The 72089-nt window shown below is 38.8% G+C and overlaps 1 long non-coding RNA gene across 3 annotated transcripts; it reads left to right on the forward strand.

The window, feature by feature from the left end:
* Window positions 1–9909: 9909 nt before the first annotated feature.
* LOC129785765 (uncharacterized) lies at window positions 9910–36883 on the forward strand. 3 transcript variants are annotated; one of them, XR_008749970.1, is made up of 4 exons: window positions 9910–10174; window positions 27577–27648; window positions 27788–27943; window positions 32438–36883. It is a non-coding gene; the product is annotated as an uncharacterized LOC129785765 (long non-coding RNA). The 3 variants fall into 3 exon arrangements; XR_008749971.1 differs by lacking the exon at window positions 27788–27943; XR_008749972.1 differs by lacking the exon at window positions 27577–27648.
* The last annotated feature ends 35206 nt before the right edge of the window (window positions 36884–72089 follow it).

Here is a 72089-nt window from a genome sequence, read left to right on the forward strand (position 1 = left end):
TGGGGTTATTTGCCTAACCGTGGCTGCTTCTCACCCAGTCAGGCAGTAGTTATCAAAGCCTCATGTGCAGTCCCAGTGCAATAAGTCCACTGCGAGTGTTATCTCCATTCTGGGAACCAACTCCAGATGCACAGAGTTTTAATGACTCAACAAATTGTGCTGCCCACACTCATTACTTAATACCTCCTCTAAAAAAAAAATAATTTAAGCTGCCCTCACATGATAATTTTAGCTTCTATACTCTTATCCCAATAGAGCCACTCCCTGCTCTATGCATTTAGGTCATCCCATCTTTACCTGCTTTTATTCTTCTGGTGCTGGTAAAATTAAGTTAGAACCACCACATATATATATATAATTGATGAAAGGCTCTTTCTCTCAGTAAAACTAAACATATTCATGTTCTTCTTTCCCAGTAAGAATGTGGAATTCACTCATCCCACTCTCATACCTGTCCTCTTCACACCTCTCCGCAGAGCAATGTCAGCTATTGCCAGCTACTCAAGGACAGATACTGCTTTTAGTGAGGGAAGAAGAACAGAGGGAGTCTGTTCAACCAGTACATTTTGAGGGAAAGACTTTCCCAGTGTCAAGGCATGGGTTCTTCCCCACCCCCCACCCCTCACCCCTTTCCCCAATAAATATAGCAACTTAGCCTGCTCTAAAACAAAAACATTTTAGTTTCTGCATGGGATGTCCGACACCTGAACCAGAACTACAATGAGGAAGTATCATCTCCTCACAATTCCATCAGCTAAACTTTTTAACATACTGCTTTATCATGCTTAGGCAGATACAGACTTATCAAGGGAGTTCCCATTCCCATTAGCTCCAGCCATCATGGTACCTGCTCCCATGCTTGGTCACGGGTCTGTTGAGATGGTGGCTGTACCCATCACTTCAATGCAGCAAGATGGACAGAAAGACATTAGGGAAAGGAAAACCATCCACTGATCAGCAACCAGCCTTGAAAGACATTTTCTACTATGGGCCTCCTACATGAACTTGATCCAGTCCACTGTGCAGCATCTCTGCACATCCATTCCCTGTCTGTGGAACCAGGGAGGGCAGCACCTCCTCTGCCCACTGTGTCTCCGATACCGTGGTCACTGGCCACACGAGTCCCCAACAGCAGGAGCAGGAGAGCCTGCACAGTGATGTGCACTTGGGAAACCCACATGGGAGCGCTCCCAGCAAGACTGCTGCTCACGTGGTTACAGTTGATCACATGTTGGAGAATCTTCTCTGTGACAGACTCTCATCTCTTCACTGCCAGGGAGGAAGTACCATGAATGACTGATGCAGAGAGCAGCGTGTAGCTCTCTCCCAGGTCTGTTCGCTGCTACAGAGCGTATGCCTGTTGTTTGCCTTGCCTTTTCTGTCTCACTCTTCCCCTCTTCCCTCTGCATTGCTTTTAGGCTGGGGGTGATGGTCTGAGAAGGCAGATCTTTCCCCTCGGGGAGAATTTGCACTGCTGATGCAGAGATCTCAGTGCTGTACATCAGAAAGCTACCGCATGCTACATTGCAAGCATGGTGTCAGCCATCCAGCAGCATCTTCTAAGGGCTGCAGTTTATGGTTTTTTCATCCAATATTAACAAAAGTTTTATTGACATTCTTTGTTGAGCAAGAACTATGGGTTTGGGCAATTAACTTTCTAAAGAATTCCAATCAAGACTGGAAATTTTTCATCATATATTCCCCCCATCCACCTGCTTAGTTTTTGCTCCCCACATGACAAGTGCTGTCTCCCTAATGAACCATGTTGGTTCACAAATTAAAGCGAAAAAGCTAAAACTGCTCAATCTTACCTGGCACTGGATGTAACCAGGAGGTGCTGGGAAGGGCAAGAGAGAACGGGAAGGTATTGTCTCTTTAAACCTGCCCTGCACCCCTTGGATACCACTGCCAGCATGTGTCAGAACAGCTCCTTCAACAGACAACGCTGCAAGTAACCTTCAGGATGCGTTTCTTTCTGTAGGCCACTAAGTACTTTTGAACACAGGGCTGTGTCTGGCTCTTTGAGCATCTCTCAGAACAGCTTTACTGTCTTCTACAGGTGGGCCCTGTGCTTCACTGTGCTGAAAACGCTTATGGATTACTACGCAGGAGCTGCAAGGATAGATTGGTTTCCTCTTCAGAAAACAAGTGCGAAGTGCAAAAGCCCTACCGGCCACTCTGATCTCTGTGCCTGTGCCTGGCAACAGCAGCAAGTTGTCATATGCAGCTTAAGAGCTCTCAGCCCAGAATATAGGGGTGAAGTGGCTGCCCTTGAGTCTCAGCTCAGGCTGAAATCAGCCTGGAAACCTTGGGGTCAGCTTACCCAGGGAAATAAGCCTGGGACCGTGACATTCCCCTCTAGAGGATGACTGCAGCATCTCAGGAGACACCAGGGCTTGGTGGTTGTTTATCTGTTCTCTGTGATGCTGTGTCCTGCAGGGCATATTAAAGTCCATGAAATAATGATGAAGCAGAGGTGTAATTAAAAGCCACAGTGACATTGATCTGCTGAAATTTCAGAGGGAGCTTGGGGCACACAGGGAGACTATCCATCTTACCTCACGCAGGGCCAGCTTGATTGGCCTACTGGGTATTGCAGATGGCGAGGCTCCTCACCTGTGGCCGGGAGGGCTCCCACTGCAGCAGCCCTACTGGCTTCACATGGCTGCAAAACAGGAGGATGGGGAATGAGTGGCCACAGCTGCCACGGTCTGTCCTTGCACAGCGGCAGAGAAATTGTTTAAAGATACAGGTCTGCTTTCCAGTCCTTACTCCTTTATCTGCAAATGATAAACGCCACATTTTTACTTAAGGACAGTTTCCCCTACTAAGAGCCATTAGGCTTTCAGACTTCTTCGCTGTATGAATTTGGTCACTGTTTAGCACTGATTCATACCTGATTATTTTGGTTCCAACCACTTTTCATCAGTTTATTTTCTTCATTCAAAAAACTCCAGGGGACATTCCACATCAACCTCTACCTCTATGTGGTTTCTCATTTCATTTTCTAATTTGCTGAGGCTAAATAAAAGTTAACTTGGGGTCGATGACTTTCCCTCAGATAACAGGCTCTCTTTCTTCAGTTTGGACTTTGAGCGCTTGGGATCATTTCTCAACCTGTAACTTAAAGATTACAGGTTTCAAACTACTTCAGAAGCTGCCTTTATGTCAGAGAAGTGAGAAGTACAGAGCTCACTAAGTTAACAGTGATGCCATAGCTTTCTTTGGTAGCTGGCATCTTCTGTACATCATTATATAATCACAGATTTTTACATTCTTTTTATAAACCCCAGCCTATTTTTTATTCTTTGCTTCCTCCCACTTCATTTGCTACTGACGGCTGCTGCTAAAGTTCCCTTACCTCTCTCAGAAAGGAAGTAGGTTAAGAACAAAAAGAAGAACTCTATCAGATTATAGCAAACATGTGGGCCCTACTGAGAAATGATGCATCTTACAATAGTACCAGCAAAACAGCTTTCTCTGAAGGCTAAATTGCTAAATATATCCACAGACTTCTGTGAGCTGAAAGCAGCTGTCTTCTGCTTGTTTTCAGTTGTTAGACTCCTGATGTCCCAAATAATGCAGTCTCACAAAGGGTCAAAATTGATATAATCAGGATAATGAAATCACTCTTACAAGGCTGCAGTTTATACTTAGTTTATAATTAGGAGTCTGCTGTCTCAGGTTAAGATACTGTAAAGTTCCAATGAATTGTTAAACTATTCACAGCACTGTGCTGCAACTAAACTTGGAAAATATAATGTCCTAAAAATATCCTCATGTAAACACATCAGAAATGGAAGGATGGGAAATCCAGAAAAAAAACAAACTCTAGAGTTGTGTCTTCTGCACAGGAAAATGGTAACACTTTGCAATATTTGATTTGAGGCTGACAAGGATATTATCCTTTTTAAAAAAATTACCCAGAGCCTCAATTAGCATGAGTTTCAACTATGCTAGGGTGATTTTTACAAACCAGAGATCATGTGGTCTGTACTTCAAAAGTGACAAGAACTTCCTCTGACTAATCTATTTTTCATTTTTCTAAAGAGAAATAAATGGATTCCCTGTGACTTCTGAACTGGAGGGCAAATTAATACAAATTTCTGATTTTGGACTGAAGCTCAGATTCTGGTAGCTTCTCTGCACAGACACAATTACCTGTCTTCATGGACCTGCTTGTATACATCTAGTCAAGCTCCCCTTTTCCGTGTCGCTGTTTTCAGTCTAAAGGACATGTCATTTTCCCCAAGATCTGCATGCATTGTTCAACTTTAAATGATTGCCTAACCCTCAGTCACGGCTGCCTAGAAGAGTATGAATTTTGTATACCTCTCCCCCCTAAAGTGAGAAATTATAAGTGTTTCTATAATTACCTGCTATCAGGGCCAAAAAGCTGAAGTAACATCAGAACTGATCTGAAGAAGAAACTTCTTAAAGACTTGTCTCAGTTACTGTCTGTACTAAAGTTACATTGAGCGGACTTTGAGAATCTTCTGGTCTGAATACCAGAACTAAAGCCTGTGCAATTCTACTGTATTTTGAGAGTATTAATGAAAAAGCAGGTTCCAGAATGAAGTTAGTTTTGGTTTTTTGCTTTCATCTGGGTTGGAAGAATCCCCTATAGAGTACAGTATCTGAAGATTTTTACTTTTCATGTGCATAGAAATGTGACATTTTTGGTCATCTGACATTTTTTATTATTTTATATTTAGCATAAGTTACATGATGCAGATCTAAGGTACCTAAATACAATTTCAAATTTATCCAATACCTCACTCACTCATCTAGCTAAGGACGTGATCTGCAGTCAGATTTTATGTCCAATATTGCCAGCCATCAAAATTCAAAAATCCAGAATCAGCTCCCAAAAAATGTGAAGCCAGTGTAGAAATCACAATATTTTAAAAGCCCACCTTAAATGCTGGCTTAATAATAATAACAAAATCTACTGAACCTTTCAGGGCTTTTTTTTCAAACTGTTCTTGGCAAACAGGAGAGCTAGAAATGCTGATATTGTTAAAATAAAATAAAGAAGGTTTTCTTTTCTTTTAATCCTACAGGTGTTAATAACAGCACCAAAGATGGCATGATTCCTGATGAAACCTGAAAAATTGGTACACTGCCTCTTTAGCTGCCCACAGTGTAAAGGCTTGCAGCACTGACTTCTACTCTGTGTCAATATTTATCTCTCCTTAGAGCAGAGTGCCCTGGAATTAGAGACCTGATTTGTAATTAACAGTTAAGCTCAGTATTTTGGGTAGTTTAGGTACTGTGCTGTGTCAATTTTCTGTACAGAGCTGGTTAAGGTGTGCTGAATGTGCAGATTTCTTTCAGTGTAATTAGCCCACTGCTTGCTTTTTGCTGACAAACCCAGGCTCTTCCATTGGCACTGCATAATATGTGTTCACAGCTGGTGAGTGAGGACCTTTCCTCTGAAAATGTCTTTAATCAGTTAGTGGGGGGAGCTTTGTAGGGCCACTAAAATATGCATTTATACAGGCATATTCATCTCTCAGTAGACTAAAAAAGATTTTTCCAAAGTTAGCCATAAACATTCAGCTCCCATGTGAAACCCATGGGGCATGTTCAGTTGCCTGGAAAATCACTTTCAAAATTAGCCTGTCTGCTCTTTAAGATAATGTGTGGTTTCTTTCTTCCTTTACAAAGAATGAAAGCATAGACCATAAGGGCCAAATCTCCGTGTGCTGTACGGAATTGCCTCCAAAAGGGCAGGGCTGGTAAAAATATTGATTTCACCTTTGCAGCACCTCTTTTTCTCAAGAGGATTCTCCCAAAGTACCTGATTTTCCTGCTGAGTCAGCACAAGTGCCTCTGGCAATAGCCTCTGGAGAGAAACACCTCAACACATCCACTGAATGGAGGCTCCAGCTGCAAAAGTCAGAACTGTCATATATAACTTTCTGATAAACTAACTAGCCTTCATAGTTACTTCCAGAGCCCCATGACACCTTATGGCTTATATTTTATCTGTCACATTGTAGTTATAAACCAATGAGAAATATCCGACAGCTTATATGTTTCAGCTAAGGCAAATAAATCAACTAAAAATGTTCTATAACAAAGTAATTTGTCGGTGACTGTTACAAAATTAAGAGGAAACACCAGAAATTAAGATATCTGAACCATACTCTCTCGTAGACTGATGCTAAGGCCTTGGACAAGCCATTGCATTGCTCGCTGGTTTAGAAAGTCCCTATCTGTGAAATATTTCCAGAGTTTCCATAAAGGTGTTAGAGTCATGATAATTTTGAGATAGTACACAACTAGTGGTGTTTATTACTAATATTATTTGCATACATTACTGGCTTTAAGCTTAACTGAGCCTTTGGTGCACAATGCACTGAGAAATGCGTAGTCCCTGCCACAAAGAGTTTACAGTCTTACCAGGCTGGAAAGAGACAAGAAGGGTGTGTCCCTTCTATGGCTATTATTCCACATTTAGGGAACTTAGAAAAGTTATGCAAAAGCCATGGAATAGTACCAAAAATATGTGAAAAATCGGTGGATGGAGTGCCATCAGGTGACATCCCAGTCCACTGTTTCATCCTCTACCTCACAAAAACACAGCTTCCCCAGAATTTGGGCTCAGCCCTCATGCCTATGCTAACAACACATAGTATCTCACTGACAAATGCCTTGGGTTTAGTGGCTCGGTGACTGCAGTGGCATCCGTGAGGATACAGGGTTTACCATATGGACAAGGCCAAGTTCTGCTGGTAAGGAGCGAGGCTCCGCTGCCCGGAGGGCTTCCCCTGCTCTCATCTCATACCACCTCTGTGCTCCCCTTCCCAACTGTCTTCCCTGCAGGCACTCAACAGGAATCTGAGCTTTCCCTCCTGAGATGATGAACCCTAGTTCCTAATTGACCAAGGAAGCCAGCAGGAGCTCCTTGTGCCTTCATCCTACAAATGAGTCCCTGTGGCTACTGGAACCCACCCACAGAGGCCTAGGTGGAGGACCGAGAAAGAGGTGAACAAACATCTTTGGGCTAACCTGTACTTCACACAGAGCACTGCTGTGTTTGGTATAACCTCCTAGGTGTGTATGGAGTTATATTGGTGGAAACCTATGGGTCGTTAGCAATATGCTCTGGTCCTGGAGGAGAGGAGGTGGGGAGAGGAGGTGGAAACGGGAGGGAAAAAAATACCCAGATGGGAAATGAACCTGTGCATCTCTCATGGGAAAATGCATTTCAGTCATCCAAGCAACAGCCTAGCCCACGGAAAAAAATTGTTCTTTCTAGCTGTTACGCCAAAAGAAAAAAAAAAAAAATAAAAGGACAAATGGATAAATTGAGTATATTTTTATCACATCCTTTCTCACAAATTACTGACTACATTCATGTTTCTTATGGGGAGCCATTTTTATATTTAAATAGTCACATACTACTCCAAAAAATGTTTCCTGAAAAACTGAAACCATTATTATGTTAAACTCCCACACAGGTTGTTTTAAAAATATCTTTAAATACTATTAAAGAACAATCATTATGTAGGTTTATATCTTATGAGTGGGAAGCAGAAATCATCAATGAATCATATTATCCCTCCAACTGTAACAACAATATGATCAACTACCACAATAACAAAAAAGTTTATGCATACTGTATATCTGTTTTGCAGACAGTTTCCTGCCTTGAAATCTGCGTAATAAGTAAGCTGTGGCAAGTGTAATATGCTATTTACTTTCCATACGCTATGGATAGCCGGGCTGCTTGATCTGGTGCATTGCTCCTCCTTTAGGTACAGCTCCTTGCTGAAGTGTATGGCATCCCTGAAGAAGCAAATTACTCTTCTACAAAATCTAAGATCCTGAAAAATGTTGCCAGATATACAGAGCTAGACATTTAAATTATTTTATGGTGTTTTTTTGGTTAAAAGCAATGTTTCTTGTTGCAGAAAATATCTTCAGTTGTATGCTGCTTTGCAGAGGGAAGTGACAATGGGACATTACTGAGGGAAGAGAAAGATTGCAAAAGAGATGGAAAAAACACCATGGAGATCAATATTTAATCTATAATTATAGGTGTACAGTATGTACTGTGTATTTTTTAAATATAACTTGGCTATTACTATTACTCAGTAGGAAGGGAACAGATACTGAGAGCCCTGGTTAGCAACCATAAGAGGTATGTTTAAACACACACATTTTCAGGAGATTCATAGGAAGGAATGGATTGTAGTCTCTCTGATTCTTTTTTTCATGTTGGAAAATCTGAGAGCTTTACCTGGGAGATTTAATTTCAAGCAAAAGAATTTGTAAAATAACTTCCAAAGTTTATGCTGCATGTATGAAAAAAATATTCATGTCACCCTATTCTTCAATAAAGAAACAATGTGTAGATAACTTTTCGCAGTGGAAATACTGATGGTATAAAGAGTTATAAATAAATACTGTCAGGCCTCTGTGTAGGAAAGCCCCCATCCTCTTTATTGGTTTCAGTCAGGAAGCGTGCAGGTAGCACTGACTGTAACTCTGCTCAAACAGCACTAGAAGAAATCACAGTATTCCTGGCAGCTCTTATTCATCATGAGTTTAACAATGCTTTGAGTGTATGCATGTAAGTATCTCTGTGTGCATGCCATCTTATATAGGCACTTATATGCTACTTCAAGGTTCTACTGAAGGCCTTTGAAGTTAGCTGGCCAGAAAAAATGAGGCATGGGGGGTGGTGGTGGGGTGGTGGTGAAATTATTTTAAGAATTTTAAAATTATATTATCAGGTATCATCTGCTTGCTAATGAAGCTTCAAAGTTATTTCCAGGGCAGAATTCTGCAGATTGCTCCAGAGAAAAAGTCCAACAGTGTATCTGAAGACCTCATTCCATCATTAATGAGTGCTTAACCCCAGCATATTTGAACTTGGACTACATGACCAGTAGTCAATTTTCACTAACAGGTTTTTTTTTTTGATCCTGAAAATCTGTAGCCATGTCATCAGCTCCTTCTTAATTATACCGTATTCTTTACATCTGTCCTGCTAAATAACTCTAATTGAAATAGCACCGGCGTGAATTTTCGTAATGTTCCCCTCAAGACATCCCGAAAGTGACTCACACGAGAAAACAGACTGAAGTCACAGCTGGAAGCACGTCAAGGATCATTTCCATTTTTACATGATTAATTTGAATTTAATATCTTAAATCAAAACCTGATTAATTTAAATAAAATTTTGATGGTGCCCTGCTTCTAATATACATTGCAGTAATTAGATTCTGCTTAATGTGATTTTTTACATAATTAAAAAAAAGAGTAAGTCAAGTGTAACAATGCAGAGTTGGTACAAATCTGTCCATATATATACATATACATACACAGACACACACACATGGGATTTTGTTGAGACATTGCTCAGGTACAGGAAAGATCACAGCTGGATGGCTCTGCCATAGCTCAGCTTATGGCATGTGTAGAATATTCTGCTTCTATTTCACTGCAATGTGAATAGCTTTCCTTAAAAAAAAACCCAAACAAACAAAAACCAAACAACAACAAAACAACCCCAAACAAAACAAAACAAAACAAAACAAAACAAAAAAAGCCACAGAAAAAAACCAGCTGAAATCAGATTAGTGAATAAGTTTAAAAATATCACCAATGCAGTAACCTGCCTCAACCCATCAATCCTAGTTCCTCCCACTTTTTAGCCAACTTTTCTTTAGGAGTTAGCTCTGTGTATCCCATAAGTAAGTGAGCAGGTTTTTCCCAAACATCTGTAATGCAATATTTACAGCAGCTCATGGACTGCTGTTTTTCATGAGACTTACAAAATTATTTATAAAACAAATCGTTACTGCATTTTTATAGGTGCTCCCCCTGCCTGTCTCTGATTTTATAAAATGTTCCTGTGCACTATGCAAGCAATACAGTGAGCAAAGAGCCGTTTGTTTGTGTTAGGATGAGGTGAAGCCTGCCTGCACCACGTACCTGACCCTTTACTGATGCTGCTTGTGATCAATTACTTTGGCTGAAAATGGTCACTGCTAGTGAATGAAACTTTGCAAGGTGCACTGCAGGTAGCACTCACAGCAATACTTCAAATGTTTCCAGCTTCTTTGCAGGAGGAGCAACTACTAACATGGGCTGAGCAATGGGTTCACCCACAGCTGCAGATGGAGCTTCAGTGAAGGCATGCAACAAAATGATGCAGGTAGGCCAAAATCCTAGGGAATCCAGAGATGGAGTAGAATCTTTGATTTTGTGGATTTGGGCTTCTTTTTCAGTCATATGTGAAAATTTATGTAAAATGTATTTTTGTTTAAGGCTAAAATATCCAGTTCATTACTGTAAATTATGAATCCTTTAGGCAAAAAATAAAATAATGCCAAAACAAAAATGTTGCCTTTAAACATAGAAAAGAAAGGCTGGCGCATTCTTGTCCTACCTGACCAAAGTGCTCAATAAATTATGTTTCAATAATTAGATCTTTCTTCAACAAGGCAGTGAAACATCAACCTGACTATTCACTATGGAGTAATCCCAGTATACATCAAGCCCCTTGACTTCAGTGGTACTTTCCACCAGCTTTAAAACGCTGGGCAGTGCTTAACTAATAGTAAATCACTGTTAAACAGAAGAGAATGATGGAGAGTGAAAAACTCCTTTGCTGCCTGGGGCTAACAGCTTTCAGGGAGGTGCATGCACCGTTCATCCTTTTATGAAGGCAAGTAAAATCATTCAGGTGTATTTGATAGCATCCAGCTTTCCAAAAGCCTTTATGTACACTATGTTATAAATATCGTGTAATGGCACACAGTTAATTTTTAATTTTGATATTTCTTTGAAAGAAAATTCCTCCTTGCTGGTGAAGCTGGTGGATATTTGCTGGTAATTCAGACATATCAGATGGTCTGCATATCCTCCCTGTCCTAAAAAAGAACACAGAACAAAACAAAGGGAAAAAACCACAACAGGCAACAGGTTCAAGTCAGTATGCAGCCACTAAGGTCAGGTTAAATGCTTCTCAACAGAAATGAGAAAAAGCCCGCAACAGAAATTGAAGAACTGTGCAACGATATACTGAACTTTGTTCAAAATACAGGCAGAGAGAAGGAAGAGAAAATGATTTAGAAAGTCAGGAACCAGAATTACCTGCTGAAAAAATGCTACATATAGTGGTTTACAGCAGCTTTGTCTATTTTTCAGGCTCCTAACTATCTCTTCACGTTGTTGAAATTACCAAAATTGTCATTCTCATGCAGCATCGGACCCTCACAAAGTCATTGTCACAGCAAGGTCTCCTATGCCATCATACTTGGTCTCCTCAAATTTACCAGCATATTACCTGTGGATCACTGCAGATGTGTAGACACAAATTAAATTTCTTCAGTTTGACCAATCAGCCTTCCAAGATCGTTAGTTCTGTGGATTATGTAGACAGAAGCCAGTGAAACTGACTACTGATTCCAAGGAATTTGCTTATTTATTATTCATCACGCACAAGTAATAATAATAAAATGCCACTTTTTATCTTACAGCTAAAACTTTTGATGACAGTCAGCTTGGGTTTTTTTTCCTTCTACATTTAGGTTTCTCTCAACATCAACTACAATATGGTCCAAAAATAACAGTATAGTTACTGTCTGGGGAAAAACTACTTTACTGCTTATATTCTTATTCCAAAGTTAAAGTCAAAACAAAATTAATCGGGAAGGGTTATCTATAATGTATCACCATTCATTTCAGAAAAAAAAATATCTTTGCCGGCAGCAGAAGGAAAGTACTTTCAAGCAGTTACATTAGACTATAGACTCCAAGGAGAAGATTACAGATCTTCCATATTCAGTAACATGAATCAAAACTCTTAGGAACTAGTCTAACTTTCTTTTTTTTCTATTGCAAGGCACCAGGGATTGCTTTTTGTATAGGCTATGATTTAGATGGCTAATTGAAAGTAAGCAGCGGTGAGCTGCTTCCTTGGTAAAATATTACCAAGACAATCTTATCTGAGTTTACAGAGTTATTTTCAATTTGTAAATGTTGTATTCATTTCTACCAGATAAAACACCTTTAAAAATCCTAGACCCAGGCATGACTGGATTACTGTTGCAACTGCTCTGCACTGTTTCATGCCACACAAATGCCTTCCACCCCTCAGATATACCTCAACTTTGTCTCCCTATGAATAGTTTTACTATTAAAAAAAACCCTAATCCATTTTATGGTAAATAAATTTAATGATATACTGAAGCCTCATAACTTTGAGTTGATGTCATCCTGCCAGTTACCTGCTCTGCAAAAGAACCTCCCTCATTAGAGCCTGCACCTTTTAGAATTTCACCTTTGCAAATTTATCTCTTGCCTATAACACGAAGAAAATCCTGGGCTTTGTTTCACTGTTATAATAGATGTAAATTAATGTTTTGCCATAGTTTGTTGCCGTAATCATAGAGGCAAGTATATATTCCTAACAGCTATCTTATTTTCAATTTGCAAAGCATACTGTGCTTAATCCCATGAGGCAGCTTGTGGTTCTAGATATGAATTTAAAAAGGTAGTTAGACCAGTGTGGGTGGTTGTCCCAGAGATAGAAAAAGGAGGCTCCTGCCATGTCCAGAGGGGCCTTTAAGAGGTCCCAGGCTGGTCACAGTTCTCATCATCCTTTATTACTTGTTTCCATTGTGTGAAACAGCTTATTTGTTCATGTAAATTTAAATCATGTTGATACTAATAGAAGGGGGTTTGTTGCTTCTTTTTTTTTTTTTTTTTTTTTCTTTCTTTTTCCTTTAATCTAAAAAGGTCACAGAGTTGTTTTTTGGTGACTGACAAGCTTTTTTCCCCCAATGATCTCTGCATTTTTACAGTCCAATAGATAGTAAAAGAGACATATTGATAAAAGTTTTAATGTATCTCTGGTGGGTGGCAGTATTTTTATGTATCATACAATCATCATTAAGTCATCTATGTAAATTAAAACTACTTGGCAACCCTTTGTATGACAAGAAATAGGACTGGTTTCTCTGCATCTCTGCTTGCTTTCTTTCTTCGTTTTCCCTTTTGCTGGCTGTAGCATAGTGGAAATTGCACAGATTAACTATTTTCTTTACTGTTTTGTGAAGACTTTCTGTAGAGAGGATCACATGCCTGTCTGAGACAGCATGTGATGAGTAAATAGCAACGGGATAAGGTTAAGTTAATCTCTCATGAAAAATGCCCAAAGGAATGTCTACAAGCTGAAATCAATGTGGTGTTTTGGCGAGTTTGAAAAAACAACTGGGAGACATATGGATTTATACATGTTTGGATTAGGTAGGTTGTTACCCCATCCCCAGTCCCACCATTTGAAATCTAGATCCAGGTCTGAGTTTTGAGGCTTCAGCCCAGGTCTAGTTCGCATCATGTGAATCTCATTTTGAGTTGATGGCTGGTTTCAAGCGAGACTGTAAATGTCTCCTCAAAGAAAAGCAAGGGTAAGGATCCAATCACTCACCCAGGTTTTACTTTCAAAAATTGACGTTTTAGGCTGAGCACTTTCTGAGCAGGAAAAATGGAGGCAGTCTGAGCTAAACAGTTTTGTTTGCCCAGATGTCTGACAACATTTAAGGGCTGGATCCTGCCCTCAAGCCGCTTTGGTAGGCAGTGTGAGCACTCACTCTTGGGAAGATTCTGTCCCTAAATGTTCTCACTTTTCAACACATTGTTACCCTCCCACATACCTATTCATGCAGAAAAACAGAACGGTGAGCCTCCCCCAGGGGTTTTTAACACAACTCAGCTGAGTCACGTATCCGCATTTTGGATAGAGTTAGGGGTATGGTCAGACTTGGTCTGAAAGTGATAAAGATGCCAGGAATGTATGAGGAAAATCCTGTTCCCAGGCCAGTAGACAGAGTGTAAACTCTATCCCCATGTCTGTGCACAAAGGCTGTCTCTAAACCTTCAGAGGCAACTAGCCAGTAGGAAACATTAGGCTCAGGGACTTAAATAGATGGTTGCAGAGCCAGTTGGCTTGGTGTATTGTTGTCTACTGGGCTGTGTCTGAATCTGTAGCTTCGCTGATGGGAGGCCAGAAGTGCATAGAGCTAGCCAAGGCTGCTATGAACAACTTCAGTGCATCTACATCTTTGCACATGGGTAAGGACACCAGTAGACATGGTAGCATAGGATTTGCATCATTTCCTAGCTCTTTATCTTGTTCTTTGCCCACTGTCTCTTTTTGGGCAGAGCCTTTCCAGGAAAGAGTGACCCATATGTACCTGTAGTCCAAACTTGCATTTCCATACACAACATGAACTCTGCAGGCTTATTCTGAGCTGGAGTTCCTTTGAAGCTTTATACCACTCTCTCCTGGCAGGAAAGTAAGGTGGCACCACAACTTCTGCTTTCTTACTGAACCTTCCTTTAAGCTTTTATTGAGGATCACTTCCCATAAACACCTACCAAGAATGCTTATTAAAGAAATTATAAACTGCGGTACATCAGGGCAGACATTTGTTTTAATTGAATTGAATTATTTATTTATTGAAAGCCTGTATTGTTCATAATGCCTAGGGCGCCAGTCTCCTGCTAGATTTTTACCAATGAAAGCAACACTCATTTTAAGGGAGTTATTCCTGACATTTGCCCAGTCACCAAGAATAGGATAGGGCACCATGTAGCTAGCAAATACTGGTGACAAGAATTCTTTATGAAACAACAGTACAAATTGAGAAGATTCAAGTGGTAATGTAGTTGAAATCCAGGTTAGTAGCTTTGTGAGGGCTATAACCAGTCCTAGTAAAAATCACAAGAAATTTAAATCACGTATATAACCTTTTATTTTATTTTTTTTTAATTTGTAACCACAGATAAAGTAAACATTTTTTAAAAAAATCACACAGAAAAGCAAAATGCCCAACTCAATATATGATCTGAGAACTGGTAAAATAGAGTTCTAGTAAGCCTGAGGTCTGAAAATGAGAAAGGCCTACTCAGAAATGGGTGAAACTAGACTACATCATTAAGTCATAGTTGGAGAGAGGTGATATCAGAAACCCTAAGGTATTTTACAAATTTACTGAGTTAACTGTCAGGGCTCAGCATGAATTTGCCCCACTCAGAGGGGCCTCCTTCCAAGCACGTTAAGCTGCTTGCCTCAAAAAAGTTACCATCTGCTCTTGACTCCCCCTACATTAAGCAGATTTCAACACAGATTCACCAAAATTTGCTTGCACACTTCAGACACCAATATCACTCCAATTCCAAGGTCAGGCTTTTGCTTCTGTTTCAGCAATGGTCACAGCTAGGCAAAAGCAGGAGCAGTAACATGAAATAACCCTTAAATGCTATCATTTATTCCCCTTACTGGTAGCAGGACACCATTATATTCGTCACTAACAATCCAGCTGCCCTCAGGCATCAGAGATGTTTCAGAAGGTATGTGGATGAGACTAACTGTTGGCTACCCTATTCCAAACTGCATGGGCTGTTCCTAAAAATACAAAGGCAGAAAGCGAGGTTCTGAGTAGCACTGTAGCATTTTGTTCCTTCCTTACACTGTATTAAGGCTGGCTAAAGAGGCAGTCTCAGAAGTTAGGAAATCCCCAAACAATGTAATCAATCCTTCCATGCCTGTGGTGAGCAATAAAAGTTTATATGAAACCTACAGCACTTCACACTGAATGGCTGAAAAATAGCACACATTTATCAGAATGCCTGAAAACACACCCCATTCTGGTAGAGCAAAGCAATCAGTGAGGCTATTCTTCACCTAAAAGATTTCCATTCTGTTTTGCTAACACACTATATTCAGTATTGATGTGTCTCTGCACACAGTAAAGAGCAGACTCTGCAGTACTGGGACAACTCATTCACATGACAGTGATATCGCAGTCAGGCATTGCTCTTGCTTCACAGTGCGACTGGAGTTCCCTTATTAAAGCAGCACCCAACATGGCTAACAGGCTAAGGAGCTTGTCAGTGTTACCCCTAGAGGACGTAATTTTTTTAAGGGGCTTTAATTCTGGCTTTTTTATCATGGACCACAGGTCCATAAAGGGATGCTAAAAGGATTAAGTGAAGGTGTACCCTCTACTAGCCCTAATCCAATCATTGTGGATGGGACTTGATTGCAGAATACAGCCAGGTTTGTGGGATTTCCCTAAAGAGTAGTGCCGATTGCTGTGCCTGGGAACAGAGCACTGGGTTGGACAGGCTGCTGGTATGGCCTAGAAGGGCTTTCTTACATTCTTCCATAAGGAGCTGCAAATCACAGTGGAACCAGATCAACATCCATATCAACATTCAGAATGGCTTTCAGTCTCTGAATCTCTCCATTAGAAACATCCAAGTTCCGCCAAAGAGTTTCAAACCCTCTCTGTGAGTTTCTTTAGGATCTATCCTTGCTTTTATAATCAATGCTATTCAACCTTCAAAAGGAAAAGTTCAGGGTTAAAATGAGCAGAGGTACTGAGCTTGTGGTACTGGCATATAAATCTCATATTGTTAGTCTTCTTACCAGATTTTTCCCCCTTCTAGTCAGAAGTATCACCAAAAGAGCTACATTTTGTGGTATATTTGCTTTTGGAATCTTTATTTATGCTTGGCATCTAAAAGTAAAAAAGATGGGGAAATGGAAAACATTTTTTCAGCTAACTGCACATATAAAACCCAGTAAACGCTTCATTCAAGATAAGCTTTGGAAAAAAACCCCACCAAACAGCTCGAGAGTTCTCTTTATAATAAATCCATGGCCACTTTCGAACTTCACAGTTCTCACTGTCCTGTACACAACTCCCACTCAGTACATCACAGCAACAGTACAGATGGAGTTGTGATCTTCTTTACTCCAAAAGCACAGTCTTGTAGCTAAAGAAGGATATCTGTTAGCAGCTCAGGGTCTATACCATAGAGCTGAGCAATTCTCAGTACAGTGGTACATCCTGATTAGACAGGCAGTCCCATTCTCTGTTCTTCTCTGCTGCACTTTCTCCATCAAGGTTTTCCACAAGCAAAGCACTCGGCCTTTGGTTTTTTTTTTACATAAAATTGATTTAAATGAGCTGAGTTTTTTATTATTGAGCTAAAGCGCAGCATAGAAGCAGGTAGCTTTGCAGGCTTTTTGTTTTCCACTACTCTAATTAAAAATAAAAATGTTAAAATTTCCAAAAGGGCATTTTAAAGCCTATTAATTGATAATGCAGGGCACTGAGACTTCTTTCCCTGATGGGGAAGACAGGAGGGGGAAAGTCAGCAAATTAGAAGACAGCTTTTACCTTGTCCGTAGCCATATTCTATGTGTGGTTTTGGCACTGACCAGAGCAGCAGTAAAACCTGGAGGTGCTGATCAGTAAAAAGCATGGCCATGCTATCCCCAAGGAACGGCAGGGCAAACTAGGGATGTGTTGATCCATGTATCTCCTAGGTAACCATCATCTTGGAGCTCATGCAACTCTGCTATTTATAGTAGCTGAGCACCTCACAATCTTAATGTGATTAATGAATATCCTTAGGCCATCTGTGTAAGGAAGAACATCTATTATGTGTATTTTAGACATGGGAAATGAAGGCCTAGAAGCCTGTGTCACAAAAGTACTTTGGCACCTAATTTGTTTCAAAGGCTTCTCAGGATTTGGGCCAGAGGGGCTGAGGCATTATGAGCAGGAAGGCTGCGATGTATGGGTTTGTACCTGTGGTAATATATTTTGCTTTTTGGTTTGTTGAGGTATTTCTTCAACACCTGTGTCACACCACTTAGGCAAAAAACCCTCAAAGGAATGTATAGAGTCATACAGGATGGCTGCAACAAAGCAGGCACTGAAAACAAACTTTTGCAGACCAGACTCCCCAACAGACCATCCTCTCAAAAATGTCCTCTTTTCCCACTATCAGAAGAAACTTCTGGGTTTAGTGTAAAATCTTTTGGGATTGCAATTAGAATTCTCATGAAAATCCAGAATTAGTAGTTGGTCATTTTTAGTCTCGAAACCAATCCCTGAAAATATTGTGACTAGTAACTTGGACTTTAACTGTTAACATTTCTGCCAAGGAAAAAGTAGACAATCCAGAAGGGCAAGGGGAAGATGTCCGTTGGTTCACAGCTGTCATTCACTCAGTGCATGCTCTGCGCTGGTTTTTGAGCCATTTCTGGCTTCTTGTTCCACAGCCACTAGGAGGTGTACTTAATACATAGGCATGTAGTGAACATCTAGTGAAGAAGGGGTCATGGGGGGAAGCTCAATTAGAGACAACGCACGCCAGCTAGTGAATCGGTGGGGCAGCTCATAGTGAGTAAGCTGCCTTAGTTTCATGTAGGTTTGGGCAGATCTGTGGCTATCCTTATTTAAACTGGGTGCCAAAAACTGTCTCTGGCTACCCTAGGGTAGTGAGGACTGTAAAGGCAATTCATCATCCTTCCTCCTGACTTCACAGGCACTCACAGATGATCAGACAAACATGAGGATTAAACTGCATATATACAGGCACTTTCTGTAAAATGAGTATGGGAAGAACAGCATTCCCTGGAGGATATGACTGCAGCCTGACTATTTATGCCTGATAGGCACATTGCTCCTTAATTTTAACTACACAAAGAGTAACAAAATTTAAAAAAATAACACCAAAAAATGGACAGGCAGATGTTGAAAAATGTTCTGAGGACTGCAGTAAAAATTCTAGCTACCACAACTCAGTCTGTGTAACCCTACTGCCATGTCTATACATCAAAATATAACTGGAAGCCTTTCTGCATCACCTTTTTGACATATATGCTTAGGTACGTAAGCACACAACCCTGCTTATTTGGGGGATGGAAGGAAAGATGGGGCTTTCCGTTACCTCTAACACTCCAGAAATCTCAAAGGTAGAACAAGTATCTTGTTCTAAGGGGTAATAACTCCCTGCTTAATTGACTATTCTCCTGTGCTTTTTTTTTTATCTGCTTGACTATACACTTTATAGGAAAAAACAGCTGCCAAGGAACATAGGAACATAGGCAGTGAGTGTCCCTATGATCTAATTGTGATAATTGTGCTTGGAATTCTGCTTCAAGTTGGATTTTTTTAATGTTTCTATGCCTTTTTTTTCTTTCTTTTTTTTATCCTTTCTTTTTTTTTTTTTTTTTTCCCTTTACTGTGTGCACTGTGAAAGAGTGGCTAAGGAATATGTTGGTTTACATTTCTTTTTGAGCATATACTGACTGTACTGAGTTAAACATGCAAAAGAATGAAAATAAGCACGAAAGACAACATCCGTTCTCATTTCAATTTCCTGGAAGGAAAGTGTGGTTGGGCAGATGGTGCTTTTTTGTTTTACCAAACTGAATGATCAGATGTAAATAATATACGCCATATAGACTATAAGAATCATTGAAGGTGAGGTTTCCATGTTCAGAGAATTGCTATATTGTAAAGAGTTTCTCACTCCTTAGTGATATGTCAAGCTTTTTTTTTTTAACTTCCTAATTTTTTTTTTTTACACTTTAGCTTGCTTACCACACCCTTTACCTGCCTAGTCATATTTGTTTCAACCACTATATTTCAGAGGGCTAAATTGTATATATGTTAATTCAAGTCCCTTCCATGAAAAGCCATAATATTGGTTCTCTGGTTGAACGGACAGAGGAGAGTGGCTGGTAATTTGGCATCACATGAGTCTCAATATTTCTGTATTGCTATCTTTCTTCATGCCCTGGCTTTATTGTGTGTTATAAGAATCTGTTTTCTTTGTTGTTAACCAATGTGATTTTTACATCTTTGGAGCTCTTCTTTAATTTGTTTTCCAAGCTGGAACATTAAACATTCCTAAGGCAGAACAGAGTTTGTGTTCTCTGGTAATTAGAAAAGTCCTTTACCAAAGGAAAAAACAAAACAAAGCAAAACAACCCAAACCCAAACCTTTTATAAAATGTGCATGACTAAACATGGCTCAACAAGGTTATAATGTTTACCTGACTGAAAGAGCAGAAAAAGACATTGTGCTATGACTCTGCAAAGAAATAATACCATGGTTTCATTCTCAGCCAGATCAAAATATATGCTTTTCATTACCCCTTAGTTTGGTGGGACTCAGACAGAGGACAGGTTCATGTTTACACTGTATGAACACCTCTACCCTCTACCAGTGGTGGCAAAATAAAAGTAGTACTGGGGATGTCTTAGAGGGTTATTAACTCTCAGAACCCCTAGTCCAGAGTGACCAGCCTGTCTGAACAGAGAGCTTTGGCTGGAACTCAGGAAAAAAAGGAAAGTTTATGACTTTTGGAAGAAGGGGCAGGCAATTCGAGAGGACTCAAGGATGCCATGAGGTTATGAAGGAAGAAAATTAGAAGGGACAAAGCCCAACTAGAACTTAATCTGGCTATTGTTGTAAAAGACAATTAAAAATGTTTCCATAAATACATTAGCAATAAAAGGAGGGCTAAGGAGAATCTCCATCCTTTGTTGGATGTGGAGGGAAACATAGTGACAAAGTATGAGGAAAAGGCTGAGGTACTTAATACCTTCTCTGCCTCAGTTTTTAACAGTAAGACCAGTTGTTCTCCAGGTGCCCAGCCCCCTGAGCTGGAATACAGGGATGGGGAGCAGAATTAAGCACCCACAACCCAAGGGGAAATGGCCAGGGACCGGCTACACCACTTAGACACACACCAGTCTGGGGGGCTGGATAGGAGCCACCCAGGGGTACAGAGGGAGCTGGTGGAAGTGCTCACCAAGCCACTTCACAGCACTTACCAGCAGCCCTGGCTAACCAGGACAGTCCCAGTTGACTGAAAGTTAGCAAACATGATGCCCATTTACAAGAAGGGCCAGAGGGGAGATCTGGGGAACTACAGGCCTCTTGGTTTGACCTCAGTGCTGGGGAAGGTTACAGAGCAGATTATTTTGAGTGCCCTCATACAACATGTACAAGACAACCAGGTGATCAGGCCCAGCCAGCATGGGTTTGTGAAAGGTAGGTCCTGCCTGCCTGACTGATATCCTGCTGGGACTGATATGACCAGGTGACCTGCTTCGTGGATGAGAGAAAGGTTGTGGATGTTGTCTACCTAGACTTTAGCAAAGTCTTTGACACCATTTCCCACAGCATTCTTCTGGAGAAACTGGCTGCTCATGGCTTGTATGGGTATATTCTTCATTGGGTAAAAAATGGCTGGATGGCCAGGCCCAGAGAAGGACAGTGAATGAACTTTAATCTAGTTGGTGGCTAGTCACAAGTGGTGTTCCCCAGGGCTCAGTACCAGGGTCCGTTCTGTTTAATATCTTTATTAATGATCTGGACAAGGGGATTGAGTGCACCCTCAGTAAGTTTGCAGATGACACCAAGCTGGGGGCAGGGTGTCGATCTTGAGGGCAGGTAGGCTCTGCAGAGGCATCTGGACAGGCTGGCTCAATGGGCCAAGTCCAGTTGTGTGAGATTCAACAAGTCTTAGTGCCAGGTCCTGCACGTGGGCCACAACAGCCCCACACAGCGCTGCAGGCTTGGGGAAGTGTGACTGGAGAGCTGCCTGGCAGAAAATAATCTGTGGGTCTTGGCTGGCAGCCAGCTGAACATGAGCCAGCAGTGTGCCCAGGTGGCCAAGGCAGCCAACAGCATCCTGGCTTGTACCAGAAATAGTGTGGCCAGCAGGACCAGGGCAGTGATTGTCCCCCTGTGCTCGGCACGGGTGAGGTCACCCCTCAAATACTGTGTTCAGTTTTGGGCCCTTCACTATAAGACAGATGCTGAGGTGCTGGAGCGTGTCCAGCGAAGGGCAACGAAGCTGATTCCTGAAGGATCTGGAGCACAAGTCCTGTGAGGAGCAGCTGAGGTAACTGGGGTGCTTTAGCCTGGAGAGGAGGAGACTCAGGGGGACCTTACCACTCTCTACAACTCCCTGAAAGGAGGTTGTAGCGAGGTGGGTCTCATTCTCTTCCCCCAAGTAACAAGCGATAGGACCAGAGGAAATGGCCCCATGTTACACCATGGGAGGTTTAGATTCAATATTAGGAAAAATTTCTTCACAGAAGGGGCTGTCAAGCATCAGAACAAGTTGCCCAGGGAAGTGGTTGCATCACTGTCCCTGTAGATATTTAAAACACGAATAGATGTGGCACTTAGGGACATGGTTTAGTGGTTGATTTGGCAGTGCTAGGTTAACAGTTGGACTCAAATGAGATTAAAGGTCTTTTCAAACCTAAATGAATCTATGACATTACAAACATAATCCCTGTGGCCAACAGAAGTTTTATGTAGCACTCTACATTTCCTTACTAACCTTAAAATGCGTACAGTAGAGGAAGTGAAAAAGATGTTTTTTCACTGAAAGAATAGCATTGTAAGCCACAGGAGAAATTACTCATACAGAAATACAGAAATCACATATCAAATCAGAATGACCAGATCTGGGGAAATCAGAAGACATAGCCATACGTCACTATAAACTGAGACTGAGGCAAAGCAGAAGACTGGATTAAACTAAGGCTGACATTGTAAAGTTCATTAAAAATTAGAAGTTCTAGGCTACAAAGAGACACTAGTTTTTTATAAAAATGGCAATGTTGAGTTTATACTATAAAATGTATTGTCCTTTTGTTTTTTTAATGTGTCTTGATGGCAAAATTCTCTTATTAACCTGGGAGACCTGTTGAGAGTTGTCAGAATTTCATTGTGGGTTTTTTATTATAGTTTTACATTCACATTTACTGAAGTCAAGTGATTTCACAAGAATTTCAGCTTGAAGAACAAAATAAAATGTTTCTAGCATGTATTGCACAAATAAAATTTGAAACTTTGGTGAAAACAAACTCTAAAACATAAAAAAAACCCTCTGAAAAAAATAAAACCATTATCTTACTTCTTTAAATCAGTCCGATGTTTCAGAGGACTTACACATTTTTTGGGTGCTTGATTTTGTCAGTGCAGGGAGTATGAAAAGGACCAAAATGTACTAGTGACATTACTTCAGTATTATCATGGAAGTGGACGAAATAAAAGAGTAAACTGAATATCCTTCACTTAGTCTGAAGCTGTACTGCAATCATGAACGAATTAATGCTTGGAGCAAGCACACCGCTGGAAATACGATTTTTTTAAGGGAGAGTTTTTAACTTTGAATACTAAACGAGAAATAAATTAGAACAGAAGTAAAAAGGAAAATCTTCAGCTTGCAGAATCTCCTGCCTTATAACTTCCTGAAAGTTTGAAATTCTCAGAGAATGAGATTTGTCTCCTCCCGTTGCTCATGGACAGCTCAATATTAAATAAAGGAATAAGTCAAATAAGGCTCCAAAGAAAACTTTTAGCAGCTGAGAAAGAAAGCCCAGGCACTTCAGCTCAAATGCTGTGATGCAGTTGGCTAAGTGGCTTTGGTGCACTAAAAATGGGGTAACTTCGCTGGCGGGCATGTGCTGCTGAAGGTTGTTGCAAGAAGGAAGCAGGGCTGGGGAGCAAGTGGCATGGACATACATTCGAAGCAGCAGCAGCAGCTCCCCATGAGCAGTCAGGGCTTCAGTTGGTTGCTCACTCAGTTTCCCACAGTTAAAAGCTGACGAGCTTGAAGCAGTTTGGGGCCGATAAGGCAAGCTGTAGTTAAAAAGGAAGGAAAGGCTTTAAACACCTGGGGCCAAACCCCTATCTGCTGTTGATCTCAACTGGAATAAAACAGTATGTGCAAGCCCAAGATTTGACTCCCAGCCTCTCATATGCATTCTGAAAACCACAGAAATTGACCATGGGGTATTTTTGGCTTTCCTTAGAAACATCCCCACAAAACCCCCACAAACACTGCTGTCCTTATGGACTAACACTTCTGTGCTTGCAAGGCAAAACTCATTAGCACACACACTCGCAAACACACAGTTATGGGTTGTACCTTAAACTGAAGAAGGCAGAGACCATTTGCAAATAAAAGAGACCAATTCCAGGTTAAATTATAAACAGTTACCAAACAAAATGGAGGCGATGTACAAGCCCTGACAAGCAGCTAAGGGCAAAACCTGTTGAACTAGTAAGACACCGAATGTCCCGTGGCACCAGAAAGTAAAAAATCTCCTATCTGACTTTTCTTTCTCTTGAAATAAACCTTTCAACCCAATTCTTTGTTTGGTGAGTGGGTCTGGACTGCCACTCTTCATTACTACAGACTTGATGTAGAAATCAACACAGTGATGCCTTTCATCTCTTGTATTATAAGAATTCAAATTCAATTTTTTATTTTACAGCACAGCCACACAATACCTCACATTATGGTTCTTGGTTGCCTCCATCCATTGAAAATGGCCTTGAAAAGAGATATAGAACATAAAAATAAAGGCTTCTTTTCCCCCGTAGTAGTTTGTTTCATCTTACAGACCATCTAAATTCACCACCTAAACCACAGAGTAATATAAGTAGAGTCTATTGAACACTGGACTCTTCCTAATTTTTTTTTTTTATTTTTTTTAATTTTTTTTTTTTAAGCAGTGCTGTAGTTAGCTGTTCCACAAAATCTGGGGTCTACAACTTTTGGTCAACTGTCACCTTTGTCAATAACACGCTAACATTCTAAGAGCCTTTCTTTACTCAAATACAGTGGACTGTGTCGCTTTTTCTTCTGTGCTCCTTAGAAGTGCATTATCAGACCACAGGGACCCTCAGTCCTGCTCTGTTTTACCATGGGCTGTGTGTCCTGATAGCTGATTTCTTAATTATCAAGCTTTGGCTTGTATATCTGCATAGTGTTTTTCAAGGTTTTCAGTTTGAGGGTTTGAATACAGTTTGTGTATTTTGTTAAGTGTTAAAGCAATACCAATACAAATACATAAACTTTCTACCATTGGACTTTCAAAATTACATGGTCATCATTCTTCTGCTTCTGCCTATGCACCTGACTCAGCAATTGGTGGTTAGTTCTGTGGTCAAGAAACTGTTTCATAAAGTCCCTTAAGGGGTCAGGTGGCTCAGTGGATGATCAGTTTGCTTTAAAAGCAACAAAATCCTATCAGTCTCAGCAGTGATCAGAGCAACAGAGGAAACAGCAATGCATAAAGTGTAGGGATGGAGATATCCATAGTAATCTGACTAGCTCATATTAAGAAAGGATTTGACAGACCTGCTGGGTTCCTACTTAATGCCAATCAAGCCTGAAAGGGACCACTTGAACTCAGATATTTATCTCAGACTGATTTGAATTATCCTCACTTCTTGATTTGGAGAGTCCAGAATAGGATACCATGAAGAGAGCGTGTTGATGTTTTCTATATAAAACAAAATTAAACCCATTCAAGTCAAGGAAATACACAGTGCAAGTGATATGAGAATCAGTCCCTTTGAATTTGACAACAGAAATAGAGCTTCATCAGGGCTGTGTGTTCTCAGAAAGTCTTTTGGGAAGTGAAAAACACATGAATTCCTCCGCATTGTCCCCTTCATAGCAATTAGGATCAACAAAATGCATACAGGGAATATCAGGAATATTATTCCTTTTTTTTCTGCCTAGTCAGTATAAGCCTTATGTTTCCTTTACAGACATAGCATTAGCTAAGTAGCTGCATTTGAGGTCAGGTCTGGATTGTCCTTTTTGTTAGGCTAATTCTGTGCACATCAAAATTTATTCAAAAGAAATTGTCTTAAAATATTACCAACACTTAAATGATCATTGCAGAAATCACAGGAAAGAAAGACAGCGCTTACCAAAACCCCAGTAAAGTACTTCAGATAGTTTTTCTTTCATTACCAAGCCGCGAGGGTCAAGAACTGTATTATTTGCAAATATCCACCTTCTCAGACTGTCATGAGCAGCTGTAACATACCCACTAGCAGCAATTTCCACTTGGCTCTATCCAGAGGGGAGAAACGTACCAGGAGTTGCATTGTTTATAATTCCCTCAACCCCAAGGGTAATTCTGTTCACCAATTACTTGAAATTAAAGTTAGGTAATTCGACACATCTGCTTGGTACCCGACCACAAACTACCTCTTAAGCAAACCAAAGAGTGGATAGTTTACTTCCACAATACTCTGCAGAATTTCATTATTGCGGCCATGACAGGAAAGGAAAAATGAGAAGTTATACAGACTCATGAATAGCTGGGGCTTGGGGGCTTTTTGGTCACTGTTGTCACTGTTAAGGGATCCCAATAGATCTGAGGAGGAGGAGGTTGGAAAGCAGTTTTCTTCCTGGGATGAGGGCTTCCAATCAAACACAGCAAATATAGTAAGAACTGAGCAACAAGAAGCCTCCACATGTAATGTTTGACAAAAAAAAAAAAAAAAAAAAAAAATCCCCCCCCCCCCGTGTTCTGTGGTTAGAAGATTTCATACCTTTTGTCTTTGCATACAGTTGCAATGTTACCTAGAAAAAGCTATATGCACCCAGAGAGAGAGTTACAATGTTACCTAGAAAAAGCTATATGCACCCAGAGAGAGAATTATCCACATTATCTACAGTATGTATTTTTTGATCTCTGAGGCCAGTCATTTAAATTACATAACTGAAGCCTGAGTTAGATAATATCTAGACTTGGAAATTTTTTAAAGTCGGGCGGACCTGTTAAACATTTTATTGGTGACGAGCTTGTGTACACACCGCTTCCGCATCTCTTTGTGAGTAATGAATTAGCTGCCAGGTATTGTGACTGAACTGTGTGACTCACTCCGTGGATTCATTTTACAGTCTGGTGAAACCAGTAGCTGGTAACAGCTATCCTTTGTAAGAACTTTTCACATGTTGTAATTCTACAGATGAACACTTTTTTTTTTTTTTTTTAACACAAAAGATTAGCCTGATAAAGTTTAAAAAACTACAACATGACTCAAAATTCATTCACATTATACTGAGCTATATACCAATCTGTTCAACTTAACATCTGTGAAGTGGGCCTCGTTCTCATTTTCATCAGGAAATATCAGGAGTCATTTCAAAGACACCATTATTCTTAAACATTATAAAACAAGTGAACAAGAAATGCAGAGCCACTATCTTTTACTAGTCAGAAGAGTTGATTTTTAATTGTGTCATCTTGTCCTTGTTAGCATCGTTTCCTATTTGGAAACTTAAGTACCAAATAAGTAGCAAGTGCTTTATTTTTTACCTCTGAATATGATTACCTTTTCAATCATATTCTGCATTTCATTTTTACTATGAAAGTTGTTCGTTGTCCAATTTCAAGCTGCAAAACTATAAAAGTCCATTTTGACTTCACTATAGCAGAACTAAAAGATTTTTTTGAACTAAGATTAAATTGATATACCTTGAGCTTCTGTCATTGTAATATGACATTAGGAGCATAGTCAAATACTAGCTTTGACTGTAAGTGTCCTGCTAAAGTAGTAGTCTACTGCAGAGTGCTTTTTGATGTATCAAAGAAATGGTACTATCTTTCAAACCGCATTCATATTCTAACCTCCAATCATCAAGGTAAAGTAATAGCAGGACTAAAGCATGATCTTTTTTTTACAGTTTCTAGAAGTCAGTACTATAAGGGATTGCCTAGCTTTGCATTAGATATTCATGTTTAAATGAACGACAGATAGGCTTTCCAATCCACAAACTCCATTAATTAGATTTTATCCTTTTCTCTGTCTTTTATTTTAGGATTCTTTACCCTCTCCCCTGCTGCTATTGCTATAGCTTCACTAATGGCATGCCAAGTAATTTATGTTTTTCTTTCCCTAAAGTTGAGATGCTCTTACTGGTACAATTCATAAATGTTCCTGTATAATGCTGATGGCCAACGACTCCATTACTCAGTGGGTAGATAACACTTTATTATATCTCAGGCATGTCACCTCCTGTATAGAAGGTCCTACCTTAAAAGACAGGGGTTTGTTTTGCAAAAAGTCTTGGTTAGTGGACAAAATGTCTTTGAAGAACTCTTAATATTTATAGATCTGTTATGACCAGGCTATATGTACAAGACAGACAGTCAGAAAGGCAGCATATAACCATGAAAAACATGAAGAGCAAGGAAAAGTACTAGCACTGAAGGGGCAGAGCTGGACAATGCAGTCAATCGTCAAAGCCAAGTGAGGTGTCTAAGACAAGGTAAGAGAGGGTTTGGGGTTTTTTTTCCTCCTGTGATAGTTCCTCCCCCCACCCCCACCCCTTTTTTTTTTTTCCTGGAAACTGCCAGTTTTCATGCTAGGAACGGTAGAATGAATCCTGACTTTTCCTTTTCTGCTTATCTATCTAGGACAAAATATAGAGCTCCACATTCACAGAGCAACAGGGGAGAACTTCTAAAAATATTTATTTACAAAAGTGAAACAATAAATCTGTTTTGATACTGTTGAATTGTTTCACTAGGATCAAAAAGTTTTTCACTGAACAGCTTGAACTATTGAATATATATGATTTAAAAGTTAATACAGAATAAAATACAAGTGTAGAGAGGAAAAATATGGGAGAGAAAAAGAACATAAATTAATTGTTTTATTTTGATTTTAAATCACTGAAATGTTTCCATTAAAATATTGTTAAAAACAGCATGTTCTTATGAAATATTTAAGAGAACATCCTTCTGAAAACAATTTTATCAACTCTGCAGAAAAAAAAGTTATTTCCATTATTTTTACCATAAATGTGTGATAAATATTGCTAGAGACAAACTTCTTGCTAATAAAAAGAGCCAGCCTGATTCTCTTGAGAACAATGGGTCCTCCCCACAGAACAAACAGATAATGGGGTGGTTTGGGCATCTTCAAAAGTAGTCTTCTAGATATGGAAGTGGTTTAAAATTGGACCAGTATTCCAGTCCCTATAATTAGGCAAAGATCTATATAATCCCAGTTTCTTCTTCTTCTAAATACAGTCTGCAAGGATTATAAAGATGGTCCATTAAAGGTGTGTGCATATTGTAAATGCTACACGGGCAACTCAAGTCTAAATGAAAACAAAAAGGAAAAAAAAAAAAAGCAGGAAAAGAAATATCTCTCTGGCATAGGTCAAAGGAAAAGGTTATTATGTTAAACTTTTCTCCCACTGAGAATCTTCAAATATACAGACTTCACCTACAGAAATCAGTACAACTGACTGGAATTTGCTGGGTTTGGTCTGGGATGCAAACCCTGGGAGTGAGAAAGCTGGTTGATCTCAAAGTCCCCAATGTCTTCTTTTCTGAGGCAGCTAAGCAGTGCGACTCACAAAAGCAAGGTCTCAGCGACACTTCTTAGTAGGTTTGCATTCACTTCTGCCTTTCAGTGTTAGGTGATAGTCAGTATCCATCAGCAGTGAGTCAGTGTATAGTACCTATGCATCATGAATACTTCCTCAGCTACCCAGCTTCTTTCACCCTCTTTTAGATGCACAGAACACGTTTTCTGAAATTCTTCCTTGTCACAATGAACCATGATCAGAAGCACATGCCTGATCGGCTTGTAATGTGCACATAGTAACAATGGATCCAGATACTGTATTCAATATAATAATACTGGATGCTGATATTGGCTCAATTGACACTGTAAGTTGCCAAAATTCATTGTCACACCAGAAACAAGAAAAAAAGTAATCAGGAAGAAGTGTGAAGAAGGAACCTTCTGGCCAAATTCAAATCACAGTAATGCTTTTATGAGTTGGAAATAACAGTGAAAGACTAAATGGAGCTGGTTTGGATTGCTGCTGAGGCAGAAATGACCAGAAAGGAGTGCTGGGCAGCCCTGCACTTCTCTGAAGGGTGCTCCTTCTGCAGCTCACAGTCTCTAAGTCATGGCACATGACACTGAACACACGGCAGCCTGGTCCCACTCTCCCGATTCACGTTGTTCTTACATGTAGCCCTATTTTGCCTGCATAAATAGGGAGGAATTTCCAATTCCATGGAGATACTACAAGTTTAGTCATGAAGATAATTAAGTCCTTTGGGCTTGAACTACCCAAACACTTCATACTTGAAAGAAATTCAGATATGACTCTGAATGTCTGGACTACTGCCATCTAAACAATTTGGATTCATTTGAGGTTTAAGATCAGCTCCAAATTCCTCTTCACATCAATTAATCATTCAGATATTTACTATTCTTATCATTTATATTATAGAATAGCTAGAAATTATAAGATACTCTATAGTTTGCTTTTACCAACAAAAGCTAGGTTCAGTCTTTCAAAAAATTCAAATCTAATCAACAAAGATAAAAAAAAAAAAGAAAAAAAAAGAGGTGGGGAAGAAAAAGAAGCTATACTATTAACATTCTATCCAAAGTCTAATAGAAGCACAGAGAAAGTTTAGTTATTTGCCCAGAAAAACGCCACATAAGATAAATGATAGACCTGAGGCAGGGCTCTAAGACTATTATCTCCCAAGGCAATAGGAGGCTTAGTTACTAGATCACATTACTCTCAACATTTTTCAGCAATAATTATTTCTAATTGTTATTGCTTAGTGCAGTTAAATGAAATAATTTTTAGACTTTCTAGAACTTTTAGAATTCCAGCATTCGAATAAATACAGTATCTGTAAATGATGGACATTAACAGAATGTTAACTTAGATCTCAAGGAACTTACAAAAGTGTAGGTACCTCCTGGTACTGCTGTGGTGGTCAGATAAAAGGGATCTTGGTACACATATAGGGACACTTGGTTGAAATCATGCTTAGATGTCTAGACGCCTTTGAAGCTAAAGAGAAAGGCAGATAAAGAACTATATTTATCTCCAGAATTAGGGAGCCTCTGGGAAGTATCTGTCCAAGCCACATTCTTAGCTGAAGTTTGTAATTTTACCTATATTTCTAAGTAGGATTCCTAAGGCTTATTCTTAGGGCTTTTTCTTGAAATTATGTGTTGATTTTTAAATCCTAAATATCTACCCTTTGTATTTATACCAAAATTTTACCTGCTGGTAACACTGTATTGCTTAAAGCTTACTATCTGTTGTGTGTTCACCATCAAGAATCCTCAAATCAAATGAAGAATCTGAAAGCAGAACTGTCACAATTGTAAATAGATTTTAAAACTTCACTTTCTTTTCTTAGCTGTGGGGTTTGAGTTTCTTTTGTGTGTCTGTATGTGTGTGTGTGTTTGTGTGTATAGGGGAGGACAGGAGGGTTCAATATGACCTGTGGTAAATATCAAATGGAATTTAATTAACGGCTCTGATGAGATACCAGAAAGATTGAAGCTCACTTCCCAAAACTGTATTAGTTTGTTGTTGCTGTTGTTTTTGTAAAAAAACAAACTGTTTTGCTGACACCTCGGAAATAATTATGATGGATACTGTCTTTGCAAAGGCAATATTGGGCTAAGTTTAATCTGGACTAAAGAGCTGAAGCAGAAAAATAAAGAAAAGAAAAATCCAAATGGAAATTTTGCACTGAATTGAGCTTATTTTGAAACTGTAACTGCTGCTGTGCCTGAAATATAGCACAAAGACCTTCTACTTTTCCAAAGGCACTGCAGCAATCAGGAGACAACTCAAAATGACCTTAAATGCAGCAAAACAAAACATAATACTAATGGGGATGGGGGTATAGGGAAGGTGGGAGGAATGAAAAAATTAAATTAACTTTACCAAGATTTCTGCAAACCTCTCCAGTAGAAGTTAACTGTCATGTGACAGGCACATTCCTGATGCTGGGCCCAGGATGCTGGGCCCAGGATATTCCCATTCTGTGTTGGAAGATCCTTCTTATTAAAATAGAAGGAATAAGAAATCAAAATTATGGTTTATGAGTTTATATGCATATAAGTACTGAAAATAAAAGTTATTCTAGCTCAACACATGAGTGCTATTTTTCTGTTGATTTGTATTGCCTGTGATCTGAAGTAATTGTAGTATTTTTCATATACTAGCATGGTAATGTCTGATTAATTTTAATTTTAATTCATCACCGACAGTAAATGTGTATATTGGTGTATATATATATATCCCTGTTATAAAGGCTATGCTTGTGTTACTTCATCAAAAGGACCAAACATTTCTTGGATGAAGATAAATCAGGTCTACCATAAACCATATCCAGAGCATAATTTCAAGAAACCAGGTGAATTTTATTGCAAACTCTGAGCTAACTGAAGGCTGGATACCTTTCAAACCTACCTTCTTCATGTGGAGAACATAGATAATTCAAGTGTAACTTTCTGATACAAACACTTTTTTCAGCCCTCTACAAAATACCTAAAGTAATTACGATGAAACACAGATAAATCATTTGCCAGCTTTTTTTTCCCCCCGTAAGCTAAAGTTTAGTCCCAAGCTAGTACAAATCCATATTTTACTGCTGATCAATGTAAATCCAGAATGATTGAAAGTAGAATTTAGACCACTTATATTTAAGACTACAAAATTAATGTCTTTCAAGGTTTTTTTACATAGAAAAACCTTCTGAAGTGCTATGTGATTCAATCTTCTCTCAAAAAAAAAAAAAAACCAAAACCAAACAAAGCCAAAATCAGAATTGTCAATACCCTAGAAATAGGTAAGAGTATGTCCCTGTTATACATAGTCATGTTATTTACTTTCTTATCCTCCTAGTCCAGACTGTAGCACCTTGGTTTAGACTGGTATTTTTATAATAATTTCCTGCTTCTCTAGGGTTTTTTTCAGCAATGTTTACCTAATTCACTACAAAATGAAGATATAAGATGCAACCTCAAAGACCATGCAAAGTACTGTCCAGTTGGTTAGGGACTGAAGGGATTCTCTTTCCTTACATGTTTAAATGTGCCCAGGTGAGTCCTATGCCTACAAGCTGAGTCCTGCTGTTTCTCAACTAATCATTTGAAAAATCAGGGGGGGGAGTAAAAAAAAAAAAAAAGGTAGAATAGAAAATAAAAATAAAAATAAAGGCTTCTGGTAGGTGAGCCACAGCAGGGCAATTAAGATGATATGGCAGAGGTAGACATCTGCTCCTAGACAGATACAGTTCCACTGATGCTATCTATAGCTACAATCCTTCCGAGAGATAAACAACATGCGAGAGCAACGTGCAGAAGGAAATGCCACACTGAGAAAGTGGTGATCGTGTGGCCCCTGTGGTCTGAGAAAGAGAGAGAGACAGCAAAAGAAAAAGGGAGGGGTGGCATGTGGGGCCTGTGCCAGGCACACACAGGTGACAGAAGTCACAGGACAGACGTGCATCAAGATGCAAAGCTGGGAAATGTATGAGAACTGACATTGGAGGGGAGCAGAATTACAGCAAAGATGAAAGGCACAACATGACCAAGAAAGGGAGGTGGAAACCTCCTCTCTAAGCTCTATGCGTAAAGTTACAGTTAATCTATGCCAAAATAAAATAAAAAAAACTCCACCAAAATTATTAGTGGATGATTTATACTCTCTGATTTGGAGACTTGGAGGGCTGCACAGAATTTCAAACTCACATTTAGGTTCCTCACTAACAAACTTAATCTGAACTATGCTGCCCAAAGTAGATTATTGCTATCTTGTATTACTGTTACAATGATTTTCAGACACAGCAGAAGCAGTATTCCCTCTTTCCCTTGATGTCAGGCACAGCCAAATCCTAAAGGAGGATGTGGTGTCTGCTCCAAATAACCTTCAAGACAAGGACTGACCCTGTTTAATTTAGGCAGGACTTGAGGCAACAGTACGCTCCACAACACTATGAGATAGGAGTTTTCTAAAGGTAAGGCATGTCGCCTCTGCTCATCACTGGCCATGCCACCGACTCCTCAGTTTATTTGCCCCTCAGTTCCTTGCAAGGAGAATTTGGTTGGTCTCCTCTGATGCCAGGAGTTCCATGTCCCACCAAAACTAAGGAAGCATCCTTCTTTCCTCCAGCTTTCCTACCAGAAAGAAGTCTTAGCATTCATTTGACTTAAGATATTCTGCCACTTTAAGAAACTCTCTGGAAAACTCACAGCAAGAATTTGAGGCCAAGTGGTTTGCAGAGATCACTGGCCAGAAACATCAGGAATGCCCTGCTGAGGACAGGACCTCTGCCTTGCATGGTGTGCTGTCTTCTGCTTCTGGGGTGGACATGGGGCTTGGCTGACATCAACAGAAGCTGAAAAACTGAAAAAACAAAGTGTCATCCTATCTTGTGTTGGAATCTCCAACCAATAATTATGAGTTTTCATAATGTATGTTATAATAATTATTCAGCCTGATTACACACCATGGTCTCATTCTGTGAAAAAAGTATTTCTTTTCTCTGCCTGGGAAGAAGATAGAAATATCAAACTAAAGAGCTTAATGTAAAATCAGAGTGGAGTGAATTTCAAATCCTCATGAAACCTTGTGCTTTGGTGATTTTTTTAAATTGCTACTCCTGAAAACTGTTCGTCAGAAAAACCTAAGTTTGAAATTTTCTGTTTATCTGAAGAAAGTAGAGCTGGACTTCATGTCTTTAATGAGCAATTCACCTGAGGCCAGATTCTGCTATCCTGAGTCGGTTCATACCCGAGCAAGGGTGATGGATTTAGATACTTTTTTCCCCTGGATGCTCATAAACTGATTGCATTTCTCTCCAGCATATTCATTACTGAAAATTGTGCAATAAGGCTTTCTGTTAGTTTAACTTCACTTTTCTCTTCCTTATTCTACACAGAATAAGCTTGAACAATTGAGTGATGCAGCTGTTGGTTGTTGGTTACTTATTCATTGGGTTTGGGTTTTTTTTAGATTGTTGCATGTCCCTTTCATTCTGCTTCTTTTAAATTGCACATTCACACATGCAAGCATCAACATCTCTTCTGAGACATGTATGCTGGAAAAACTCAATCCTGTGAATGCTTACAGGAAGTGAAAAAAGCACAAAGTGTAGAGTTCTAGTGTACATGACTCAATGAGCTTCATTTTTAACTGTAAGTGTAAAACCAGGTCAATGCTTTATTAAAATTCATCTACGTCTACATTAAAATATCAAAACATGAACACTATCAGCAAGAAACAAAATTCTTCTACTAATGTGTGTTATTAATGTATATTTCTGCTACGACCATACAATTAATTCTGCATATTCTGTACATAATTCGGTTATCTGGAGGCAGTCAAAAAAGGTTTGATCCTTCGAGTTATAAAAAAAAGTTATCATTTCGGAGAATGTGGATTTCCTCTTTTGGAAAATCTACAACAACCACCTATCTGCAGAGAATGTCAGTTCCTAAGTTAGCATCCCTAATGGTCATCAGAGTATAATATTTCCTGGACGTTACAGGTGATAATGTAGCTTTGTTGTTCCCGTCTATTAACTCTTGGGGAAATCTGACAGCTGTGGAATGCATTCTGTGTGCTTAATCCTGCAATATATACTTGATTGGTAACTATATTGATTTTATTACTCTGTGCTCCTGCTGTTCCACCTTTTTTTCTTTTAAAGAGCAAACTGAAATGTCTGGGGTTTGTGACAAGTTTTGAGTTTTAGTATAGCAAAGGAACACCATGCCTTTTGTGTTTCTTAACGCGGAAATAGATCTGATAAAAAATTTCACACCAGTAACTTCAGAAAAATATTTTTAAACATAATTTTGTGTATTTTGCATTGTTTGATTCTAACCCACTGTGCTACTTTCAGGCAGCAGATTGTCATTATGACTGTACTTTGCTTTTTCCCTGGCATCTATGACTTGAGTGTCCCTCCCCCATCCCAGCTTTGCTTTGCAAGCTTTTTCATCTTTTCTACCTTGCTGGAGGCATTATTAGGGCATTTCACCTTTGACCAAATGGGCAGACGAACATCCATCCTCTGGAGCCAGTACTAGTGCTGTTTGGTAGATCAGCTCTCACATGGTACTGAACTGTGACCTCTTCTTCTGTTCAAAGACTAAATACATAAACTTGAGTTTCCATTGGTGCCAAGCCTGGGAACCTGAGTTGCTCCCTAATCCCAGGTCTCACAGCCAGCAGCACAATGGGCAGCTCACCATGCCAGCCAGCCAGCCTGAAAGAATGTCTTTATTCTCTCTTCCTCAACAAATTGCTTATTGTTTGGCCCACAGGGTGCTAGACCTTGTGAACTGTCCAAAACTTTATTTCTTTTCTGTTAAAATTTCTTCTTTTTTTTTCCTTTGATTTTCTTTATAAATAAAATTAATTTCTATTCTCATTTTTTAGTAATATAATTTTAAAAGATGGCTGCTACTTTTCATCTTTTTTCAGAGTATATCTGCCTTTTGGAAGCCTGCAGGAACCACAGAAATGATACAAGCCCTGCAGGTTTAGACGCCTTAGAATGAAGAGTCTGTGGAAATGTTAAGTGCTACTGTAATGCAGTGCTCAATATTACTTAAAGAAAAACAGAGGCAAGTGCTCAGGGGCATTCCTGAATTTCCAAAGATGCATACCACCTCCCTGCTTTTGGCCTCATCTTCACTGTGGCTACAGTGTGCCCACTGTACAAACCAAAAGTGTAGGGCAGGATACGTACCTTGGGGCCCTACATTTTGGAGTTGTTCAGGGGTAGTTGTCTTCAGAGGAAGTTAAAGCAGGCTGCCTAGGCTAGTCTGTTATTTATGTCTTGAGCTATTTCTGGAAGCACCTTTTGTCTTCAGTAAATCGTGGACACAGTTGCAGGACAATTGTACAAGTCAGAGCTAGGCAGAGTATCAGCGAGGTAAGGTGGATTTTGCAATATTCAGCCAGATTTACCCGGGGAAAAGAAGAGCTCCACAGCTGAGACACCACCACATGAAGAGGGGAATCGTGCTCCATAAATACAGCTAAAACCAACACAGGACCCAGGACACCCCTATTTTTTTCCCTCATCCCCCTCATCTCAGTAATCCTGTGTTGAGACATGTTCACATGTTCAGTGCGGAACCTTGTCCCTGTTTGGAGATAGGGAACTGGGACAGGAATATCCTTGTAAACAGCAAGATAGGTTCTGATCACCTGGAGAGTGACAGTTAAGATCAGTTTAAACACTCATGCATTTCTCAACCAGTTCTTGCCCACACTGCTTAGGAAAGGTGACAAAATTACCAGCTTTCTGGAGCCATACATGATCTAAGAATCACACAAATTTCTTGAAAGTATATGCATGCACGTGTGTGTGTGTATGTGTGTGCTTATATATATATATATATATATGTATGCATTTAATATCCTTTTCAAGTATGAGAATGGCAGCACAAGAGTAGAAGAATTGCAAGACTAAAACGTCCACATTAAGCTGATGCATGGTACATACCAGATGATATATATACTGCCTTATTGTTCAGTTGCAGCTCAGGAAGCTAAATGCATAATTTAAGATATATGTATAGTCTAAGGGTCAAACGCTGTCAGTTACACGAGTGTAAATCAAGAGCAATTGCACGAAAGTGACTGAAGTTGCAGTACCCTGGCTTTACACAAGTGTTGCTGAAAGCAGAATATGAGTCCCTATGTGTCATCAATACAGCTGAGTTAGTGGTACTGAGGGAATTTTATGATATGCATGCACCTAAATCCTTCACTCTTTTTTTTTTTTTTATTATTCTTTATAATATTATCTTTTAGGTTTCTATTTTTGTCTCTGTTTTTAAAGGAATAAGGGGCTCAAATCCTGATTCTGTAAGTGACATCTCTACCTCCTTCATCTACCAAACTTTCTCAGCCTCAATTCATAATGACATGACAAACACCTCATAGCTGCAGAAATTTTATTTGCCTTACTTACATTTAAGATCAGTCTGAATTTACATAAATGCAGAATTCTGAACCTCAGGCAGGATGTTGCTAGGCTGGCTGGCTGACTGCATGTAGAAATGCATCCTTGATGTTCACTTAGTTCTCTCAGCAATTGTACAGGCTGCAAGGAAGGATCGGGAAGCAAAATTTCTCAGACATGTTGGAGAGCAGGTTTTGGATGCAGCAGGAGAGCTTGTGGACCTGGCTGAAGCGAGTATAGAAACTTGGCAGCTCAAAGGAATATCACCTGTGTTAAAAAATCACAGGACAATTTTCTGAGCCAATGCTTCCTGGGTTTGTTATTGAGAGGTTCAAGGGAGAAAAAAAAAAAAGAACTTGCACGAGGTGCTGATTGCAACATACACATCTACAGCACAAAACAAAGAGGTATAAAAACTTATAATCTATTGGGGAACTAGCAGAGTACCTGTCATATATACCTGGCCTTCAATGACCTTGTTTTGCATGGAGAAAGAATATATGATTTTCTGGGTTGAGAGAAGGTTTTTAATTCTGAAAGGAGGTTATATGTTAAATATATGGTAGCAGTCTATTCAATAATAGAAGTCAAGTCCCTTACTTCTGGAGGCAGAATCTGGTATTCTATCACATAAAATAATGCCATTATTTCTTAACATGCTTTTAAATTGAATGTATTATTTTTAAATCACTTTTTTATGACATTCTGGAATACCTAGAAAGATTTAAAAAGCTCAAAAGTAGATTCCCCAATATCACATAATCAAAAATGGCTGAATGAATTTGAGACACACTTACCAAAAAAAAAAAGCCATTTAAGATGACAATGATCAACTGTGGGGGCTTTCTGCTTCAAAAGAAACAGAACAAATGTGTCTGAAATAAAAAAGGCTAAACAGATCTTAACACCATAGCGATAATTACAGTTAGACTACAATTTCTAAAAAAAAAAAAAGAAAGAAAGGAAAAACCCCTATAATGTATTATGATTGATTTCAGAAGGTTAAGACAAATTTAAATACTGTGTACTGAAAACATTTATATAGAAATAAGTGCATAAAGATCCAAGATTTATTTATTTACTTTTAAATAAAGACACATCCATATATGTGTTCAATACACACACACATGCACACACACCTGCTTAGCCAGTTAGAATACTGTGTAGGTATAGATTTGTCAGGATCATTTGATCCCAAAAGGATTTGTATAAGAAAAACTTCTGTTTCAGAGAAATGATGTCTCTAGAGACTGATAGTGATGATACAATAGGCTGGAGTTGCTATTATTATTATTAAAAAAAAAATATTACTACTTTTTCTGACTATGTTTCTTTTTTTCCCAGTGGAATTCTGATTCCAGACATTCTACCAGCCTGACATCCACTGGGAAAGTGATGACACCATAAATTATTTAAAGGTTTGAAAACCACAAGAACTACTGTATATAACCAGATTGGATTGACTTTTTAACTCTTTTGATTAATAATACATAAAGCCTTAGATATGTGAATTGGTTGAGTGCTAACCTGTTAACAAAAGGAGTAGAAGGGATGAATTCTGACGTTTCTCATAAGTTATTCTACTTAACACATTGGCCAAACCAAACAAACAAATGGAGTACTCTGCCTTAGTCTTACACCTTCAACGCACCATCAATATTTGATGACTGCCTAATGTCTCTATATATCTGGCCATAGATGATGTTTTGATCATCTGGCTTCCCAATTCCAAACTTCCCTGCTTTCCTCTGCATCGGTCAAAAGACACAACTAAAATTTAGAAACAGTTTCAATATCCTGGTTTCTTTTTCAACTTTCATTTTAACAGCACTAACTACTCAGAAGCGAAAAAATGATATTTCAGTCTTCAGCAACAAAGAAGGGCTAGTATTTCCTCAGTTGATGACATTTTGTGCTCAGCAGCAGGATGGGAGTAGATATGTACGCGGCTTCAGAAAGATTTCATGTTCTACCCTTCCATTGCTGGCTCTGTTTCAATTATTCCCCAGGTTCCTAAGTTTTGGTCTCTTACATGCTGGTTTGGGTGGAGCACAGAAAAAAGTGTTGGCCTTTCTCTCCTCTTCAAGTACAGAGGAAGATGCATGGGGCAGCCTGCATTTCTAAGCAACAAGAACAATTCCACCGGAGACAGACCACTTTGCTTCTGGGTAGCCTGACCCGTGCGTCAGGAGACAGGCTATTCAGGGTGACTTCAGTATGATATATTAGTTTACAATAACAACTGCTGCTTCTTCTGTGCAGTAGACAGGTACTATCCCTCTGGATTATTTTCTATTATGCCAACTGAAGCTTGACTGCCTTAGATGTAGGAACAATATGAAGCCCATCTTTATCTGTTTCTCTTTAGTCATTCCAGCACACTTATCTTTTATCCATGTAATTCAGTTCTCAACTTCCTTCTGCACCAGACACTGACTCCCCAGTCAACCTGCAGAGTGTCCAGCCACAGAAACTGTGATCAATTCTTTTTGCCTCTTGATGTGCCCATGGAGCCATCCTTTCCTGGTACCCTTAAGGACAAGTATTTGTGGCTGCCCATTGGCCCACTTCTACATGTTTTAAAGCTTCTGTACTAGCAGGATGACCTTCATCCATCCTCTGTTCAGGACCACCAAATGATGCCTCACCAAATATTTTTTAAAATCCTAAAATTCTTTGTGAGATTAATCTATGCATAAAGGAAGGAATATTTCAATTCAGTGGCACACCCTACAGTTTCTGTCAGTCTATCTTCCCCAATTTGACCAGTTATTTTGGTGTAAATTTCTATTGATGCCATTAGAGGAATACAAATGAATTTGTAACAATATGAGTAAAATCAGAATACCATCCCTGCTCTGAGAAAGAAATGAGGTTCAATTTCTTACTAAAATACAAACTTCATATAATTATAAAAGCCCCCAAATTATACCTGAATTGGGTCTCACTTATGACATCAATAACAAATGTAAATTTTTTATCAACATTTATTAGATGTTACTGAGTGCCATCACCTGACTTTCATACACACAATTACTGTGTGGAATCTGTTGTCAGATTCTGTTTCCCTTTCTGACTTTTGAGTATCACCCAGCTTGTTCATAGCTCCCCCCAAAATAATGGAAGTATATTCATATTCTATTAAAAATTATAAGAATCTTACTTATAGTTAATTTATATCCACACCTTTTTTTTTTTCCCTACATACCTGCCATATCAGTAGCAGTGTAGGCACATTACTTACTTAGCTGTTATGGTTGTACACATTGCTTGAACAATCCATTTCTGTTCTAAAATAAAATTCTAGCTACAGTGTTATTTTTGCACATTTTCTTACTGTATTTTAAGGTCTAACCAGGGGATTGAGGCCAGCATCTGACTTTACTATAATAGCAAGTATCTTTCCCGTAGTATCTTTCAACTGTCATTAAAAAAAAAATAAAAATAAATCAGCATTTGTTTTCTTTTCCATCTGGGATTATGTGACAAAATGATCTCCTGAATCTAATCAATTATTTTTCTTCTATATCTTTTGCATTTTCCTGCAGAACTATTTGCAAGTATAACAGAAAGATCCTTTAGAGATAATCTGGTGATTATTATAAATTCAACCTTGGACGCTGCAGGCATTAAAAGATGAAAATTGCCTAAAGTCCACTGTTGTACAACAAATCTGTACCTCTGGACTCCTGTCCTGAGGTGAAAATGCAAACCAGAGAGATATTTAGAATCATTTTGACAGTTCATAAAATTAAGCAGGGATTAGGGATTCTCTCAGAAATAAATAAATAAAAAATATAATGCCACAGGGCCCAAACAATGTTAATCACATCTCCCTGCAACAGGTATTACTGCAACCCACTTTTTGGGAAGAAAAAGAAGTCATATAATTAATTCTGGCATGTATTTAGCACTGATGATGCCAAATTAAAAATCTGAGTATGTGAGTTCAACATGTTAATACATTTATGTATGCATACATACACATACATAATTAATGTATAAACTACCCATTCAGTTTAAGTTCATACAGTTATAGGTTCCTATAGAAATGTTGTACATCTTGTATATTCTATTTTCTTCTCAATTTTATGGATTAGCCCTAATATTGCAAACACTTGAACATATACTTAACTTTACATAATGAGAATATCTTGCTGATTTTAGGATCACTCTCAATCTACATGAATTTAAGCAAAAGTCTAAGAGTTTACTGGGATTGTAATCTATAGTGCCAGTCATTTGAAATACACATTTAATAAGAAAAGAATTGAAATAACTGCAGTAGGCATAGATAACTTTGATCTCTGCTGCATTTGCAGCAGGTAAGCAGCAAACATAGCTAAAACTAATTCCTAGCCACAAAGTGTGCAGCTGACAACAGAATTACATTCCGCGTAAGCACGGAGTTTTACAGTCACACTCCCAAAATTGCCCACCCTCCTGAAAGACTTTTCAATACAGTTTTAAATGTTTCCTTTCCTTTCTGAAACCAATAGACAACATTGCAATACTGAGCAGCAGCACTAGTCCACTTACAAGAGCGCATATCCTTTTCTTGCTGGATGAACAAACTTGAATATACTGCATTTACACAGTGTATAAAATAAAAGTTTCACTGTATTAGATTATTATCATGTTTCAATATCTTTGGAAAATGTTCAAGTTAATGTAACACGCTTCTAACAAAGAAAAAAATAGAACTAGCTGAACTGGAGTCAAAACTTTTTTTTTTTTTTAATTAAAAAAAAAATTAAAAGCCTAGAGGTATGTTTCAAGTTTTTCTTTATGCTCAAATTTTTGTCACTTAAGCACTGAATTTTAACCAATTTCTTTTAATGATGTAAATACTATGTAATAGCACAGTTTAGACATTTGCATTGTAATTAATTTCCATCTTTAAGAATTTCTTATGAAAATTATTTTCCATCCCACTCTAGTCCACAATGCTGACTGGAGCTGGAATAATACATCACACAAATGTTGATTTTAATATTTAAACAAATTCACTTTGGATTTACATCCCCTTTGGGCTCTACTTTCCATGAATACTCTGATAAACAAACTTACTGCAAGGAGGATCTGCTGGGAGGACAAATTATAAACAAAAATTGAAGAATACACGTGGGATATGAATTTTTGAATTCTAATCATCAATTGTTGCACTAGCAATTAAAGCTGACTGGAGGACAATATTTCCATGCTACGTTAACTTTCATGACTTCATGTCTTCATGCCTAGTTTTGTGTGGTTTGTTTTTGTTTCTTTTCCTGGAGAAAACAAAAACTCTTTAAACCGCTTTGGTGAAAATGCCCACATTATGTGAGTGTATGTCTGTACACCACAGCCAAAAACACTAAAAGATCCAGACTGAAGTCCTTTCTCAGCCTGAATCGCATTTTACTCAGTTTCATCACTGATTTTTATCTGTGATTACTCTGTTAGCGGGGGATGGAACCTGATCCTGGGCTTTCTATGTCCAAGGCCACTGTTAAACCACAGGGCTGTCAGCAAAACCAAAAAGCTTATTTCACCCCTTCTCATTCCCCAAAAATATTCAGGTCAAAGTATGATCATGGCTGTCAGTGGTCCCGTCCAAAGCATGAGTATTAAACAAGGACAGCCTCTGAGGCAAGGCTGGGTTCCTGTCCCCTCACAGGCTTGCAGGGGAAAGCCCTGACGCTTGCTTCCCACCCGGCGCTGCCATCGTTGCCTGCATAGCTGTGCCACAGGCCACCCGTGTGCCCGAATAGCCATGGGGACTCCCAGTCATAGCAGGGCACACTGCCCACGCCATTACTTAGCAATCATCCCGAAGAGCCAAGGATGGCTTTTCATGTTGGAGTATTTCTTCTTTGCTCTAGAAGAAAGAAATTGAGAGGAGATATAGGAACTAAATGCTACAAGGAAAGCAAGACTGGTCTGAGCTCTACCACCTCGCTGTTGGCCACCTCCCTTCCCCATAGGAGTCAGGGCTTGCACACAGCAACCTCAGGGTGAATCTGGAGGCTGACAGGCTTTGAAGATGGATAAAGGAAAAGAAGTTTCAGCTCTTTTCCTCACATTTTCCTCTGTCTGGGCTGGGTTCCCAGAACAAATAGCCTCTTCACTGTAGCCTCACAACGAGGTGATACTCGGTAATGCAAATAGTGTTGCGGTCTGCCACTAGCTGCACAGTCCCGTCCAAGCCATGATCATATTGTTCAGTTTGAACCCAACCAATATGAACTCAGCTTTATGGAGCAATTAGTATATCTCTGACCCTAACATCATATAAAAGGCCATAGCTGCAATATAAAGGTCATGTTTGCAAATAGGCTCTTTATAAAGGAATTAACAGGTATAGATCTGTGCATGTGTCTGTGTACAAGTTTTTTGGTGTCCCTAGTCATAAGCAGAAGCTTAAGCAAGACCTCCACCTTCTGGATTTTATCACTGGTTTGACAAGTAGCCATCCATAGTGCCAGTAAGGAGACCCACACTTTTGTCAAAGCAGTTGGCATATGCCTAAGTAATTTTAGCCAGAAATTACATCAATAGCAAGTCCTTCTTCTTATAGACCACTGGAAAGTGAGCTTTAATTTACTTTTACTTTTGTCCTTAGGATAATAGTTTCTTACTTACTTATGTCAGTGGTCAATAGCATAACAAATCCTTCATCATGAGCATGTGTGTATCACTTTTCAGCAAACCCTGGCCTTTTGAGGTGAAATGATATACTGCCACTTATTTTCAAATTGACATCTCTCCTGGTTGCCAAGGCAAGTTAATTTGCAAATCAGCATTTTGCATGAAGCTTTTAAGCCAGTCCAGCTAGGCAATGGCTGCCATTGCTGTATAATTAGTGTCTAAAGCACTTAAAATTAGATTATTTAAAAAAAAAAAAAAAATCCAGAAAGATCAGTAATTTTGCTCTGTACGTGGCCAGAGACCATTTTGCAGACTGAATAGAAGATATGGAGTTAGAAAATTACAGCAAGGCTCCAATCTGATCAGAAAGGAATGAAAGATGTGCACACAATAACAGCGGCAGACTTGAAGTGAGAAATGTTAGTTTTACTGTTCTTCAGAAAAATAAAAGAGACCCCCACATGCACAATTAATTCACAAACTGCATGACTTAGATACCAGACAACAGTAGCAAGTGGCAGTTAGAGGAGAAAGTAGTCATTGCAATTGTATTTGCATTCAGTTAAGATGTTTTTTGAGCACAGAATTGAACCTGAATTTGGCCTAAATTTCAGCATTTGACTTGAACACTGCCAAAGACTTGCAAAGTTTCTAGTTATAATTTTGGTTTGTGATGAAGACAGTCAAGAGAGAAATTTGTTTATGAGGGAAGTGTTCTTTTTTTGAGACATCTTTCAGTTACAAGTTCATCCATCTTTAGAAAAGCTTTTGATTTTTGAACCAATTAGGTACTGAGGAGAAAAAGGTGAATATGGAAAAAGAAAATAGAGAACGTTCTAAGAGATAGTCTGTTTAAAAGAGAGGCAGGTGGCTGGAGAGAAAAGAAGTGAAAAAATAGGGAAGTACCACAAAGCTTGTAATAGACTACATGTAATACATCTATTTTGGTTTCTTTACATTGGCCTTCTAAAATCTTACTCAAACTTTTCCATCCTTTCATGTCTATTTGGTATTTTTTCTTGTGCTGGCACAGAAATGGCTTTATATTCAACTCCACTTACCACTAAATGTCTATCAAAGATAAATTACAAAGATTACAGGCTAGTCATTGAGGTAAAAGGACTCACAGGTTGATCAAAGTCCATCCAGTACCTCAGCTTTCCATGAGTCTGGTGGCCTTTCTACTTGCCCGTACTAACATACTGACTTGCATAATGAGAAACCTTGGACAAATGCAGGCTGTGTAGCATCTCTGCAGCAGAATTCAGGGGGAAATTTCCTCCTTCTATTGTTTTATTTACACTTGACACATTTCCATGAGGTAAGCTAGGGGGAGAACTTGCATCACAAGTGTCACAAGCATCTGTCCACTTATTTTTCAGCAAATATCTAGTAGCATTACACCAGGGTAGCAGTGAGGGCGCAGTTACTGTAGAGCTACTGACCCAATGCACATTCGTAGACTAACATTGCTTTTGATAAGTAGGTCGTTCACCTGTAGGTTTGGTCTCCACTCATCCTCTCCTTGCAGTGTCATAAATCCTTTTGTGAGAGGGTTTTTTTTAAATGTAGAATTCTTTGTTCAACCTTAATCCTGAACCCAACCGAGATGTAGAACATCACTGAGTGACTTGGACAATCTCCAGGAAAGACAATTAATATAAATAATGTAAAAGAAGGTGGAAGTGGAAGAAAGATGGGGCCAGGTTGATTTTTCATGTGGACATTGTCCCTGTAACAAACATAATGCTAGCTGGTAAAAGGCAAGTTTTGACACTGTTATTAGTCTGTGGGTGCTCGGTGTGTAAATCATATTGATGCACGTGGTTGACACGTCAGGGGTATGTGGAAAATAAACTGCCCAGTCTCTTTGGGCCTAATAGTTTACAGACCTCAATGATATACTGTAAGGTTGGTGCTGTTGACTTCAAAAGCAGTAAATCAAAGTGCCACCAGAAGGTGCTGACAAAATTAAGCAACCAAGGTTGAACAGAGAACAAAAGCTTTTCTGCATAGATAGTTATTTCATAATCAGACCTTCTTATATTTAATTTATACCTTTATTTAGCTTTTATGAAATTGCTTTAATTCTATATGGGCAATAGGTTTATAAATCAATTAACACTGCAATCCAAAGGGTCTCCAGTAATGGTATGTACTTCCAAAAACTAAGCTTCACTAAGTATTGGCTTTGGTATTATTAAGAAAATCTTATATTTTATTACAAGAATGCATGGGATTGCTGAATAATAGTTCATGTTAATTTGTATATTTCATAAATAACATCTGAAAAGGCCAAAAATAAAATGGCTTTATTGGTCACATCTCTTTTAAATGCTGTCAGGGTAGAATTCCTTTTATTCACTCACAAGGAATGGTGTCTTTACCAGTCCTGCATCTCAACAACTCCTATGATTGATGTTAGTGTGGATCCAACCTAAAGGTATGAATCTGAAATGCGAACTCTGGGAAAGCCTAAATCCAGGGCAGTGTGTCTTGATCCTGTTTATTTTCAGTATTCAAAAGGACAATCTGAGAGAAGTATGGATTTGAGTTTGGACATAGATTTTATGGGTTAATAATATGTGTATACACTTTGCTTTAGAGAAACAGGCAAGGTTTATTTGGTATTTGTAAGACTGCTTAAATATTTCTTAAACCAGGAGTCCACGTTAACTCACATAAGTAACACACTTATCTTAGTGGACAGAATAATCTGAGAAGATGTTTCTTCACCAATAATCTGCCAAAAGTTGCCCTGGCAATTACACCTTTTATATGGAAATGAGAAACGGTGAGATGCAAACACCATAACAAAGTGAGACAAACTCCTTGCACTGCCTGGCAAGGTTGTTTCAGTGAAGATGTTAGCTGTCACTAGCAACTCCTAATGTGCAACATATCTGAAGGTGAACATAAGGCCCAAGACCAGAATGCAAGAAACCTACTGCAGTATCAGTAAATACATATAGATTAACTCAAGCCAGGATTGGAAAGTAAAGAGATGGTCAAAAAATCCTCACAACGCATTTCAATTTAAGTTGCTAAAAATCTTTCACTCCTTCTGAAGCCTTCTTTGGAACATCAGAAATGGAATCCAACTACGTCATCCCTGGAACAAAATAAGAATCAGCTGCACAGCCTTACAACAACATCTATAGACATGGCACAGGTGGATACCAAAGTTTCCACCTGTTTGTAGCATTTTAAGCCCTTCTCCCAGTCTGGCTTCTCAGGTGATGGTATGCAAAGAGGAGATCATAGGAATAGCAAGGGAAAAACTCTGCTCATTAGAGATAATGAGTGGAAGACACAAGACAGAATGGTAGCTTCCAGTCACAGTACAGCTGTGTCAGTTCTCAACCTGTTGCCATTGCTTCTGTTCCACCACAGTTTTGCCCTGTAAGAAGAGTAGTTGATCAAGTGAAAATATAGCATGAGGAAAGCACTTGAAAGGAACTTTTAATGTTATCTGTCTGCTTGCTAACATTTGACAACAAAACATACCAGACTCAATTACCCTGGAGATCCTGAGGAATAATAAAACAAAACAAAACAAAACAAAACAAAACAAAACAAAACAAAACAAACAGTCAAAAATACCTCACACTTCCCAAAACCATCTGAAGTCAAAGAACATGAAAATGACGCTTCACTCTCTTGATGTTCACAGTGTGCTGTTCTGCTCACAGAGAGACCAGGAGGTTGGTGAAAAAAACAGATATTAAATGACAGTTGCTGAGCAGAAACATATAGGTAGTTCCATATTGTTTCTCTTCCTGCCCAATAGAAAATGTCAATCACGAGCCCACCAAAACTTCAGAGAAGAGGACAGTGTGCATCTAATTCTCTGTCCTATTTAATCAGGGATTTTTTTTTTCCTGCATAGTAAAGGAGAATTATTGCCATTTGACCACTTCGTTTAACCAACAGATTAAGTTACTTGAGACAAGAAGTTGAGAGCTGCCACTATAGCAAATAGATATGTTTCTGCAAGCAACGTCACCACCTCAAATAGGCAGCACTAGCAGGCTACAAAGGTGATTTTTGCACTGCTAGGCTAGTTGCTGACATCCTAGAACCAAAACTGCCTGACCTTTCTCAAGTCTCCCCGAGATTTACAAAGTATGATATGATTTTGACAAATTAGAAAGGGAAAACACTAAAAAACTTGTAAAGAACAGAAAAACATTCATTGTAGGTCAAGGATGCAGTGCCCTGGTGTAATCAGGGACATAAAAGAAATCAATACCACACCTAGCCCTTGTAGGAAGAAAGGATAATTGTCAATCACAATTAGCTGCATGTTTACCTCTTAAATGCTGAACACTTTCCAGTTTCTTCCCTCATTGTATACGTATGCTTTTCAGTGTGCCCTATTCCCATTCACTGTGTCATCCTCTCCCAAGTTATTCTGTGTGTGCTTTTATCACTGTTTCCAATTTCCCATGCTCTGCTGGCTTGGGTTTGAGTGGCAGTGAGGAATCTGTAAGCAGGTGTTGTGGAAGTGAAGCGTGCCATTCGGCCCGTACATTAGGTAAAGTAACGTTCCCCTGGGAACTCTAATGCTTACAACTGCATCAGCCCCAACTGTTCCTGCGAGAAGAGGAAGAGGCCAGTCCTGACCTGTTCTGACCAGATGTTTTGGAAATGTGCCCATTTTTAGCAGATAGAATAGCTGTTAATTTATCAAAAGTGTAATAGGTATTAACAAAGCAGATTCTTTAACTATAACCGGGTAATAAAGTGCAAAAGAAATTAGGAATATAGAAGAGGCTATGTTTGAATGCATAGGACTATATTCAATACTAGTTTAAGACAATTTCCAAGATACTCTGGTCTGTTTAATAGATATGATATGACTGGTTTAGACATGAATGCAGAAAAAAAGAATCATTTTTTATTAGCCTGTGCCAAAATTGTCCAGGAATCTGTGGAAACTAGACATAAGAAAAAGGGCAAGACACCTAACGTAAAAAACTCCTGCTATAATGAAGGCAACTGAGTTACAGCTATTGAGGCTCTTTTGGAAAATTTAAACCTTCTGTTTTGAGCTCTCGAAGGAGGGAATCGATATTCCACAAACAAGAGGAAACTGTGTTCATGTTCTCTTATCAATATCCTTTCAAAATGCTGAAATGAGGAAGAAACAATTATTAATAAAAAACAAATATTCTGCTTTCCTTCCTCCTCTCTCCCCAAATTTTTAGCCCACCAAGAGCCCACCAATTTTCTTAATTTATTTTTTTTTTAAATGAATACTTCTTCCCAGCATAAATATATGAAAGCAGTCATTTTTTTCTTGTCATCAAGCATTAGCATTTTGAAGTGCCAGGTTTTCATTCTGTTTCCCATGTCCCAAAGGGGTAAATGCATTTTTTTCCTATGAGGGAGTTACAGTGAGCTTGCACTCCAGGAAACAAGAACAGAATGGGGTGCTGGGGGTGGTGGTGGTGTTACAGGTTAGATTTTCTGGATTTCTGAAGCACTTATTCAGGGTTTTACCTTCACAGTTATTAATGGTGGTTTGCTTGTCACCAATAAGAAAATTACCAGAATGCTGTGCTAAAAATCAGAATGTCTTTTTCCTAATTTGATGGGCTTTTTGAGCAACAAGACTTTTTACACACATAATACAAACACATCAGCAATAATAATTGTTATTAATAATACTCATAAGGTAAAGGTGTCATTTAACAATAAACTTTGTTCAGCAGTATGGGTTTGCATTTGCTTTTTCTGACAAAATTAGAAAGATTGTACAGCTTTAATTTCATTTTTTTAGTTGTGTTACTTGAAGGAAGCATTTCCTCTCCATCATAGCTTTTGCACTGTACAGTGCCTATCTGTGCATACAAAGCATCCCATATGGTTGAAGTAGGCTGGAGGGGTTGCTACTAACCATATTTTAAAAAGCAGATGTTACTAATCTTCTAAATATTACCGCCAAATGATGTCACTTGTGACTGACAGCAGTTGGGTTCATCAATCCCTTCCGATGTCCTTTTGCATGTAAGGGAAAGCAATTTTTGCTCAGGAAGCATGCCTCTAAAAGGGCAGATCACTTTATATTACTACTGAATTGTTGAGCAGAATGTCAGTTCCTACAGGGCGGTGTATGTGTATATTACAGGCAACAAGAAAAAGAAGTTTCCCTGCTAATAGGGCATGCAGGAAACTTTTAGGACAGCCATTTCAGAGTCAGGCTGCACTGTGACAAGGTGATGTTTTTAGCTCGGAGTGCCTGTCTGTGCCATGCAGTATACAAAGGCAACTTTCTTTTACATGTACAAAAGGCTTCTTTACAGGTTTGCAGGCGAATGTAGTAGGCGTTTCTGTGTACAAAGCCAATGTCAGTTCCACAGTTATTTTTCAGACAATGGCACTTATGGTAGTGAGTAAACAAAAATGAAGGACAGCACTGAACATTTTTACCGTAAATGGCACAGAAATGAAATATCTGCTAGTAGTAATCCTGTAATAAATTTGATGGCAATGTATAAGCAAGGTTTAATTTTTATGGCAATAACATAGTGATTTTTTCATTATCCTTATAAATCCCTCTCGTTCCAAACCCCAGAGACTAGCCACCAGTTCAGATGTGAGTTGGTGCCTTTCCTGGATTTCTAGAAAGTTACACACAAGAAAAATGGGCTAATTTTTCCATCAGGAAGCAGTTAATGTACTAGTGGTTTATAGAAATGATGTCTATCATGCTCCTTCCCTTCTGCCAGTAATAGTATGCTTCTTCATTCTACTGTAGTGTGACTTTCTTACTCAATTCTCTATGTTCCCTTGCAAGACTTACTGTAGATCTTTCCCGTGCAATTTTTGCTGTTGCCATCCTAATATTCTTCCTTACAGATACTGTTCTTTGCAAGGTCTGCCTCCTTCCGTATACACTTCACTTAGATATTTGCATAAATACTATTCTGCAGAAATTATTTTCAAGCATTAAGAATTTTTTTGAACATGTGGCCATTAAATACTTATGTCTTCATTCTGGGGAAATCATGTAAGAGCACTTACCTTCACATTACTGTATAAAACTGTATAGCAGTCTGGATTTTCCTTTTTATTTTATGACTATTTTTAACTTGTAAAGTAAACTTAACTTGTTAAGTAAACTTAAAAAAAAGATGATTTTTGTTACCTTTGTAGTTGCAAAGACTGTATGAGGTCCTAGTCTTCTGAACAGAGGAAGATAGAAGCTTCTTCATTCCTCACACTAGAGCCCTTTTTAGCTAGAATGTGACCTAAAAGCTCTATTTCAGCAACTTTTGCATGCCCATGCAGTCAGTACATCTCTCTTAGTTTTTCTTTGCACACATCTCTCTTTCACAGTCAGGGACACAAACTGTGAGAAAGCAACATAAGCAAAGACATTTCACCCTCTTGTACCTTTTCATTGCATAAACCAGAAACCTATGTCTTGTTTGGAGGCAGCTGTCTGGTTCTACAATTGAAGATTGACTATTTTATATATATATGGGGGTTTTTATATATAAATAAACACACATATACATATATCAAATAAAGAGTAGCTGTTATGCTTATCATTTTCAACAAGATCTTAATCTAATTTATGAGCGTAATGCAATTCTCTGTTCCTTGCTTACCTTGTAAATTTATATTTTTATCTTTCATAACACCTATGAAACATACTTACACATCGCTTAGTGCCTGCTTGTTGCTGCTGTAGACTTCAGCCATTCTAAGCAGAAAATGAATAGAAGTTGGGAAAAGCTTGAGTGATTGGCATCAGGCACACATGGTTAAATGTCAGCATTTTGGTACATCATTTAATGGTCAGACACTTCAGTGTATTGCCATCCAACAAACCTATGAGACATACTATCAAGGAATATATGCCAGGTCTTTTCCAGCAAACTGCTTGATGCCTGATGCCAAGTAGTGGTAGGTGTATACTTTTTTATGCTGTCACTGCATTCAGCCTCCAGGGTGTTGCGTGAAAGGATCACTGGATGTTAATGAATAACAAAATGTGTCATTTCCCTTTAGAATTTGTCTATCTATCATATACAGTGAGAAAGACATGTTTGTTTTCTTCTGCCTGTATTTACATGTGTGTCAAAATACGTACTGTTAAACCTGGCCACATGCTTAGCCAGTTTGTTGTCTTGTTAGTCTTTTTTTTTTTTTTCATTATTACTATTGCACATGAATTTACATGCTGTTTCATATGAAAAATAAGAACCACAGCAAAATAAATTGGAATACAAAGACTAGTTTCTTCCTGCTTGGAGTAGTATCTTGTGTTTAAAACTATTATTTCCATCAACAATGGATTTGTAAGAAAAACACTTAACCCAATTAAGTATGTTGCCACGCATATGCCACCAAAATATGATAGAAAATATAAAAGGTAAGAACCACCATTAGAGCTTGAAACCACGGCTAAATAAATAGTAATAAAAAAAAAATTTGTAAATACCTTGTAAAATTGATATTACTGCTTTTCGTGATCATATTCTTTTAAGGACATACCACCATTGCCTAATCTATTTGTTGAAATAGAAAGAGTTCAGACCTGTAGATGAATTTCAAATAGTTTTGGGAGAAAACCCATTCAGTTTGGATGCAGGCCAAAGCAACCCATGCAGGTCGATCAAACAATCTGCAAGACAATGTCATGCCATAGAAGTCTAATTGCTTAAAACCATTGTGGTGCACTTTTTGGTCAGCTAACAAATAAGTGTAAAAGGCACATTTTGGAAAATAAGAGGTGGAAGAAGCTGTTTATTATAAATTCTTCCTTCAGCTTTTCTCAGAGCCTTCCTCACTTGCAGATTTATGCTTTAAAAATTTGCCTGTAGGTTTCTCTCAACTACACTAAGTTCAAAGCATCTGGGTACAATAAAGCACTCTAAAAAGGTGTCCCAGTGTGTCCCTGCTCCTTATATTGTTTTGCAGCTGCACAGGAAAATCAGTATAACTCCTAATAGTTGCAGCTATTAGATTGCACTACATACAAGTAACTTTATTAGACAATCTAGCAATTAGAAAACAATATTTTTACTTTTCAAATTCTAAAGGCAATATGTGATACTAAGATTTTCACAGGCAATGTGTGCTGTTTCCCAGAGAAAGAGATGTGGGGTTTTTGTGTGTGTGTACAGTTTTAACGAAAACTCAATTCACTGTGGGTGTTTAATTGTGTTTTTCAGCAAACTGATTTAAAGTTCCCTGGGGCACACATACTGTAGGATTGTGACATATCACACCAGGTTAAGTCAAACTCAAAATGTTATGTGATATGACAGCATGTAAAACACATGATTAACGCATCCACTGGGAAACTTGGTTTTATGAAAAATGGTGCAACAGGGAAACTTGGGGCACTCTCTGGTAAATTCTACTTTTAAAAAATAAAAAAAAAAAACAACTAACAACAAACTCAGAAGTATTATGCTATGTTAGCTTCTGATTGATGTCCGCAGCTTTCTCCTTTGGATGAAATGTCACTGTCAAAGATCAAGAAATATTTGTGGTCTATGAGAATAGAAAAAAATTGTACTTCTCTTGGAAAAGATTTGATTTGTTCATAATTCAGAATGTGATGACTGGGGTGAAGAACCTACTAGAGATCCGTAAACACAGAATTTAACTCAGTAGTTCCTGAAATTGTAGATACATACTACATCTTTTCTACCAAAGGATGTAAAGCTATCATTTAGAAAAATGGGAGAAAAGGTCTCTTTTCTTCCCCGTGTAGAGTAACCATATAATATGTCTACATTTGCTAGACAGAGAGCATCCAGTATTACAGCAGTATCATGAAAGAAGGCTATGAGCTACACCAGGTAGACTTCAGAACCAGTTTACACCCTCCTGCAATGCTGCTAAAGGAGCTCCTAAAATGGCCTGTCCCTGTGGTACATCATCCCCAGACTGATGCTGGGCAGCACAACAATTGGAGTCTTCCAGTCCTTTTCCTGCTCCCCCCATCAGCTTTGAACTGAGTGATTAATTTCAACTAAATTTGATAAGGATAGAGTTTCAAAAATAATGAGTTTCTCCAAGTCTTGTCAAAATAGACAGCTGGCAGAGGACAGAGATTCTCTTTGTGTCCTTTCTCAGAAAAAAAGCTTAAATGCCTCTCAATATTTATTAGACAGAAGAGAATCCACACTGCCACTGACATTCAGGACTCACCTGGATTGGAAAGCAAACCCGACATTCTTGAAACTGCTTGTTTTTTATTGCAGTCCAGCAAAGCTCTAGCTGCCTAGTTTACCACACAACTGCTTCCTGAAATGCAATAGAAAATGGAAATGGAAGAAGTCTGGAACACACCAAGGAATCACAAATGTGGGATCCTGTGTACCTTTACTAAGCGGCACAGCACAACCAAGCCATGAGTGAGTACAGGCAGGTCATCTCCAACAAGGAGGAACTGACAATCAAAGTCATCTCACTTAGTTTCATCAACATTAGTTTCAGCTTGTGCTGTCAGACTAGAATAGCCCCCAAACTAGAACAGCCACTTGCTGAGGAAGAGAGATGGGTATCCAAGGGTGCAGCTTGTGCTATAGCCCCAATCCCATGATTGTCCTCTGAGCTCTGGCCCTGAGAGTGATATAGGGAAAAATTTCTCAAGCTACTAGCCTACCTGACCACAGCTACCACAGACACAACAGGCGCAGTAAGAGCCCCAAGAAAAATAAGATCTATGCTTACTGGAAGCAGGGCTAGGTGGAGTGGAGCACTGAGGGGCTCTGTGAAAGTCACTTGCCTGTGACATGCTCCAGGGTGAGGTAAATCGAGCAGTTACCGGAAAGGTTAAAGCACCCTTATCCACACTGGTACATCCAGCATTTGCAGTAAAGCCTTCTATTACTCAAGTGTTGATATTAAGGCAGAAGATACAACCGTATCAATCTGCAGAGACAAAAAGGAAAGATGTTAGATGCATCCAGTACCCAAGCTGGTATATCTTAAAAGTAATCTACCTTTCAATTCTGTACTTTTTGAAATCCAGGATTCATTAAAACTTAAAATACTGAAACTCACAGTTCCCATTGACTTCTCCACTTTTGGCCAAATTTCAGAATCTGAAATAATAGGATATTTTAAGGGTGTCATTTGAGTATGGCATTATTCACTAATGCAGTTAATTTCCTACAATCTGCAAAATCAGATTCTATGGACTAGGTTAAGTGTAATCCAAGGATGATGAGTGAATATCATCTCAGTGTGATCACTAGAGATGGAGGCCCACAAAGAGAACGGTGTGCACAGGTTTCTCACAATTCTGTTAAAGCTTTTATGTTCTGACTTGAAGCATCCAACTATTTTGGACTGAAATTGTAAATCATGCTGGATTATGTAATGTTTAACATATTTGGAAGTCAATAAGGAAATATTTCCCTCTCCCCCTTCTTCTAGAAAAAGGAAAACATATGTCCTGTTCCCATCCTCCCACAAGAACAATGGGAATGGCTTAGGAAGAATCAAGTGTTCTGAATGTTCAAGCTGTTCATTGGATTGTGTAAAATTTACAGGTTTTATGTCTAAAATGGAATTTGCCAAAAATCAGATTTTCCCTTTTTCAGAAAAATATTTTAATGTCTCAAATCCTAGACTAAAACATTTCAATCCTTTTTTTTTCTTTTTGTTTGGTTTTTTGTTGTTGTTGTTTGTTTTTGTGTATTTATTTTTTTTTAGAAATCAGCCTTTCCTTTGAAATCCAAAACAATATCGCCTCTTCCTACCCTCTACCCCACACCTCTTGAAATGTTTTTTCTTTATAGGAACTTTAGTTAAGCAGTTTGGAAATTGTTGTATTTCAAAGAAGCCGGCACTCGTGATTGTAAAGAAATATTCCAGGTAAATTACTGGCTCCTCTGGCAAACCAGGGTAGAATCCTGTAAAGCCTGCAGAAGAACTTTGAATTGATAGCGTGCTTGAAGTGATGTTATAAGGAGTTATTGACATATATACACACACAATAATAAACATACTATATTAATCCACTTCAAGTGAATAAAGACATTCCTGAGGTCTGCACAGTTTTCTGCAGAGTGCTACAGAAAGGCAGGGTGCCCGATGCTCTTACAAGATCTCTTTGCCTAGGAAAGCATACTCAGTGCTGAGCCTGCCCACAAAGTTGATACCATGCACAGCTGAATACCCTTGGCGTTCTGCAGGTTCAAGGTAAATGTTCCAAATGTGTGGGTTTGGTTTGTGTTTTGGTTTTGGGTTTTTGGGTTTTTTTTTGGTTTTTTTTTTTTTTTTTTTTTTTTTTTGTCAGAGGCAGAGGTACTGAAGAGATCAAATTGCTGTAAGAAAAAACCCAGCCAGAAGGAGGATTTGCGACGGCCGCCCGGGAGCCGAGCTAGCCGGCTGCCCAGCCAAGCAGCAGTGACAGTAGTGCGGCTCCCGCCAGGGCTGGCAGCGGACTCAGGTTCCTCGCCCTGAGCCAGGGAAGCTGGGTGTGCTGCAGAGGTCACCCATGCTGTCTTTGGGAAGAGAAGGTGGGGGGACGGGGGCTCTGGTCTGCGGGGCAGTGCGCGTGTGTGCGTCTGTGTGTGTCTGTCCTTTTAACGGCCTGTTAGGCAGGAGCCTCAGATGATTTTAGGAGATAGACGTTGCTTCGCTGCTGCACCCTCATGGCAAAATCCTATGGAATTTAATAGGGTTGAAGCCATCTGGATTACACTGAAATATAATACAGCTCCACAGAAAAGACGTTAAAAAGAAACCCCAACACCTATAGAGTTTAATAGCAATGGTCGTCTTACAACATTTTAAAACTAGCATATGCATTTTTAATAGAACATTTTCTCTCTGCTTATATTCCTTTGGGTTGGATTAAAAATGCTGTAGGCAAGTTATAATTCTCTGCCCAGTTATTTTGGATTTTTCTATGAGAGGCAGTTAAATTGATTGAGTAGTAACAGAAATGTACATCTCCATTAAAGAATAAGTAACCATGCAGTTGTGCTGCCAAAACAAAGCAGTGCTCTTGCTGGCCTGACCCTTTCTTAAAACAAAATGGTGCAAATGAAATGCTGGCCAGGTCTTAACTCTGTGTACTCTGAGTATACCTGCTGTTTCCTAACTTTGCACTTTTGTCAGTTGCATAAAGTGCAGTTGGCGCTGAACAAATACACAGAAAGATAAACCATAGTCCCCAAAAACTTGCTATCTGAAAGCATAATGCACCTGAATGCATCTGAAATGCACCAAAACATTAACCATACATTAAATGAAAACATCGGTAAGAAATGTCTTTTCATTTATTAGCGTATTTAAGTGGGTTCTTGTGGAAGTGGCAAGACTCACAGTTGTTTCTGTTACCGAGAGTCTTCCGCCAGTGTGAGTACATCACTCCTTTCTCTGCTGGTCTGCCAAGAACTTCAGCATGAACATGAAGGGAAAAAGGCTCACTACAGGATTTAAACAATTTATTACATGATAGGGGTTTATTTTTGCCCATTAATCCCAGGCCTCTTTCAAATGAAGACATAAAATTATGCCAAGTTACTGTGTGAGTTGTGATATTGCCAGCTCTTAGCTGAGGAGGGAAAACCTTCAGAATCTATTTCTTTTGGGACTGAGACACAAACTTGTTCTGTAAACTTGTTCTCTTCCCTAGTCATCCACTCAGTTTTCATGGCTTTCTGCTATTAGTTGTCACATTAACAGCTGAACTGTGGGGGCAACAATGTTATTAAACATAGCTTTAAATACTACTAAAGCAAAAAATTTGCATTGAAGATACAATCTGTGGCCAAGGAGTATAAATTGAATTTGCTTTATACATAAGACTAAGAGGGTTTTTGTAGGGGCAGTTTGTTAGCTAGAAAACATGTTTTATAAAGTTCTCAGATGTTTGAGAAGTTGTGGTTGAAGATTGCATTTGTCATAAAAAACCTCCAAAATGTTACTGCTATAGCTAATCCAAGAGAGAGACATAGGACTCTAGGGCATGGAGTATATCAAGGTCAAAACTCATTATTCCTTATTGAAAGCAAAAAGCAGGTCTGTTGCAATTTAAAAAGAATACTGACTGAGTATATTTAAACCATGTTCACCTTACTGAGGGCTGCAAACATCAAAACAAGCAACTCAGTATGTGAATGACCAGAGGACAGAGGAATTAACTGATTTGATAACGCGCAAGTGATTTCAAAGTGAATAACTAGAGCTGCGCACATGTGAAAGAAGATTGGAAATCCTACAGAGATACAAAGCTGTATAAGCAAATAAAACAGAGACATGGAAATTCAGACCTGCATTCAAACTTTGCAAAACTGATTAATAAATTCTGTTAACTGAACCTAGGCTAGAGAAATAACCACCCTTTTTACACACTCCTGAATTGAAGTTCTCCCTGCAAATTACTAAGCTTTGCCCCATTTACTGTCTGACTCTTCCTGCCATGGGAGTTAATACTCCCACATCTCACCCTTAATTTTTTCTGCCAGCATTCAGTACCATGTACTCTACTTCTTTATATCCATCTCCAAAAGGGACTGGAGGAAAATAACAAGGAAAACTTTGTTATCTGCTTTAATTTTCCTGCCTGAAATACTAAGTTCAGTTAAGCAATGATAGCAAAAAGCTCATATTAGGTGTGCAATAATGAAACCTCCAAAGTTTTGTGTTCTTTTTAATTTTACTTTTTAATTCTGGTGCACAGCAAGCTCTTTATTCTATCCATTTTTAATTTGCTTCCATTTCACATATGGCTGCTCTCTGCTCTACCTTACGTGAGATTTTTCTCAGCTATGAGTTTCTTTTCTGTGCCCAGAACATTCTCCAGGGGGATTTCTAGTGAGTGCTGTTTCCTTCCAGACTTCTGAAGAGCCTGCCAGAACCAAGTCTTTGCTGTTGCAGGACCAGTCTCAGGAAGGGCTGGTCTTGCCGAGACATCAGGCATACCGTGAAAGATGCCTCTTGCCCTCTTCCCTTCTGCACAGCCTGCATCTGCACCTTCTCACCAGCCTCTGTGTGCTCCTTGTACCATGTACCTCCTCCTTTGCTGGAAACAGATGGCTCCTACAGAGTAGTCTGAATCACCCATTTACAGTTGGCACCCTGAGGGCTTTCCTTGGTACCTCTATCTGGGATTAAAATTAGGATAATCCTGTCTCAGGTAAAGGATGACCCCACAGCCTGAAGCCAGCCTCATTAGGAGGTCCTGACCCTCCACTGGAAACATTGCCACTGTATGCAGCAAGCAGCTGTACTTCTGTACGGCATTTCATGATGCTCCTTGGTGACAGAGTTTGGCTCTAGGACACTGAAGGCCACAGTAAACCAGTCAACAGGAGCTCAGATTTCAATTGTGAGGTAATGTGATGCCTATTGTCCTGTTCGTGTAGGAGAAGAGATTGAACATGGTCTAATTAGTCTCCAGCTTCATTAAATTGCCTGGGAAAAGTTTATCCGTCTTACAAGGTAGCAAACCTTTTTCTCCTTGATCATTTTCAGTTTCCAACCTGGACCCAGACTGTTGCTGGGATCTCTGTGGCCTCCCTCGGTGAAAGGATGAAGACAGCTGATAAAAAGGAACACAATTTCCCTCAAGTAAGCAAACATTGTACCAAGTCCTTCTTTCCTTTAGCCTCTCCAGGGGCCTTTTCCTACGTTCGTTTCCACCTCTGGTTTATTAATGAACCAGACCTTCTGTGGAAAGATATCTGCATTGAACTCCTGCTAAATTATGATAATTTGAACTTAACCTTTTGACCTATCCAATATGTCCTTCACCTGCTGGGGGGAAGGAAAAAACATCTTAAAGGAGACACGGATCCGGTTTGCTCCTGCTGGTGAGACAAAGCCCTTTGGCACATACACTGCACAAGCACATTGCTTTCATCTGGCCTTTGAAGAACAGTGGGGACTTTAAAGCTAGATGGGTTTAAGAAATATTTAATGATGAACTGTCATTTGCTAAAGAGAGAGGCAAACCAAAGTGTACTTGGTTTTTAAATGACACGTGTTACTGTTTAGATAAACAAAACGTAAGTTCAGCTGGATCCTCCATCAACCAGAAACCTAAAATCATAGCTGTTTGTAAACTGGTAGTTCACACATTTTTTGGTCTCTTTTCTCATGAAATGGTAACATGACATGCCCATGGAAATAGTGAAATAAAGGGAGGGTTTTTTTTTAAGAGTAGAATAAAATATCAACATTTATTGCAGCAGATTTACAGCTGATTTTTGTAGTACTACTGACATATTCTATCAGATTTGTATGTTTCCCAACATTATGTTGCTAGTTTTTTGAATCTTATTAGTGGTTTTGCATGCTTAGTGTTATTGAATTTGTTGTTGGTTAATATGATATGAGAAATTGTTATGGTATCAATCTTCCCAATATATGCAATTTTACATCCTTAAAGCATGCTCCTATTGTATCACAACTAGTAATAAGATACATGTATTATTTTTAGTATTCATTTTGTACTGCAAATCTATCAGGTCCCCATACTATTTATTAATTTTAACTGCCCCTGAGATCTCACTAAGTTAGTAGGTTGTTTATTTTGAAATGCGGTGGGAGGGGGAGGGATTATTTTATCAATTTACAGAGAGTTTATAAGACTGGAAATTCTGGAGTCAGCACAACAGCTTAGGGCAAAATCCTGCTGTTCTGCAATATGGTTGTTGAGAAGGGGGGGAGCAGAGGGGTGCTGGCAGGAGAACCAGGCTACTTGTGCAGAACTGGGTAAAGCAAGGCAGCTAGGGAGAGAAAATGTTCAGGGAAGATACCCTGTGGTTTGCACCCTACATGCTAGTCAGTGCCTAGGAGACCATAGCTGCCAATGGTCTCTAAGTGCTGGGTAGAAGGACGGCAGGTCCTGGTGGAAGCAACAGTCTGTAGGTGAAAGGAGAGCCCTGGTGCCTCCCTGCTCTGTGTCTCAGCACCCAGCTGTGTATCAAGCTACGGAGGGATGGCAGTTTACCAACGAGAATGGCAAGAGACCTATCTTAGTGATTTTATCTTGAACAACTTCTGAAATTCCTGCTTCTTTAGTTATAGTAAATACTAGTATTTTAGGACTTAGTTATCTTTAAATCACATTCACCATACTATTTATGACATGCATTTTCTCAGGAGATATTGTTTATGCTTATTCTGACAGGAATTTTTTAACATTCACTCATTTATATTTTTAATGATCTCATGCCACTAAACATTTATGTTCTGGGGGAGCTTAGCTGAACTTTAGCAGAAGCCTTTGGGCTGAGATACTTTTCTTTCACTGTAAGTGTTTGAGTAGGTACCACTACTCAGATCTAAAAGCAGGAAATAGTGTAGAACCTGGTGAAGAATCCTACAGCCTGCAAAGTAAAAGAACTCATAGAGTAAATGATGTCTTCGTGAGAAGATAACACTTTACTCAGAAGTTTATTTTTTTTAATTATGAAATCACTTCAAACAATTTCAAAATGTAATGGAAACAATATGGTGTGGCTCTTGATGTTGGCTTCTACAATTAGTATGTTATTAATTAAACTCTCAAGTAATATAATAACTTGACTGTTGGAACCTCTCTTTGCATTTAAAATACATGCAGGCTGTGTCTCCAATTATAAATAGACCATAACTCTAAAGGCTTAAAACTGCAATTAAATTATTCAGAGACAAATTGTTAAATTTATTGTATATTCCTAAGAAATTATTTTTGTGCATTTTTATTTTGTTCTATATACTATATCTAAGCATCCTTTTTCACCAGCAAATTTTTGTTGCAGTAGACATGTGCATCTCTTTCTCTATTAACACATGTGCACACACACACACGTGCACTCACATACTCTTACAGTTAAGTGTCATTTCCTGAGCAATTATCTGCATGTGTCTGAGCAGGGATAAGTTGGTCTGAGATAGAGCTAACACTCCGTTATCTCTGTTCATCTACTTTTTGAAAAGCCTTTCCACAGAACTGTGATTAGCCACATGACATTGCAGAGGAGCTCCAATGCTTCTGCTTTCATTGAATCTCCAGTAAAATTTCTGGAGTCCCAATGGGCTTTGGAGAAGGTTCATGACTTGGCAATAAGAAATCTTTTTGTAAGTCTCAAAAATCAGGTTGTTTTCTAGCATGAATTAGCAGCTGGTATGGGAGTCACAGCTCTATCACCCATCTCCAATAAAATCAATTTATTAAGGTGTTTTGTCATACTTACCCTTTACTCATGGCCAGACTTAACATCTGTTACCACCAGTGGAAGGGTTTCCATGGACTGAAATAATTTTTGGTGTAAGAACTCAGTTTAAAGGCTTTAGATTGTTAAGTCATTGGTCAGTGACCTGGAATCTGTGAATTAAAAGTGGTCAAAGAGACTGGGGATGTCCAGCAACAAGTATTAGTGGACTGTAAACCTTTGACAGCCTTCTTTGAGAACATTTGTTCAATCAGCTATAGAGTTATGCGGACTAGATCTATACAGAAAATTTTATTACAGAACATTTTGTTAGAAAAATAGTTTCAAGGCAAGTGACCATTTTTTTTCTCCCTCAGAGCTACATGACTAATATTAGGTTTCCTATAGAACGAGAAAGAGAAAATGTTTAAATAAATTATTTTTAGACTTTAAGGCAGATGTTACTTTGTCCTGATTGAAACATCCTGCTTGATCCCAAATTTTACAAGTTTGTGTTTTGTTACAAAAACAATGAACAAATGAAAAGCAATAGAATGTTTTAACCAATGCCATATTATAATCTGTCAGAAGATTATGCACAGCTATTTTTGGCATGTGTTGATATAATATAAAAAGAATACAGGAATATAAAATTAGCTTTGAAACAAAATTCCTACACTTTCCAAAATAAAGTAAGTTTCTAAAATAGTATTTTTTGTTCCAGAATTATTTTTTTTTCTAAAGAACAGGAATAAATTTTTAAATACTGTTATTTTCCCATAGATCAGAAATTTATCATTTTGGCCAGGTTAGATATTCTTCCATATTAACTTTGGATTTTATCTAGCTCAATAGTCTTACAGTTGATATTAGAAGCAGCCAGAGGAGACTTATGAATAAGGCTATACCAATTTATTCCTGGTGTCTCATTCCTGTGTTTTCACAAAGAAATAAAAAAAACTAATTCAAAGCATGTTTTAGAACCAAAGAAAGCTACCAGCCCTCAAAGCACCCTCCTCCCCACTTGAAGGGAAAGCATAAACTAGCAATAGGACTTTATCAAGGTAAGGCACAAACTCACTGATACAAGTTCAAGTGCTAAACCCACTGAAGGGGAGGGTGTTAGCATCTGTGTATGTTGTTTTTGTGTCTCCAACAACAACAAGCTATCTAGTTAACTGAGTTGCCAATACAAAGCCAAACAGCTATAAACCAGCTGTACACAGCTGTACGCATCCCTCCTGCAGAGCCATCTGCAGATTTTGCCACAAATCCAGTGTTGGCTCCAGAGGTTTTGGTGCCCTGGGGAAACAGGGGAATTTTTGTGCCTCCAAGCACAAGTTTACTTACTCAGGCACAAAACACTGTTCTGTCACCAAAATATTGCTGTCCTCCATGGCTGTCTATCTTACACACATCAATTGCTTTTCTTTAGTATTTCAGAGGGATTTTTTTTTAATTGAAAATCCCAAGCCATTTAGGAGTATGCATGTCTCTTCTGTTCTTTGATTTGTCATAGAAATGCCTTCCCAATACTGCTAATATTTTGGAGAATATGGGTTGTCAGAAATAAGAATCTGGGTCAAAAGTTTTCCACTTCTCCCTCACTTGGAAACAAGAGACTGCAAGTCTTATCCATTTATGCTGCTCTTATCATTTTGGCTAGACTTTTCAGAAATGCCCCCCACCCCCCTGACTTCTTTTGCAGGGGATGCTAACGTGGCTCCTCAAACATAATATTCTGTCAGCCAGGATGACAAATCTGCACCAACCATGAGACACACTGTTAACAACAATAACAACATCCCATTATCTAGATCATAAATGTGTACCCTGTCTTACAAATTGGCCATGGATTTGTCATCTAAGATAGGAGAATCCACTCACCAACCTTTTGCCATAAAAGCAATGGCTATGAATTGAATCGTCTCATCTTGAAAAGAAATGAGGGAAGGACTTCCAAAGATCATGTAGCCTTTCCTCATGTCTCAAGGCAGGATCAGTGCAGTGATTCTGTCTCACAGGTGCTTGTTGAACCTCTTCTCAAAGACTTATAGTTGTGACAACTCCTCTCTGCTCATTTGCCATGGCAGCAGAAGGAAGCATTGCGCAGTTGATTTCAAGTATTAATGATATAATCTCTAAAATTTCTTTTCTGTTGTCCTGGTGATGTTGCAAACCATGTCTAGCGCTGATTTCAAATTCCATATAAATCCTTAATTAAAACCTAAAGTAAATCCTTGATTATCTGGCATTGAATTATGGACAATTTGCATTATTTCAGCTGTTTCTTATACATTATTATTGTTACCGCTGGCAATTAGAGGAAAGGGGTAATGTTTATATTTGATTAACAATTTGTATACTACACATCATATACTGAGACAAGGAAGAGTCATAAGGAAAGGTTTTATTCATTAAAAACATGGCTGAATACTTTATTCTTTGTTAGCCACAATGACTTGGAAATAATCTTTATATTATTTTCAAAGACTTTTGATAATCTTTATATCACATCATAGTTAAAACAGAGATGGGACCATTAGCTTCATTTCTTCTTAAACATCATAAAGGGTTTTTTTGTGCATCGTAAGCAGGCAGACCTGCAAAAAATGTGTATAACCCTTAGTTTCAAAAAAATTGTAACACTCGGATGCAATACTGTTCTGTGCTTGTGTAAAACAAGAAGTTTTACACAAAGAATAACACAGGCTTTAAAGAGTGTTTCTCCACAGATAGATGAACTTCCCAACTACTCATTCTAAACATTTATAGGGATTAAGCATTTTTGAGTGCATGGCCTACAAATAATTTTCTGAAGTACATTTAAAAATATTCATAATTATTAGGCCATAAATAGATGTATTACTAACATTCATTGGTCCCTGGATTACAACTCACCAGGGAAAAGAGCAGAAAAACATGAAAGCTGATTCAAGAAAGTTGCAGGGGGAGAAAAAAACTTAATGAAGATCTAGTGCAGTTGAAGATGTTACAAGGATAAAAATCACCTAATTAAGGGATAATCTCTCTTACTTTGTAGTATTGGAGCAATAAATGACTGCAGAGATTGAGTAATCAACAAAGCTAAAATGGGGTCTTTAAACAATCTTCAAACTTGTTTAGCATGCTTGTGACAAAGCTGGCAAGATTATTCCAAAATCTCTGGTGATGTAAATAAACACAGCTCCATTGATGTTGTTGGAATTGTACCCCCTATGTCAGCACATATTTTAACCTAGTTTTCTTTCCTCCCTTGTGAGGGAACTTACTTATTTTGCAATGCCATCTTGGTGATTGCATGCTGGCTATTCAAGTGACTGGTGGAGGAGGAACTGAAGTAGTGCACTTTTCAGGTACTGAATGAAATCCCAGACCCATCAAGTTCACAGAGAAACTTCAGAGGACAGATTCCTCGCTTTAGATGCACAGGATTGGTTGGTCTATTTATGAAGGGATGAAGTTCATACCTAAGTGCTTACAGATACACTTCTAAATCAATAATAGAGGCCTGATATTCCAGCAGGGAGAAGTATTCACATATCCAATTAAAATCCAGACTAGCTATGACAGTTTGAAAAGCAGTTATATCTTTATTTTAACAGATATCTTCAAGGGATCCAGTATTCAAAATGCTGGCCTCTGCCTTCCTGAGTCAACTGGCTGTGACAGACTGGTAGCATTGTGGGAAATAAGGGTATTATACAGAAAATACCTTCCATTCAGTGAAAAAACAATGGGTTTCCTTCTTTCCTTTCTTAATTGAGGTTGGCATATGCTAAAACATTAAATATCTCTCCAACCAGCTCTCTGAATCCAAAGTTGGCAGCCTCAGTCTGTCTCTAGTTACCACAATTCAGAATTGCACCAGATTTTTTCCCCTTTTTTTTTCCTAACTAAGCTAGATCTTTTCTTTACTCATCAAGGACTTGAGACCACTTAATTATATTGAGCAGTGCCTTACTCTGGGTGTAGTCCTATTGACATTTTACCCAGCTTATGTAGTGCTGCCAGATATGTCCTACAGGTGAATAGAGAATATCCTATTAGACTGTCATATCCTATTTAAATAAGGGGTCATTTTTTTCTAAATCATCTGCACTATATTAGGAGATAGCCTTTGGTTTAAATGATAGAAAAAGAACATTGTTTAAAGAAACACAAACCTGTTGTTGTAAAGAGTTCATAAAGATGAAAGTTTGGAGACTCAAATTCTCTGTTTGTGAGCCAGAGAGTGGGAAGGCAAAACTTGTAATCTGTCTCCTGCTCAGTGTGTATTTACTTTAAACCTAACTTCAAGGTAGAAACTAAACTCTTCTGGAAAGAGTATAGAAAATATCTCTATACACTGCTTTAAAGTTAGGCTTCCTTTAAGCAGGGGCTGCTACAGGTGCCAAACGATGTGTGTAACTGATGTTGAATAAGGTCTATGTGAGTCTTAGCTGCGATCAGCAAATTCATTTAAGCACTCAGGTTAATACTAAACTCGGGCATTAATAGAGGAAAATGCACTCCCAGAGACTCATTTCTTTGAACGAATGAGTTATACAAGTAAATAGCATTATGGCTGTACACCTTTTGCATGGAAACGGGAATACACAAGGAGAGTTTAATTAAAAACCTAACTATTCCCTTGTCCTGTGCCTGCATGCATGCTAGGGTTAGGTAAGTGATTTTTTTATTATTATTATTTTTAATCATGTAGAATTGCTGTACTGTTGTGCCAATAACCACTACCTTTTACATTAGTTGAACACATTCTGGTAATGCCACACATCAGGATGTTTCCATGGAAAAAATGGAAGAAGCAATATCTTGGACTGATGAAATAACGGAGATGTGGAACCATAATTATGGTCCACGATTAAAATCACAACCAAGTCCCCTTGTAAGCTCTTATTTGGTATCCCTTTATTTCAGATACCCTCTTTAACTTTGGTTGGAGTATTATTTTGGTCTGAAATATTGCCAGGCTTAATCAGAAGGCACTGTGTTAGAGATAAGCAGCATGAAGAAAGTAAGTTATGACTTTAAGTTACTTCTGAGTTGCAGTTTGTCAGAAATACCTTGGTTTGGATTTACCGATCAATACCAAACATTCCTTTGAGGTTCCTAGCACTCACACTGACTTCTTGAAGCACAGTTAAAACTCTGTGAACTGCCACAGTACAAAGAGTGACTTAACAAATTTGCTACCATAATATTCTTAAACTCCACCTCAAAGAAACAAGCAAGAAAGAATGAGAGAAAGCACAAGATTCCTTTAGCTTACACTTGCAGAAAGCAAAGGTGGAAAAGTGCATGTGGTGGGTGAGGGAAAAAAGGGGAGGCCAGAGTAATCGTTCCAAGAAACCTCAATTCTTCCACCAGAATTTAAGTTATTTTTGTTATCTTTTAATGGAGGTTCCTATTTATAGGAAGTTGAAACACCTGATGCAATCTATGAATTTTTGCTTGTTTCCCTGGATATTGAGAAAGTGTGAGGCAAGCATGGCTCTTTTTTTTTTTTTTTTTTTTTTTTTTTTTAAGTTAATGTAGCATTAGCCTGGTTTTTTAAAGTTAGATAACCTAAAGATATAAAGGAAGAGCCTTGAGATAGGAAACTGAGGCACAGCCAAACCTTAGGAAAAAGCTTGAGCTAAACCATATGTTTTTCTTACAGTCACAGTGCAGAAGGGAAGTGGCTATGTCTCAACACATGGCTTTTAAAGAATGATAAAACATGTGCACCAAACAACAATTTAATTAAAAGGGTACTCTTAAGCACTTTAAAATACAGAAACAAACTTTCTGAAGGGATACAACTGCCAAAACAAACATTTAAAAGCACGTATAAATTTGGCAGTGAATCAATAAAGTATCTCCTGCAAAAATGTGATAATTCTTTTATTGTGCGCAGCGTTATCTTTAAGTATCAGCAACAATGAATGATCTTACACATGCAAAAGCTAGGCATGGTGGGCTGTCTATGGGAATGTGATCAGATCTCAGGGCTGAGGCTAGTCCATACTAGTAACATTTATTTTCACTATCTTGTGTGAGCTTTTCTGTTAAACTAGCTTTTGACTACAGACCGATGAAGACCAAAGTTTTTGGTAGTGTCTAATTTTGGCAAGATGAATGCAGACAGATATATAATAAAGGTAAGAAAATATGAGTTTTCTTTGGAATTTGCGAAATCTGTATAGCAAGTGACTGAGAAGCCCAGAATTGTAACCCAGGTATACCTGGCCCTGTGGCCAATGTCCAGTTGACCAAATGGGCCAGGACATAATCATGGCCTTATTGGATTCTGTGGCAATATTGTTACTAAATTCAAAGGAGTTCAGATTTTACCCTCTTTGTGGATGTTAGCTCCTTAAAAATAAATAGCTCTTTGGTACAGATTTTTTTTTTTTTTTTAAAAAAGGAAGCACTATTATTTTTGAATGGCATTAACAAATCCAAGGGCAGTAAGTTTCAGTAGTTTGGAAACTTTGGCTGTTGCTGCATACTTTACTTAGAAACACAAACTCCTGCAGACCTTTCCAACAAGTCCTCTAATCCCTCTGCTCCCTCCACTGGCTTCCCACAGAACTCTGCATTCGTCTGAAGGCCTTTATTCACAAAGCCTCGGATCATATTATTAAAAGATCAGTGAAATACCAGTCCTCAGACTGCCCTTGGCAACTTCATGCCCCTGGCTGACCGGGTTTCTCCACAAGGAGAATGTGCAGTTGTCATTTGTATAGAACAGGGAACTTCACACAAAACTAGTGCAAACCAGCCCAAATGAACCTCAGCTCACCAGCGTGTCTTCTTCTAAACACAAGAAGCCTGTCATTAGCCTCACCTTTTGTAATGCACATGCACACACACACACACATGCACAGAGCAGTCTTTGTGGATGTAAGTTTAACAAATATAAAACAAGGCACTCAAATTTAAAAATATTTCACCTAGCAAGAAGAAGACAGGCAAGCAAGTGGTATAGGTTACTGTTTTTCCTTAACACACACTATTGTAAAACACAGAAATAGTGAGCATAATGCAAGTTGGTAATAAATATGATACAAGAGCCCGCACAGAGGAGAGTAGTGGAAGACCAGATGGAAGGCCAGTCAGCTGTTCTGTTGTCCTGCTCCAAGGCAAGATGAATGGAAAGTCCAAATACAGATGAACAAACATTCCTACAGTGAGCCCAATCCTGACCACAGTGAAGTTAAAATTTCCAGCTCAGCACCCTTCCTGAAAAAAAGGCCCTTCCTCTTCCAAGGACATGTATGACAGTCAGTGGTGAAACGTATTCTGTCAGCCTTCAAAATGAGGTTTTAGTATGCAGCTCCACACAGAAAAGGTTCAGCATTGCGGACATAAATCAGCTTGCTCCACCAAACAATAGGCTCAGAGCCTGGCCAAAAAGACCCACAACAAATTTAGCATCGAGAGTGTTGACCAGGGTAAGTATTCTGCTTTGTCTCAATGGAAACTGGCAGTGCTGCGAGCTCCAGAGGCCACTGGTTCTAATCGAGCTTGTCTCAATAGTTTCCTCCTCCTTGTCAGCAGCTGGACAAAAGCAGAATTAATGCCTAAGCCCATCTGTACTAGTTCAGTACTGGGAAGAGGAGTTTCCATGAAGCCATGAGATAGACCTTTGGGAGTAGGCAGGATGCTATAACAGACAGCATGCTGAAGGCAAGAGACAGGGACCTGGGGTCAGAAAAGGAGTTGTTTTTGTGGCTACAGGCCTGAATGAAGTCATGTCTTAGCTAAGGATTTTATGTGTAGCCTTGCTGTTCTTGTCGTCTCTACTTAAAGTGAAAAGAATTTATATACTTACTGTGTACTAGCAATAGTTAAATTCTTCACCCTTGGTTCATGCTTATATAGGCCTAAATCCCGTATAGATTTCAACATATGCTTAGCTTGGCACATGTAAAACGTCGTATTTGGTTCAAAGGTTTGTTTGACAGTGCCTGGAGTTAAAAGCATATGTATGTCCATAAGGGCTTAGGGCAGTAAGGACAAGAGCTTAGTCCTTAGGACAAGAGCTGTCCCTCACGCCATGCCTGCACAGTACCTAGTCCACAGAGGCTTATCATTACTGTGGAATAATAGTAATGACGTACCAGAACATAATTGCTCTGAGTTTGCCTTCCAGTAAGAAACTGACCCCATCTCAAGTTCCCAGCATTATCATACAGCAATGGAATGAGATTATTGTTTCCCCTAATTTGAAAATTGGTGGTAGGGCCCAAATGCCCCTACTCAGATTCATTATGATAGGTGCTGCATAGCAAAGAGTCATTTTTTGTTTCTTCTCCAAAAAATTAATCGTCACTGTTGGTGGCACAGGCATTAAACACTACCATCAGCTGAAAAGTTTATTATGGATTGCTTCTTGAAATAAAACATAAGTTTTATTGGAAGTTTAAAGATAAATAAAAACAGCTGGAGGGAAAATACTATTAAATACTCTGATGAGACCCATGATGTTCCACTTAAAGAAAAAATTCCTCTTGCTTCGTTTTAAGAAGTCTTGTCTGCTGTGTTAAAGTTAGCTTTTCTTTCATGTGGGACAAGTGAAGCTGAAAAGGGAATTTACTTAAAACTGTGTATTGAAATTGCAGCTTACAGCAGCTTATGGACAATGCAGTTCCAAGAATCCTTCACTATTTCTGTAATAGATGGTCCTTCAACTTATGCTTCCTCTATTACTTTTATGTAGCTTTCTAATTAGACTTCTTTTAAAACATTTTAATTGTTTTCTTTCTGTGGACAGACAGAATGCCAAATGTTCACAATCCTCTCATCTTTGAAAGTGACACTGCTCCATTCTGGGGACGGCGTTTAAATTATTAACAGAAGATAAGCTCACACACACAAATAAAGGCTGGCTGGGGGCAGCCATGGGATAAGAGTACATGAAACAACTCATGCCAGCACACCCCGTATTTTCTGCACCCTGCAACAGGGCCACGTTTCTGGCTGCAAGAACAGCTGCCTGGAATGGAGGAACCACCCAAAGAGTCCAGAAACAAAGAAACTCAGATGAAGTTATTTGATAGGAACACACAGTTAGGAACACGATTTACAGGGCACCGAGTCAGTCTGTATCTATACAAGCTCTCAGAAAGCATCATTCAGGTGCAATAGCATTTGGTGAACTCTAGGTTTTTTTAGGATGTTTTTCGCTGTCACATCAGATCACTTTCATGTAATGCATCGAGTGTTATGAAAGGTTCAGTTTTCCTGTTTCTTGAGGATACCCTAAAGACCAGACTTGCCTCTCATGCAGACAGCAAGCCTGAGAGACCAGCTTCTGGTGTGGCCAATGTGCAGAGACTGGAGCATGTGTGACCCTGCAGGCTGGATCATGCTATCAAGCATGCTCAGATAGGCTGCGTCCAAACCGGTGTGGGTCAGCAGAGGGTGGGATGCTGGGCATGCCATGCTTACAGCTGACTTGATGTTTCCCTCAAGGAGAAATGCAAACCACCTCTCAGGAAGGGCAACAATATCTCATGGTGAAATGTATCAGAAGCCCAAAGGATAATGAAGCTGTGCAACTCCTCACTCCCCAGTCAAGGGAAAAGTCTCACTCTCTGAGCCCTGGAGGTTGTTTAAATTTCAAGCGCTGCCCTAAATCTTAAAGTAATTACTAGCTTCAACTGGAAGAAGTTTTTGTTGATCCCAGAACATTGCCTCTGTGCATTTCCTCAATAAAGACAAAATTGAAACTGGTTTGGATAACTGAAACCAACATGGAGTTTTCATCTTTGTTTAGATGACTGTTTGAAAGAACTCAGGTAGATTTCATATCTGTGTTCACAAAGGACTGATTACTCTTGACAGTAAGGGGTCAAGATTCCTTCAGGCTGTCCAGAATTCCTTGGGAAGTAAGTAC

This window comes from Falco peregrinus, chromosome 1 (assembly GCF_023634155.1).
Source record: "Falco peregrinus isolate bFalPer1 chromosome 1, bFalPer1.pri, whole genome shotgun sequence".
In the NCBI taxonomy this organism is placed as follows: Eukaryota; Metazoa; Chordata; class Aves; order Falconiformes; family Falconidae; genus Falco; species Falco peregrinus.